A 70781-nucleotide genomic window follows, 5' to 3' on the forward strand; every position below is an offset into this window, starting at 1 on the left:
TCACCAGTGCCGAGTCCAGAGGGAGAAGAACCTCCCTGGACCTGCTGGTCACGCCGTTTCTGATCCAAGCCAAGATGCCATTGGCCTTCTTGGCCACCTGGGCACACTGCTGGCTCATATTCAGTCGCTGTCAACCAACACACCCAGGTCCCTATCCTCCAGGCAGCTTTCCAGCCAGACTTCTCCTAGTCTGGAGCTGCCCAGGGTTGTTGTGCCCCAAGTGCAGGACCCGGCATTTGGCCTTGTTAAACCTCATCCCATTAGACTCAGCCCATGGATCCAGCCTGTTCAGATCCCTTTGCAGAGCCTCCGTACACTCCAGCAGATCCACACTTCCACGCAGCTTAGTGTCATCTGCAAACTTTCTAAGAGTACACTCGGTGCCTTCATCCAGGTCATTGATAAAGACATTGAACAGGGTTGGACCCAGCACGGAGCCCTGGGGACAGCACTTGTCACTGGCCTCCAGCTGGATTTCACACCATTTACCACCACTCTCTGGGCCCGGCCATCCAACCAGTTTTCCACCCAGGAGAGTGTGCGCCTGTCCAGGCTAGAGGTGACAGTTTCTCAAGCAGAATGCTGTGAGAAACTGTGTCAAAGGCTTTACTGAAGTCCAGGAAGATACATCCACAGCCTTTCCCTCATCCAGCAGCCGAGTCACTTTGTCATAGAAGGCGATCAGGTTAGTTTGGCAAGACCTGCCTTTTGTGAACCCGTGTTGACTGGGCCTTATCCCCCGGTTCTCTTGCATGTGCTTCATGATCGCACTCAAGATCACCTGCTCCATGACTTTCTCTGGCACTGAGGTCAGACTGACAGGCCTGGAGTTCCCTGGATCCTCCCTGTGACCCTTCTTGTAGATGGGCACAACATCAGCCTCCAGTCCAGTGGGACTTCCCCAGTCTTCCAGGACTGTTGGAAGATGATGGAAAGGGGTTTGGCCAGCACATCTGCCAGCTCCTTTAATACCCTTGGGTGAATCCCATCCGGCCCCATAAACTTGTGGCTGTCTACTTGGGCAAGCAAGGCTCTGACCACCTCCTCTTGGATCATGGGAGCCTCATTTTGCTCCTCTAGCTCCTGGGTTTGTCCACAGAGGGAACAACTTTCTTTACAGTTAAAGGCTGAGGCAAAGAAGGCATTAAGTACCTCAGCCTTTTCCTCATCTCCTGTCACTGTTGTTCCTTCTGCTTCCAATAGGGATTGTATGGTCCCCCTAGTCCTCTTTTTATTATTTATATATTTATAGAAGGATTTTTTGTTTTCTTCCACCCAAGAGGCCTGTCCCCTCTTCCAGAGCCCATAAACGTTTCTCTTCTTCTTGATATCACTCAAGATCTCTCTGTTCAACCAAGCTGGTTTTCTCCCCTACCAGCTTTTTTTTTCTGGAACACGGGGATGGCTTTCTCCTGAGCTGCTAGGATTTCCTTTTTGGAGAGCTCCCTTGCCCTTAAGTACTGTCTCCCATGAGACTTCGCCAACCAGCCTTCTGAAGAGTTCAAAGTCTGCCCTCTGGAAATTTAATGCTACCGTCCTGCTAACAACCCTCTTCACTTCTCCTAGAACAGAAAACCCTATCATCTCATGGTCACTTAGTCCTAGGCGTCCACCTACTGCCACATCCCCCACAAGGCCTTCTCTGTTCACAAACAGCAGGTCCAGGAGGGCACCCTCCCTTGTTGGTTCATTCACCAACTGTGCAAGGAAGTTGTCTTCCACGCACTCCAGAAACCTCCCAGACTGCTTCCTTTCTGCCCTATTGTACTTCCAGCAGGTTTCAGGAAGATTGAAGTCTCCCACAAGAACGAGAGGCATTGATCTAGAGATTAACCCCAGCTGTTTATAGAAGAGCTCATCAGCTGCTTCTCCTTGGCTGGGTGGTCTGTAACAGACTCCCATCACAAAATCTACCTTCTGGTGGGCTCCTCTGATTTTAACCTACAGGCACTTAATCTCCTCATCGCCACAATCTATCTCAATGGTGTCCAAGTCCTCCCTTACAAAGGGAGCTACCCCGCCTCCTCTCCTACCCTTCCTATCCCGCCTGAAGAGTTTGTACCCACCATAGCTGCACTCCAGTTATATGAGTCGTCCCACCACGTTTCTGTGATGGCAACGACATCATAGGCTCCTTGCCCTACGACAGCTTCCAGCTCTTCCTTCTTATTCCCCATGCTGCATGCATTGGTGTAAATGCACTTCAGCTGAGCTGCCGAGCCTTCAGCCCTCTTAGAGGGAACAGAGTTTGTTCCCAATTGCCTGGTAACTGGAGTAGCTAGCGCCAGAGTGCCCGTATCTCCCCTAGCACCCCGAGGTGTGTTCTCGCCCACTTTTTCTATGGTGAGGTACTGGTGGTCCTCACCAGCACACCCTCTCCCAATCACCATTGCCCCACATCCAGGCTCGTTCCTGTCTAGCCTGGGCTCAACCCCCTCCCGCTTCACATCTAGTTTAAAGCTCGATTTATGAGCTTAGTTAGGTTTCTAGCAAGGGCTTTAGTCCCCCTAGGAGACACACGTGTCCCATCCTTAGCAAGAAAGCCTGGGGGTGCGTGAGCCACCCCATGATCAAAGAAGCCAAAGCCCCTCTCCTCACATGAGGCTCAGAGCCAGGCATTAATCGAATTCTTCTTCCTGGCTTTCCGCTCCTCTCTATTTAGCCATGGGATGGAGCAGAATACTAGTTGTGCCCCAGAGCCCTCCATCATTTTCCCAATGGCCCTGAAGTCATTCTTGATGCTTTTGGTTTTTTTGTTTACTAGACCATTGTTACCAGTTTGGGCTACTATCAGAGGATAGTAGTCTGTCTCGAACCGAGTAGTCTGCTATGAACCAAGTCTTCTATGAACTGAGGCATTTATGATGTCCCTACTCTAATGACTCTTATTACGATTTCAGGCTTATTCGACCCTTCTGTTACTCTTCTATGACTCGAGTCTTCTATGTCTCGAGACTTCTGTGTCACTTTTTCTGACCTGATACTTCTGTGACTAACACTTCTATGACCTAATATTGCTGTAATCTAACTCCTCTAGGAGACTTCGATAACCAAATACTTCTATAACATGTCTCAAATGACCCAAGCCTTTTATGACCAAACTCTTCTCTGACCCTTCTATGACTTTCTATGACCTGACTCCTCTATGACTTTTCTACGACCCCTCTCTTCTATGGCCCAGATCCACTATGACCTTAATAATTTATGACCCAACACTTCCATGGTCTGAGTCTTCTGAGAACTTTTTATTACCCAGTCCTTCCTTTTCCTGAATAAACTCTCATGCTTCTATGACTCAATTCTTCCATGACCCAAATATTTTATCACCCATCTATGCCCAAATCTTCTATGGCCTTAGACTTCTATGACCCGACACCTCTATCAAATTTTATGACTGAATTCTTCTGCTACTCCTCTGTGATCTGACTTATCTATAATCCAACTCTTCCTTGGCCTGCCTCTTAAATGACCAGAGCCTTCTGTGACTCGAGCATTCTACGATCTTCTATGACTTGAGTATTCTCTTACTATTCTATGACACGACCTTCTATGGCACAGTTCTTCTATGACTGTTCTGTGACACAAATCATCTGTGTCCTGATGTTTCTATGACCCAACTCTTCTGAAGTGTGACCCTTCTATCACCCAACTGTTGTATGAACCAACCCTACTATTAACTGGCCCTTCTATGATGCCATTCCTGTATGGTCTGACACACATATGAGCCGCCAGGTGCCTCTTTTATGACTTAAGACTTCTATGACCCAACAATTCTATGACCCTTCTATGACCTAGTGCTTCTATGACCTGACACTTCAGTGACACACCCTTTCTGTGACTCTACTCTTCTATGAACCTTCTATGACCCATCTCTTCTACGAACCAACCATTCTACCACACCACTCACCTATCACTCCTCTATGACCCAACTCTTCTAAACCCTGAGCTTTCTATGAATCAAGGCTCCTAAGACTCAATTCTTCTATGATCATTCTATGACTTTCTGATGCTTCTATGACCGGAATAATATATGACCCCACCATTTTATGACCTGAGACTTCTATGAAATGACTCTTGGATGACCTTCTCTGAACAAACTCTTCTATTATCCAAATATCTCTCATGTTTCTGTCACCTGACACTTCTATTACCCAAAAATTCTGTGACCTAAGACTTCTACGAAGCTTCTAGAACTGAATTCCTCTCTTATTCCTCTAAGAGCTAACTCATCTATAACTCAACTCTTCTGTGATCCAGCTCTTATATAAATAGACTCTTCAATTACTCGAGCCTTCTATGACACAACACTTCATTTTATGTCCTGTCTGTTATCTTATTGTTCTATGATGCTTTATTCAATGACCTGACACTTCCATGAACCTTCTGTGAACAGATTCTTCCATGATCTGACAGTTCTATGATTCTTCTATGACCCAGCCCTTCTCTGAACCAACCCTATTGTGACCCTTCTATGACCAAAGCTTTCTAAAATCTAAAAAATCCCACACTTCTATGACTCAACTATTCCATGGCCTGAATATTCTCTGACCCTTTTAACACCCGAGTCATCTATGACCCAGTTCTGCCATGAGAATTCTGTGACCCAACACTTTTATAAACCGTCTATGACTGCACTTCTCTGTTACTCTTCTAGGACTCAACTCTTCCATCACCTGGCACTTCTCACACACAAGTTTTCTCTCACTCTTCTATGGCCAAACACTTTTATGACCCTGCCCATCTATGACCAAACTCTTCTACAACTCCATGGAACTGTGTGAGAGCCTTGGAATCTCCCATAACTACATGGGCCTCTATTGGGCATTACATGGAATAACTGCTTCCAGTTTGATTCAGCAATGTGGGAATGTTCATGACACCAGTGTCGTCGTAGCCATAACCAGATCTGCCTGCCCAGGGTCTGGGGGTTAGGCCTTGGCCTTTCTGCTTCATCAAGAAAACCAAACATTTTTCTCAGCATCACAGCTGCCTGCACAGTGCCTTTGCCTGTCTGCAACCATGACTTCCAATTATCAGCTCTAACGAGTCCCTGGGGAGGCTTTGTTACTAACAATACTCACTGAGACCAATTAATACTTCAAGGTACTCTGAGTTCTGCTTTTGACTTCTTGAGAGCGTCACTTCATCTTCTCCAAGAAGTTGAGGTTCAACCCAATCCACCCTGGGTCTCATTAAACTACAGAAAGCCTTAACGAGCTCTTTGTCTGCCTGGAGATTTCCTCAGGTCTTCAAGCCTTGCGCAGCTCCTTGGAGTCATTTCCCAGTGTGGTTAAAGAGGAAGATTTCAAAGTGCACCTAAGAAAAATATATTTTAGTTTAAAATTTGTATTTTTATACTTTTCAAAATCATAGAATGGTTTCAGTTGGAAGGGACCTTAAAGCCCATCCAGTTCCAAGCCCCTTGCCATGGGCAGGGACACCTCCCACTGGACCAGGCTGCTCAAGGCCCCATCCAGCCTGACCTTGAACACCTCCAGGGAGGGCACATCCAGAGCTTCCCTGGGCAACCTGGGCCATTAACTCACCACCTCCTTTGTGAATATTTCTTCCTAATGTCAAATCTAAATCTTCTCCCTTCCATTTTAAAGCTGTTCGCCCTTGTCCTATCATTCGATGTCCTTGGATAGAGACCCTCCTTTACTTTCTTGTGATTAAATTCAGGTACTGGAAAGCCACTATAATGTCTCCTCGAAGCCTTCTCTTCTACAAGCTGAAGATTTTCCAGGAGACAAGCAACATTTCTTTGGAAAATCTCTTTTGAAATGGCATCCACCCAGGTCCATCTCCTCAGGGCACTCCTCAGCTGGAAAGGTTTCTGCCCATGCTGCTCCATGGAAATATTTTTTGACTTGTCTGCTGATCTGAAAATAGTATAATAGGTGGAAGAGAATAGATAAAAACTAACGGAAATGGAAACCAAAGCACTTGCCACCTCCCTCAGGTAGACTGAAACCCCACCAGTCTACCATCACGCATCACCTTGAATGATAAAACTCTCTACTTAATTCTTCTTCTGCCACAGCATTTATCACTGGGTGTGGCATCTATTTTATGGGATCTCCCTCTGCTCAGCTGTGGTCAGCTCTCCTGCTTGTGTCCCCATGAAAACTTCTTGCCCACCTCCAGCCACTTTAGGGAAGGAGCAGAGGGAGCAACTCTTGATGCTGGACAAAGGAGACAATCGGTGTCCTCACTCTTCTGGCACCAGGACGATGCCACAGGACCCAGTGAGTCTCACATTTCAAAAGGAAAGTGAAGAAACTGGAGAGGACCTTGAGGAGGTCTGGCAGGATGGAGTTAGGGGCCACAGCATGAGAGGTGAGGGCACACTTCAGCCTGCTGGGCAGCTCGCTATGTGGGTCTCTACATCTTATGCCCATAGAAAAACTTAGGGAATATGAGAGCTCAGGTGATTTCTAGTCCAATGCCCAGCTCCAAGCAGGGCCAGCTCTGAGATCAGACCAGGCTGCTCAGTCCATGTCAGTATCCACACAGAGAGTTTAGACATCAACAAGGCACTGAGGCCATGGTTAAAAGAAAGGATTTTGCCATTTGACGGCTCCATGGACACAGCTATCTATCGGTCACGGCTCCTGTGACACCTGGGAATGTCCACATTCTTGTCCAGAAGAGTAGGATCCTTCTTGGGTGGACAGGATGGAAAATGCCTTTGTGTGAGTGCAGCCCCGGCCGAGGCTCCAGGGCAGCAGGGGATTCTCCACCCCTGGGGATTCAAACCCAGCAGATTTGATGCCTCAGGATGTTCCATGCACGGGGCTGGGCTGGGGGAGCCCAGAGGCTTTTCCGCCTTAATGGTTCTGTGCTTCTGTGACTGAGGGGCCAGAGTCCTGTGTGACTCCAGCGCCTCCTGCCAGCACCCCCAGCCCTGTTTGGGGGCCAGAACCCCCTCTTTGTGGTGCAGAACCCTGTCTCAGCCCCTGGCTCTGCCCCCCTGACCCTCAGAGCCCACAGCTGCCCCTCAGCCCTGACCTCAGGCTGAGCCGCTGCCTGTTAACAGTGCGGGGGGCTGGGGGACACCTCCATTTTAGGGCCAAAAGCCTTGCTATAGGGTACAGGGCTCCTTTGTGAGCTTCAAGGCCCCTTTTTGAGCTTCAAGGACACATTTTTGCTGGATGAGGGAAAGGCTGTGGATGTGGTTTTCCTGGACTTCAGTAAAGCCTTTGACACAGTTTCTCACAGCGTTCTGCTTGAAAAACTGTCAGCCTCTGGCCTGGACAGGCGCACACTCTCCTGGGTGGAAAACTGGTTGGATGGCTGGGCCCAGAGAGTGGTGGTAAATGGTGTGAAATCCAGCTGGAGGCCAGTGACAAGTGGGGTTCCCCAGGGCTCTGTGCTGGGTCCAGCCCTGTTCAATGTCTTTATCAATGACCTGGATGAAGGCATCGAGTGCACCCTTAGCAAGTTTGCAGATGACACTAAGCTGGGTGGAAGTGTCGATCTGCTGGAAGGTAGGGAGGCTCTGCAAAGGGATCTGGACAGGCTGGACCGCTGGGCTGAGACCAATGGCATGAGGTTTAACAAAGCCAAATGCTGGGTCCTGCACTTGGGGCACAACAACCCTGTGCAGTGCTACAGACTAGGAGAAGTCTGGCTGGAAAGCTGCCTGGAGGAGAAAGACCTGGGTGTGTTGGTTGACAGCAACTGAACATGAGCCAGCAGTGGCCCAGGTGGCCAAGAAGGACAATGGCATCTTGGCTTGGATCAGAAATGGCGTGGCCAGCAGGTCCAGGGAGGTTCTTCTCCCTCTGGACTCAGCACTGGTGAGACCGCTCCTCGAATCCTGTGTTCCGTTCTGGGCCCCTCACCACAAGAAGGATGTTGAGGCTCTGGAGTGAGTCCAGAGAAGAGCAACAAAGCTGGTGAAGGGGCTTGAGAACAGGCCTTATGAGGAACAGCTGAGAGAGCTGGGGTTGTTTAGCCTGGAGAAGAGGAGGCTGAGAGGAGGCCTATTTGCTCTCTACAACTACCTGAAAGGAGGTTGTGGAGAGGAGGGTGCTGGCCTCTTCTCCCAAGTGACAGGACGAGAGGGAATGGCCTCAAGCTCTGCCAGGGGAGGTTCAGGCTGGACATCCGGAAAAAGTATTTCACAGAAAGGGTTACTGGGAATTGTATCAGGCTGCCCAGGGAGGTGATTGAGTCACCTTCCCTGGAGGCGTTTTAAAGACGGATGGATGAGGTGCTGAGGGGCATGGTTTAGTGATTGACACGAAAGTTTGGACTCGATGATCCAGTGGGTCTTTTCTAACCTAGTGATTCTGTGATTCTATTACCTTCTATGACTTGACTCCTCTATGAGTTTTCTACGGCTTGACTCTTCTGTGATCCAGCTGCTTTATGACATCAATAAAATTCTATGACTTGACTCTTCTGTGGCCTGATGTTTATATGACCCTTCTATCACTCTGTTATGACCCTAGACCTCTGAGTCTTGAGTCTTCTTTGACCAGACTTTTCTATAAACAACTCTTCTATGTCCCATCTATGAGTCAACTATTCTAAAAGCCTTCTGTCATCTGGCACTTCTATGAATGTTCTGCAACTGATTTCTTTCATGACCCGACTCCTATCACCATGCTCCTCCATGTCTCCTCTGTGGCCTGAATCTTCTGCTACCTCAGTCTTCTATGACTCAACATATCTAAATCATGAACCAAGCATTCTGTGGCCCAACTCTTCTCTGACTCTTCTGTGATTCTCTCTGTCCTGACTCTTCTATGATACCTCTATGACCCAACCCCTCTGTTTCTCAACTAAGCTCTCATGCTTCTGTGACCCAAATCTTCTATAATCAAACCTTTCTATGAACTTTCTGTGACTGGACTCTTCTATTACTCCTCTATGACCAGACCTGTCTATAACCTGACCCTTCTGGGATTGTCTCTTATAAGACCAGGCCTCTCTATGACTTAAGGTTTCTATGACCATACCCTTCTATGACCCAACTGTTGTCTGAGACTTCTATGACACGACTGTCTGGGACCCAAGTCTTCTACAACTCTTCTATGACCTGACTCTTCTATGACACGAATCATCTGTGTGCCGACACTTTTGTGACCAGACACACCTATGACCAGACTCTTTGCTGACCCCTCTGGGCTCCTGCGAGGTGTCCCTGGAGCTCCAGGAGAACTTGTTGTGAAACAGACTGTAAGCCACCTCTGATGTTCCCTTCCTCAGCTGGGCAGAGATACTTCTTTCCTGCAGTGTCATTTCTCCTATTACAAATAATGAGGCATGAGATTCACTTTTCTTGTCCCATGATTAGATAGGACAGCAGGAAGTCACAGGAAATTATCTCAGTTCTCCAAGCTTGGAGGATCTGTTCCATTGAGTGAATTCAGAGATTTCATCCTGGGTCTTTAGATCTGGGGTTGCAAACCCTTTCAGCTCTCTTTTGTCCCAGCCATGTCTCTGCTCCAAGAAGAGCCTTTTCACACACGGGTTCCTGAACACTTTGTCCCAGGTTTCCTCATGGCAGGGATGAGCTTGCCTGGTTCCACAGCCGCAGGGCTTCAGCCCCAATGGGCAGCAATGCCCTCAGCCAGGGGCACAGGCAGGAGGAGCTGGAGCCGTTCCTGTGGGAGACAGAGCTGGGACATGGTCACAGAGCTCAAGACAGATGAGCTTCAAGGACAGCATCCTCCAAGCTCAGCAAGGATCCAGACAAACACAGTATCAACTTGAAAAGCCATTCAAGGTCCCCATGATGAGTGTTTGCTGCTTCAGGAACAGTTAAAAAAGAAAGAAAGAAAGACACCGTGGCCACAGCTGGGTTTAGGAAGAGGTGTAGACAGATCTGAGATTCCCTGTGTCCTCTTTGTCTCTGTCTTCCCCAGCAAGGTCACCCAACACTCTGTGACTCAGGACAGGACTCTGGAGGAGATCAGCCAGTGGTGGGTGGGGATCAAGTCAGTTATCACCTGAGCAAATGCGATCCTTCCCAGTCTATGGGACAGGTGGCGCGGCATCCCACAGAGCTTAGTTAGCAGTACAATGTCTCAGTGAGGCCTCTCTCCATCATCTTCCAAAGGTCATGGAGGAATCTCCCTGACCACTGACACCAGTCCCACTTGGCATGTTCTTCTCAGAAATGGCCAATGGAGGAGGAGGAGAACTAAAGGCTGTGCCCCAGACCTTGTCCACTCAAATCCCATTTCTGGATGCCTGAAAGAGGAGGGAACTGGACTTTCCTTGCTGAGATTGTGTCTCAATATCCTTCTATCACCCACCACTTCCAAGACACAGCTCTTCCATGACTCAGCTCTTCCATGACCCGGTCATTGTATGACCTGGCTCATCTGTTACTCCTCTATGACCAGGCTCTTAAGTGAGCTGCCTTTTCTGTGATCTGACCTGTGACCTGATTCTTGTATGACCTGATGCTTATATGACCCTTCCAGAGCTCTTAGGACCTGAGTCTTATATGTCCTGACTTCTACACAGTCTTCTACACAACTTTTATGAGCAGAGTCTTTAAACAACTCTGCTATGACTCGATTCTTCTGTGACCCAACTCTTCTATGACCCGATACATTGATAAACCTTCTGTGACTGAACTCTTCTTTCACCCCACTCTTATGTGTCTCCTTTATGACCAGAATGCTCTACGATCTGTCTTCTATGATCCAACACTTCTCCGAGCCTTTAATCACTTTCTATGACCTGACGACTCCAGAACTCTTCTATAACCCAACTCTTCCATGACTCGACTTCTCTAAGACTCAACCCTTATATCAACTGAGACTTCTATGATTTGACTCTTCCGTGACCCCTGTATTGCCCAACTAAACCCTCACGCTTCTATGACTCAACTCTTCCACAAATCAAATATTCTATCCCCCTTCTATTACCCAACACTTCTATGACCTTCTATGACCCAGCTCTTCTCTGGGTCTTCTATGACGCGACATTCTACGACTCAAGTCTTCTCTGACTCTTCTATGACCTGACTCTTCTATTCAACAAATCACCTGTGCCCCATGACTTCTACAACCAGAGACATCTACGACCAGACCCTTCTATGACACAACTCTTCTGGGACCTGACCCTTCTATGAACCAACCTTACTATTAACTGAATCTCCTATGACCTGACTCCTCTATGACTCCTCTATGACCCGATGCTTGTATGAGACATCACTTCTATGACCCAACAGTTCTTTAATTTGAATATTCTATGACCCATGAGCCTTCTGTGACCGAAGACTTCCGTGCACCTTCCAAACCGAACAATTCTAGGACCTGACTCTTCTATTAATCCCATCTTTTAAGACTCCTCTATGACCCGACTCTTCTAAGACCCGAGCCTTATCTGAACCAAGCCACCAATGACCCAACCCAACTCTTTGATCCTTCTGTGACCTGACTTCTCTATGACTCTTCTGTGACCCAGATCCTGTATAATTTCAATATTCTATGACCAAACCACTCTATGACCCGACATGGCTATGAACTGACACTTCGATGATCTCACCCTCCTATAACTCTTCTACGACCCTTCAGTGAACAGATTCTTCGATGACTCTTCTAGGACCTTACCCTTCTCTGAACTGACCCCTCTATCACCAAACCCTTCTAAAACCTGCATAAATCTCACACTTCTGCAATTCGACTCTTTCATGACCCAAATATTCTATGACCCTTTCAAGACCTTAATCTTCTATGACCCCACATTTCTGTGAATCTTTTAGGAATGAACTCCTCTACTAATCCCCAATTACCTAACTGTTCTGTGTCGTGACTCTTCTCACGCCCAAGTTTTCTGTCATTCTATTATGAACCAACCCTTTTATGACCCAACCATTCTAGGACCCAAGTATTCTACAACTGCATCAAGCTGTGTGAGAGCCTTGGCTCTTCTCATAACTATACAACCCTCTTTTCAGATTTGCCTGGAACAACTGCTCCCAAACTGATTTTGCAATTTGAGAATGTTCATGACACCAGTGTCATTGTAGCCAAAGCCAGATCTGCCTGTCCAGGGCCTGGGGTCAGGGCTTGACCTTCCTTCACCAAGAAAACCCAGGCTTTTCTCAGCATCTCAGGTGCCTGCATGGAGCCTCTTCCCTCCTGCAATCATGGCTTCCAATTATCAGCACTAATGAGTCCCTGGGGAGGCTTTGTCACTAACAATCCTCACTGAGACCAATTAATACTTCAAGTTACTCTGAGTTGTGGTTTTGACTTCTTGAGACCTCTCCTCAAACTCCTCTCAGCAGCTGAGATTCTAGACTCAGCAGCAAATCCACACTGGGTCTCATTAAAATACAGAATGCCTTAACGAGCTCTTTCTCTTCCTGGTATTTTTTCAGATCTTCAAGCCTTGTACATCTCCCTGGAGTCATTTCCCAGTGTGATTAAAGAGCAAGATTTCAAAGTGCACCTAAAAAATAAATGTTTTACTTTGCAAAGTTTATGTTTCATTCATTTTCAGCTCAGAGAAGAGATGACAAAAGCATCCTCCAATGGGCATTGATGCCAAGTGCCACCTCAGGAAGTCTGGGCAGCATGGAAAAGCATCCCTGGAGGTCTGACCACACATGGAAAGCCTTGCTCCTCACCTCCCCAGCCCCACCATTTCTGGCAGGGACCACATGGGACTTGCATCCCTTTTCCTTATGTCTCTTTCCATTCTAACAGCTTGGGGAAATGAGATCATTCCTTGTCACATTCCTGATGGCACAACTCCTCCCCCACCCCAGTGATTCTCCCATACAATTAATGCAATGACATTATAGGAAATCAGTTTCTCTTCCCAGCTGAGGGAGGGAACATCAGGGATGGCTTCAGCCTGTTTCTCAGCAGGTTCCCCTGGAGCCCCAGGGACACCTCGAGGGAGCCCAGAGGGGCAGAGAAAGTGCTGCCTTGGGCTGCTCCTCTGCTGCTGAGCTGGGCTGGGCTCCTGGCAGGGAGGGAGCTGGTCACCAGGGGCAGTTCTTAAAAAAAGCCAGGTCTGGCCAGGAGCAGCTCCTCTGCAAAGCCCAGTAGGGCTGAGGGCACTGCCTGCAGGCAGCGAGGGGAGAGGAGGGAGGCAGAGAGAGGGGAAAGGCAGGGTGGTGTGAGAGGATGCTGAGAGCTTCCTGCCTGAGGAACCCTCACAGCCCTTCTCCAGGTGAATCTCTGGCTGTAGGACAATGCAGGTCCAGTTCCTGGAGGGATCTCCTGAAGGGAGCACATTCCACAGCTCATGGTATTTGTAAATACAAATATCTCACTTTCTCTAGAGCAGAGGAGGAGGACATGCTGCAGATGAGGGACACTGAACCATCAGAAAGACAGAACACAAGAGCTGCCTTCTGCTGATGGCTGTGGGGGTGTAAAGGTGGATGTGCACTGGTGGGTTCCCAGGGCTTCCCTTCCAAACAGGATGCCCATGTCCCAGTGTGCTGGGGTAGAGATTCTGCACCTTTCAGGGTCAGCACTCAGACCATCGGAGGAACTCATCACAGTGGTGTGGGGAGAAGCTGTGGGTGGAAGGAAAAGCTGTATGGCAGGGTCCTTCTGCTTCCAAGAGGGTTCTGCATGGGTCACGGCAGCTCACAGCTCTGGATCAGCCCTGGGATATGTCCAAAGTGATGTCTCAAGGAGAAGATCAAGGCAGGGATTGCTCTAAAGGTAAGGATCTTACCTGAGATTGTGTTTTCCATTTCCTTTTCCAGGGGAGTAAGGAGAGGTGAGAAAAGCAGAGTAGAAACAGAGCACTGAGTTTTTAACAAGTTGCTGAGATTCCTGAATTGCTGCTGTGAGTGGTCAGTAGGTTGCCCAAGACCCTGTTAAAATGCCTTGAGGAATTCTCTGCCTATAGACAACACCAACATCACCTCTGCTGGATCCATCAAGACTGTTCTGACCTGTTCTTTTCCTCTCTCAAGCAGGAACAAGCACCCAGAGAGTGACCTCCAAACAAGCAGGTTTGTGTAGGGCCAGGAGGAGTGGATGAAGATTTAGATGTGGTTTGTATGTGCTGACAGAGTAAAGACCTGGCCCAGGGAATCACCTCCAAGGAGGAACATCTCTAGACAGAAGATACAAGCATCATGGAATGAATCAGAAATTAAACCAGAGATGTTGTGGGAGGGAGAATTCAGAGCTCTCTGTGATCTCCTCTAGTGCAGCCCCTTCCTCTGAGCAAGCCCCCTTGCCTCCTCTCCCACCCAGCAAAGCCTCTGCCCTCAGGGCTCTGGGCTCCAAGGCTGAGCCCCCTCCTCTGCAGCCACAGCTCCAGTGCCCTCTCCAGAGCCCAGGGCCTGAGAGCAACTGCCTGGCAAGGTTGGTGTCTGGGAGGGGGTGAGCACAGCTGGGGAAGGGGAACGCTGTCTGCATGCCCAGCTGCCTCTGCCCTGGCCTCTCTCGGCCAGACCCTCACTCTGTTTCTAGCCTTTTCTCATTCTTGCTGTTGTTCTATAGATCTCACTACCAGTCTCCCTGAAAGACCTGAATCTCCCTTCATCAAATGCCATAATGAAGACACTTGGCTGTCCTTGAGGTGTCCTTCCAAACTGTGAGCTTCTGTCCAGGATCCAAACCCATCCAAGCACATCTTTGTGTTACCTCAAAGCCCCATGGAGAAGTGCAGGGATGCTATGAGAGAGAAGATGCTGCTGGGTTTGTGAAATGAGCTGTGTGTGTCCTGGGCTGAAAGTGGGTGCTGAGACCTTAGGAAAGGGTGAGATCTTTAGTGGTTTGAGGTGGACCCTCTGCTCTCAGCAGGTCCTGGTGGCTTTACTGGGTAACATGGGAGTGTGATCCCCCTCCATCTCTGAAAGGTGCAAGCCCTGGGCATCTGGGAACAGGAGCGAGGGAGAGAGCAGCTCCCCTCCCTCTGCACTGAGCCACAGACAATGCTCTCACCTCGCAGGACTCCCTCTTCTCTCCATGAGCGCAGCAGAGATGCTGAGAGGTTCTGATTTCTAAGGAAAAAAACCCAGCTGAGATGGGCCAGGGCTGTAAAAAACCTCCCCCCTCAAACACTTTTACAGTTTGGGTATCTTAGCACTGAATGTGCAGATGATGCCAGTCCTTATTTAATTAGGAACAGTTTTACCCACAAGATTGGAATACCAGGGCTGTCCCCACAGTCCCCATGACCCCCTGCTGCAGAGCAGGGCTGACTCCTCACAGCCAGCGGGCAGAGGCCTTGATCCTCCCTGCACATTCAGCCAGCACCGAGCAGGTCTCCAGGCACGGAGTTGAACGATGATGAAAAGAAAAAGCTGTAGGGAGTAGGGAGTGAGAAATGGCTTTTTTCGCTTTTTTCCTTTTTCAGTGCTTCACATCCAGATGCAGCAGATGTCCAACAGCAGCTCCATCACCCAGTTCCTCCTCCTGGCATTCGCAGACACACGGGAGCTGCAGCTCTGGCACTTCTGCCTCTTCCTGGGCATCTACCTGGCTGCCCTCCTGGGCAATGTCCTCATCATCATCACCATCGCCTGTGACCACCACCTCCATACCCCCATGTACTTCTTCCTCCTCAACCTCTCCATCCTCGACCTGGGCTCCATTTCTACCACGGTCCCAAAAGCCATGGCCAATTCACTCTGGGACATCAGGGCCATCTCCTACTCAGGATGTGTTGCCCAAGTTTTTCTATTTATCTTCTTGTTTGGTGCAGAGTATTCTCTTCTCACCATCATGTCCTACGACCGCTACGTTGCCATCTTCAAACCCCTGCACTACGGGACCCTCCTGGGCAGCAGAGCTTGTGTCCACATGGCAGCAGCTGCCTGGGGCGCTGGGTTTCTCGCTGCTCTGCTGCACACGGCCAATACGTTTTCCCTGCCCCTCTGCCAGGACAATGCTGTGGACCAGTTCTTCTGTGAAATCCCCCAGATCCTCAAGCTCTCCTGCTCAGATTCCTACCTCAGGGAGGTTGGGCTTCTGGTGTTTGGTGCCTGTTTAGCATCTGGATGTTTTGTTTTCATTGTGGTGTCCTATGTGCAGATCTTCAGGGCTGTGCTGAGGATCCCCTCTGAGCAGGGACGGCACAAAGCCTTCTCCACGTGCCTCCCTCACCTGGCTGTGGTCTCCCTCTTTATCAGCACTGGAATGTTTTCCAGCTTGAAGCCCCCCTCCATCTCCTCTCCATCCCTGGACCTGGTTGTGTCACTTCTCTATGCAGTGGTGCCTCTGGCATTGAACCCCCTCATCTACAGCCTGAGGAATCAGCAGCTCAAGGATGCCATGTGGAAAGTGATTACTGGATGGTTCTCTGAAGCAATGAACAGCTCATCACCTTCTTCGTAGCAGTTGTCATGGCAGGCCCAGACTGGCTTCTATAATTTTTTGGTGGTGATGCTGGTTTTTCAGTTGCAATTATCTTATCATCCTGTTTTTAATTCACAGTTGTCTTCTCTTCTCTTGCTGATTTGCTGTGTAAATGAGGAGCTGTCCTCTCTGTATGTTTTAACAAAATAAAGGGATATTCAACATCTTTTATTTCCTGATAACTTTCCTCCAAGGCCTTTTTGGAGCTGCAGGGATAGTTTCTGTGGGTATGGGTGGAGGGGAAAAGAGTCCCAGCACGGCAGCACTGCCAGGCACCAGCGCTTGATCTCCCAGGACTGTTCTCTCTCCACTTTCACACTCTCCTCCTCACCCCTTGCCTTGCTGTAAGGCCTGAGGGCTCTGAGCTTGGTCACAGCCATGCTGCGTGGCAGTGCTGTGCCCGCAGGCAGGGACAGGCAGTGGGCACTTGTGGGACACAACAGCCTTTCCATGAAGAGAGGGCATCTCCTCAGGGCACTAGCTGAAGTCTTAGGCCTTTTTCACCAAGATTCTCTTAAGACAATTTCCAAGAATTTTCCCCAGGATGGAAGCCCCACTGTCCAGATAAACAGTGTGGCTGTGCAGGGTTTGGACAGGCTACTACAACCAGGCTTCTCGTGAGAGACCTGAAGGAGCAGCCGGGCAGGGTCTGGTCTGTGGCCGTGTGCGTTCGACACCCTGGGGAATCTGCCTCAGGGCAATTGTCCTGGAGTCGCCCCTCACAACCATCACTGCCAGCACTGGTCTCTCACCCCAGCTTGTACGAGGTGAGATGAACCCAAGCGAGACCAGACATGAGACCAAGTGTTCCTTGGGTTCCATGAGGGCCTGTGGGAATCATATTTCCTCGTGGTCACTTCACATTGAATGTAAAATCCCATTGGAATCACCTGAATGTAGTACTGGGATCTGCTTCCATGAACCGAGCTCCCTGTTTCCATTCCTCATGGCTTGGGGCATCCCAGAGAAATGCAGATCGGGGTGACACACTGCAGGGCTGAGGTGCCTCCCATCCTCTGGGAGTGACAACCAGGAGCCAGGGAGACACTGTGACTCCTGAAGTGCCTCTGTGTGTGAAAGGGAAAGACCTTGTCAGTGAAGATCCCTGGGTGCATTAGGGGTGCACGAGGCCAGCTCAGACATGGACTCCTGACAGAGCCCTGGGATTTCTGTGTGTGACTCCAGGAATAAACCCCACCAGCCCAGGGAGATCCATCTCAGCTGTCTGAGCATTCCTGTCTGCTGCATCACCTTGGTCCATGATTATGGATTGTGCTCTCAAAGGTGCCAGAGCCATCATAGCAGTTGTGGGGTCCTTGGATAAGGCAGATACCAAATCCATATTCAGCAAAAGTAGGAATGAGAATTGGGAGGCTATAGGCTGGTCAGGCTACCCCTGACCCCTGGAAGGGCGTGGCACACGTCCTGCAGCCATTTCCAGGCCCTCAAATAACAAGAAAGGAGTTTTTGAAACAAAATGAGAAGGGAAAGAAGGGCATGTTGTTTACATAGAATTCTGCACAGCCTTAGACATGGTCTCCTGTGTGTCCTCATAGCCAGAGTGGGGCTGTCTGGGATGAAGAAGTGACCCGGGGTGGGAAGTTGGGGGAATGACCAAGCCCAAATGTCATCAGTGGTACAAAGTCCTCCATGCAGCCAGTTACTTGTGGCAACCCCCAATGACCAGCACTTGACTCAGCACTGTCAAATGTCTTTATTACCACCCTGTATGATGTGATGGAGCACACTTTGAGCTGCTTTGTTGTAGGACAGGATTTGGCTAGCTTCAGGAAGACCCCCAGCAGAGAACAGTTGATAAAGGAGGACGTGCTGGACGTGCTGGAATTAGTCGGCCGCAGGCCTTGGGAAGAGCGAGATAAGGCCTTTGTTTAGAAGGAACAAAAGAGTACTGGCTACGTGAGGATGAGCACGGGTGTCTGTGGTTGCAAGACAGTCACCTTGATAAGAGGAACTATTGTTGTTACTGAAGGAAGTACATGTTTGAAAAAAGCTTTTTTGTATTAACCAATCTGTGATTGCCTAGTTTGGTGTGGGGACCAATCGGTTTGAGACACGCTTCTTGTAGCTAGTATAAATATGTCTGAAGAACACAATAAAATTGACACTTTTTGCTTGTATCAAGTATTGTCCCGTCTCTCAATCGCGGCAAATTGGTGACCCCGACGTGATAGCGACGTGATTGCCAAGGGTCAGAGAACCACCTATCTGGTGGCATGCCACGAGTTCCACAGAACGTTGAATGAGCTGCTGAAAGGAAGCAGGAACCGGCCGGTAAATAATCCCTCTGGAGCATAGAGGTGAGCTGTGGGAAACGGGAAAATGGGGAACCAGGCTTCTTCCCCTGAAAGAGACGTATATGAACTTATGAAAGCCCTTCTTCAAAAGCATGGGAAAAATATCTCTGGGCATGATCTTAAAGTAACACTTAAATGGGTACAGGCGAAAATACCCACCGTAACTGCATCCACTATCTTTACACGGGAACTCTGGGATGATGTGGGGGTGAAACTGTGGGATGCAGCAACTATAGGGAATGCCGAAGCGCAGCGCATGCTCCCGTGGTGGAGAAGTATTTTTGAGACTTTGAAAGCGCAAGAAAAAAGTCAGCAAGACAAGGCAGAAAGAGAGGAGGACTCTCCTGCCATGCCCTCACTTTTGCCAGAGGATGGGAAACCTGCTGCGCCTTTGGAGGTGTGTGCTGCTAGCTATCCTCCTGAGGAGGATCCCTTTGATCCAGGACCGGTGGACCCTGAAAAGGGACCAGACCTCTACCCCCCCGATCCACATGATGTGTGGATTAATATAAGGCGTCAAGCCTTAAAGAAGGGAGAGTTTGAAATCGCAAAAACCATAGTAGCCCCCGTTATTTATCAAGGTCGGGGGGCCAAGTGGGAGGCTCTTTCTTTCCCAGTTATTAAGGAATTGCGCCGTACGGTAACTGAACATGGACTCTCCTCTCCGTATTTTGTAAGTCTATTGTCCTCTGTCTTTGATACCTATGTCATGACTCCACATGATTTAAAATCTTTAGCACAATTGTTACTGACGCCTACACAATATTCTTTATGGGAAGCTCACTGGAGGGGGGGACTACAGGCACTTCTTTTGACTTATGTGGGTCATGGTAATGCTGATATAGCCGCGCTAACCATAGAACATCTTACAGGGACAGGACGACATACCAACCCTGTGGACCAGGTTCGAATCCCACGGGAGGCCCTTGAGGCGACCCGTGAAGAGGCCAAAAAGGCTTTTTTGAAAGTCCCCGATTCTCAAAAACCGCAAAAAGCGTTTACTACTATTACCCAGGAACCCCAAGAGCCTTATATGCAGTTTATAGACAGATTAAAACAGGCCTTGGAACGACAAATAGATAATGCAGAGGCCCGGGAAATTTTATTGCTGAAATTAGCTATCGAGAACGCTAATGCGGATTGTAAGAAACTGTTAAAATCTCTCCCGAACCAGAATCCTACGTTGATTGAAATGGTGGAGGCTTGTAACAGAATTGGTACTATGGATCATAAATTTGAAACGATGGCTGCGGCTTTTGCAGCCATGCGCACCCCGATAAGTCCAACAGGACCGGGGAATTGTTATGGTTGCGGCAAGCCCGGCCATCTGAGAAAAAATTGTTTAAGTACTAATGCTGGAACTCGGCCCCAAGCACCTGGAATTTGTCCCAGATGCCGAAAAGGGCGCCATTATGCTAATCAGTGTCGCGCCAAGTATGATTTTCAGGGACAACTGATACAGGGAAACCGACCACAGAGCGCGGGGCAGCGACGCGTGCAGACACAAATACCGCAGCCAACCTTTCAACACCCCTGGAGGGAAAGAGCGCCGCCTCAAGTCTTCGCCCAGCAACAGCAGGTAGTGCCGGACTGGACCTGGCAACCACACACACAGTAACACTATTAGATTCTTCGGTTCACTTATTATTGACAAATGTTTTGGGACCTTTACCCCCTAGGACACAAGCGTTATTGTTAGGAAGGTCATCTACTACCTTGTCGGGACTTTTTGTATTACCGGGGGTCATTGACTCGGACAGTGTTAATGAAATTAAAATCATGGCATGGACCCCATTCCCCCCCTGTACAGTACCGAAAGGTAGCTGTATAGCACAATTGGTGCTGATTCCCATGGGAACGGATTCCCCTGATTCTCGCCAACCCTATCAAAGGAGGGGAGGGTTCGGGTCTACAGGGGACCCACAAATTTTGTGGGTGCAGTCTATCTCTCAAAAACGACCCCTATGTCAATGTACCCTCATTCGTGGGAAACAACAAATAGTGCTCAGTGGGATTATCGACACTGGAGCTGATGTTACTGTAATATCACAGGCCAAATGGCCACCACAATGGCCTTTAACCAATGTTTCCCAAACATTAGCTGGAATTGGTGGGACTGGTAGCAGTCACCAGAGTCTGGAATTGATCCAAATTCAAGGTCCAGAGGGACACATAGCCTCCATTAAGCCTTTTGTATTGCCAGTTCCCATGATTTTGTGGGGGCGTGATGTGTTGTCCCAGTGGGGAATGTCTATTCGGACCCATTTTTAGATGGGGCCATTGAAGTGCGCGACACCCGGAAAATAACCTGGAAAACTGATACCCCCATTTGGGTGGATCAATGGCCCCTTCCACTGGAAAAGCTTCGCGCCCTTCAAGAATTAGTTGCTGAACAATTGCTGAAAGGACATATTGTGCCTTCTACCAGTCCTTGGAATTCACCTATTTTTGTCATCAAAAAACAGTCTGGCAAATGGCGCTTGCTCCATGATCTTAGAAAAATTAATGACGCTATGGAAGACATGGGGGCCCTACAACCCGGCCTTCCGTCCCCTACTATGATCCCTCGAGATTGGCATTTGACTGTTATCGATCTCAAAGATTGTTTTTTCAATATCCCCCTGCATCCAAATGATGCTCCTAAATTCGCTTTTTCCGTTCCAAGCGTTAACATGCAAGCTCCGTTGCAAAGATACCAGTGGGTTGTGCTACCACAAGGAATGAAGAATAGCCCTACAATCTGTCAGTGGTATGTGGCTAAAGTGCTTAGCCCTGTCAGGACCGTTGCGCCCAGTGCTTTACTATATCATTACATGGATGATATTTTAGTGGCTGCACAACGCCACGAGGTCATGGAGGAAGCCGTAGCCCTTGTCATGACCGCCGTCGATTCGGCAGGCCTTTGTATTGCGCCGGAAAAAATTCAAAAAACATCACCATGGAAATATTTGGGCTGGCGTATAAGGGCTCAATCCGTAATTCCGCAACCTTTACAGATACGAACAGACGTAAAAAATTTACACGATGTACAGAGACTATTAGGCACAATCAATTGGGTCCGGCCGCTGTTGGGAATTTCTAACACGGACTTAGGCCCCTTGTTCAGGCTGCTCAAGGGAGACACTGACTTGCGTTCCCACCGCAGTCTTGGCCCTGAGGCCATTGACTCCTTACAAAAGGTTGCTACGGCAATCAGCTTTAAACAAGCACATCGGTGGGCTCCCGAATTACCTTTTTACCTGATCATTTTAAATCCCGCTCGACAGCCTCATGCCCTGATATTTCAATGGGATTTTGAAAAATCAGACCCACTGTTAATTATTGAATGGATTTTTTTGCCGAATCAATCTTCAAAAACTATTTTGACTCAGCATGAAATGTTTGCCTGTTTGATAATTAAGGCCAGGCAACGTTTGCTGGCATTATCAGGAGTAGATTTTACTCGTATTTGCTTACCTGTAACGAATATGTATTTACAGTGGCTTTATCAACAATCAGATGCCTTTACTATGGCACTAACTGACTATGCGGGTCAACTCACATCCCATCCACCTTCACATAAGTTACTTAATGCTGATTTTCGTTTAATGCCTAAGCCGAAAAGGAGTGATCAGCCATTGCAGGCCTTTACTGTATTTACAGATGGGTCTGGAAAAACACATAAGTCAGTTATTCTATGGTGGGATGACCAACATGAACGATGGAACTCGGACATAGACACCGTTCTTGGATCCCCCCAAATAGTGGAACTGACTGCAGTAGTTCGAGTTTTCCGAAGGTGGACCACACCACTTAATCTTGTTACTGATTCTGCTTATGTTGCAGGGATTGTAGAGAGAGCCGAAGCATCTTTATTGCGTGACCTTTCACATCCTAACTTATTTGCCTTGTTACAGGAGCTTATTTTTCTTTTGGACTCTCGCCCTCACCCCTATTTTGTTATGCATGTTAGGTCACACACTTCTCTACCTGGCTTTATTGCAGAAGGAAATAGACAGGCCGATTTATTGACATTACCAGTACAGGTATTGCCCGATCGCATAGCACAGGCTAAACTTAGCCATTCCTTTTTTCACCAGAATGCTGGAGGTCTCAAACGGCAGTTTGGCCTCACCTCTCAGCAAGCATCTAATATCGTTGCTGTATGTCCTGACTGCCAAAGACATTCTTTTCCGTCGATAGCGGGAGGAGTTAATCCCAGAGGACTACAAAGTTTACAGCTATGGCAAACAGATGTAACTCACTTTCCGGAGTTTGGCAAACTGAAGAATATTCACTCTTCTATAGACACCTTTTCCGGCGCCTTGTTCGCTTCTTGTCACACAGGAGAAAAAGCACGTGACGTCCGTAAACATTTGATGCGTGCCTTTGCCACTTTGGGTATACCCTCTCAAATAAAAACGGATAATGGCCCTGCATATATCTCAACCGCAACAAAAGTATTCTTTGACTCTTGGGGTATAACCCATATTACTGGTATTCCTCATTCCCCCACAGGTCAATCTTTGATTGAGCATTCTCACCAATCACTGAAACGCCTGATGCAACAACAAAAAGGGGGAATAGGAACCGTCACTCCTGAGGAGCGTTTGCAGAAAGCCTTGTATGTTTTTAATTTTTTAAATTGTTCTTTGATAGATAACAACCCTCCAATTGTTCGACATTTTAATACAGCTGTGTCACTCGAGGTGCGAGTCAAAGCCCCAGTACTGGTTCGCGACCCAGAAACAGGTAAGGTCATGGGACCATATCCTCTTGTTACATGGGGCAGAGGTTATGCTTGTGTCTCCACAGAGAAAGGTCCACGATGGATCCCGGCAAAGAATGTGCGACCCTTCCGTGAATCCTTACAACAATCATCTGGTGAAAACCTCAGTCACCCTCAGGACCAGTCTCCCGGACAACAATTTGATGAATTTCCTGAAGAAGATCGGGACAACAGGGACTGAACGCTGGAAACGCGAAAAAACTGTATGAACCAGGGCAGAGAAACACTCGTTGTTGGAATCATTTGTGCCTTATGTAAATCTTGTGACCCTTGGGTCTTGTGTATATGTTATACGTGGGAGAAGGAGTGGTTGCACCGAGCAACTCTCGCCAGGTGATGGTGTGAAGACTGTTTAGAAAAGGAGATTGTTGTAGTTAAACTTTTGCTTGTTATAGGGCATTAATCATTAGGGAATGACCGATATTTATGTGAATATATAAATTGGGCTAATTTAGTGGGAAAAAGGGCACGAGAGGTTGTAATCTGTAATTTAGAGTGTAGCAGGACAAACCTAGTACCCCGCCATATAGGCCGTCCTTAAACAGGACTGGAATCAAACAAAAGAAAGATGCAAAAGACGGTTTGCTTGGAAGCTAGAAAGGGGCAAAAAGTTGTTCCTCAGCTAGTAGTTTTTATCATGATTATGTTGGGGAGCACGCAGAGTTACCCATTCCTGCCTGCACTACCCAAGGTCAATATATGGGTGACACTAGCAAATCTCACAGGACAAGATACGTTGTGCCTTGCCACTGCCTCTCCTAATAATCCATTTTCTACGTGTCTTGTGGGATTGCCACTAGAGGAGTGGCCAATACCTAAGTTTCTCCTGGAAACCCTCTTTCAAAAGGGCATATCCAGGAATGTCACCAACTGCTGGGATGCATGGACCCCATATCTTCCACTTGCCACCCTAGAGCCACAGGAGATTGAACTCCTTGGATCAGTAAAAATGGATTTTTGTGTCAGGTTTAACTATACAGGGAAAAATCAGTCCAAAGAATGGGATGTTTCCCCCGTCCATCCCATCTTTAAAAACGCTGCTATTTGGTGTAATTATACAGCAATGAAATTGTCCAAGTCTAGCAATGTTCCCCTTTTATTACCACCAGGAATATTTTTTATTTGCGGAGACAGAGCATGGCCCATGATCCCCTCTCATATAAAAGGAGGACCATGTAGTCTTGGACGTCTATCTGTTCTAACTCCCAATACATCCACGATTTTGCAACATCGCCTTTCCCACAGGGCAAGACGAAGTGTCCATACATATACCTCTGAGTGTGATGACAATGTGGAGTTTTGGTCTTTTGGCCCACGCTTTGCCACTTCTCTTTTGTTACCCGGGGGTGCAGCTGCAAAAGCACTGGCAACCCTAGATAAACTCGGCTGTTGGCTGGCAAAACAAACAAACGCTACTAGCAGTGCTCTTTCTGGACTTTTATTAGATGTAGACAGTGTGCGACATGCTACCCTGCAAAATAGAGCTGCAATAGATTTTTTGCTTTTGGCACAGGGACATGGTTGTGAAGATTTTGAAGGTATGTGTTGTATGAATCTCTCCGATCACTCGGAATCTATTCATATGAGCATCCAACAGCTCAAGGTGGGAGTCTCCAGACTTCAACAAAGTGACAGTTGGGATTGGTTAGATAAGCTCTTTGAAGGATGGGGACTGTCGGGGTGGTTAAGGAGTCTTGTAAAAATGATTGTGTATGTTTTGGTGGTCTTTATTCTTTTACTACTCTTTTTGCCATGCCTATTACAATGCCTGCAAGGACTAATGGCGCGTTCTATGAAGAAGATTCTTGTTGTGCAACAGGAAGGGGGAGATGTAGGACAGGATTTGGCTAGCTTCAGGAAGACCCCCAGCAGAGAACAGTTGATAAAGGAGGACGTGCTGGACGTGCTGGAATTAGTCGGCCGCAGGCCTTGGGAAGAGCGAGATAAGGCCTTTGTTTAGAAGGAACAAAAGAGTACTGGCTACGTGAGGATGAGCACGGGTGTCTGTGGTTGCAAGACAGTCACCTTGATAAGAGGAACTATTGTTGTTACTGAAGGAAGTACATGTTTGAAAAAAGCTTTTTTGTATTAACCAATCTGTGATCGCCTAGTTTGGTGTGGGGACCAATCGGTTTGAGACACGCTTCTTGTAGCTAGTATAAATATGTCTGAAGAACACAATAAAATTGACACTTTTTGCTTGTATCAAGTATTGTCCCGTCTCTCAATCGCGGCACTTTGTGGATGATGCAAAGCTGGGTGGAGGCCTTGACCACCTTCATCTGGTTCAGCGTGCCTTGAGCAGGGGAGTGAGACAAGAGGATGCTCAGAGCTCTCTTCAAACCTGAATTCTTCTGTGATTGAATGCAGCGTCATTGCTCCTCTTAGAAAAATAGCTGGGTGTGAGAATGATTTTTTCTTTTGCCCCATCATTAAAAAGGACCCTAGGCAGGTGACAGGGAATAATCTCATATCTCCAAGCTGGAGGATGTGTTCCATTGAGTGAATTCAGGCATTTCATCCTGGATCTTCAGACTTGGGGCTGGGAAAACACTCAGCTCTCTTCTGTCCTTGACACGTCTCTGCTCCAAGCAAAGTCTTTGCACACACTGGGCTTGGACGCTTGGTCCCAGGTTTCCTCATGGCAGGGATAAGCCTGCCTGGTGCCACAGCTGCAGAGCTTCAGCCTCAATGGGCAGCAATGCCCTCAGCCAGGGGCACAGGCAGGAGGAGCTGGAGCCGTTCCTGTGGGAGACAGAGCTGGGACATGGTCACAGAGCACAGAACAGATGGTCTATGACTCAAGTCTGCTATGAACAAAGTCTACTGTTAACTGACCCTTCTCTGACATGACTCTTCTGTCAGCCTTCTACAAACTGGCCTTTCTATAACCTGACTCCTCTATGACCCAGCTCTTGTATAATTTGCTTCCTCTATGTCTCAAGCCATCTATGACCCAACTCTTCTATGAACCAACGTTTATGTGACTCTTCCATGAGTCTTCAGTTATCTGACCCATCTATGTCCTGACTCTTCTGAGTCCCTTTTATGACCTGAATCTTCTATGAATTTTTTATCATCACTCTTCTATAATGGACTCTTCCGTGTCCCTTCTGTGACCTGACCCTTCTATGACCCAAATCTTCTATGAGCCTTCTGTGACCCAGTACTTGTCTAAACCTTCCACGATGGAACTCTCTGCAACTCCACTCTTTTATGACTCCTCTATGACCTGGTTCCTATATGATCTGAGCATTCCATTAACAGATGACCCTAAACCACGAGTCTTCTATGAACCAGGCCTTCTAAGACCCACCTCTTCTCTGACCCTTCTGTTACCTTCTATGACTTGACTCTTCTATGACTCTTCTACGACTCGACTCTTCTGGGATCCAGCTGCTCTATGACCTCAATAATCTATGACTCAACCCTTCTATGGTCCAGCCCTTTGATGACCTGAAAGTTCTATGACTTCAGTCTTCTGTGGCCCAATGTTGATATGACCCTTACATGACTCTGTTATGACCCAAGACTTCAGAGTCCCGACTTCTCATCCCCGGTCAGCCACACAGTCACCAGAGATGCCACAAGCACCATCCCAGTCCAAGTTCCTTCTCCAGCCTTGTCACTCACTCAGCCTTGAAGGCCATCTCAAGAAGCTTTAAGAGCCTGGTCCCGCTCTCTAGTCTTATCAGTAATTTGGCCATTCGTGAGCTCACAGACACCTGCTCAAGCCAGGTCACTTGTCCCACCCAGGCAGCTGCTCGGGTCAAAGCGACATGAGGAGCAGATGCACCAGCTCCATGTCTGTTCATACCCAAACAGCTTCTCAGCCACGAGTTATGAAAAAGTGCCTGTACAGGCAAAGTGCCTCCTCCTGCCCCTCCACACCCTCAGCCACCTCAAACTGCACAAGTTCCATCAAAACCTGAGCACTGCCACTGCTCCCTGATGTAATCAGACACTGGTGACATCACAAGCCCCTGTGGAAACTGGTGCCATGCTCCAAGCCTACTGTGTATGATGGCATCAGAGACATCCTATGTCCCTGTGAAGCCAGGGTCCTGCTCCTCAGCCACTGGTGACATCCCAAAGCAGGGATCCCTTCCTGCCTTATCACCTACTCACAACCTGAGACATCCCAAAAAGCTGAAGAAACCACACGCATGCTCCTACCCTGCTTGCTTCAGAGCTACCAGTGACAGCAGAAGCAGCTGCACAAGCCAGTGCCCTGCTCCTACCCTGTTACCTATTAAGCCACCACTGTCATCACAAGAACCTGCTGAAGTCAGCAGCATTTTCCTACCATAAAGAGCTACAGGGCTGCTATCAATGTGGCAATTTCTTGATAAGGTAGGTATCGCTCATGACAGAATTATACAATGGTTTGACTTGGAAGGGACTTAAAGCATATCCAGTTCCATTCCCCTGCCATGGGCAATGACACCTTCAGGTGCTGATGGTTCCCTTAATGCTACTGTCCATGTTTGTGGCAAAGATGTTAAAAAATATCAGTACCAATAGCAACCCCTGAAAAACACCACTTGTCACCAGTCTCAGCTTGGACATTGAGTCATTGCCCACCACTCTTTGAGTGTGACATTCCAGCCAATTCATAGACTCATAGAATCACCAGGCTGGAAGAGACCCACCAGATCGTCAAGTCCAACCAACCCTATCAAACACTAAACCATGCCCTTCAGCACCTCGTTCACCCGTGCCTTAAACACCTCCAGGGAAGGTGAATCAACCACCTCCCCGGGCAGCCTCTGCCAGTGCCCAGTGACGCTTTCAGTGTAATGTTCAGCCTAAACTTCCCCTGGCAGAGCTTGAGGCCATTCCCTCTTGTCCTGTCCCCTGTCACCTGGGAGAAGAGGCCAGCTCCCTCCACTCCACAACCTCCTTTCAGGGAGCTGTAGAGAGCAATGAGGTCTCTCCTCAGCCTCCTCCTCTCCAGGCTAAACAACCCCAGCTCTCTCAGCTGTTCCTCATAAGGCCTGTTCTCCAGCCCCTTCACCAGCTTTGTTGCTCTTCTCTGGACTCACTCCAGAGCCTCAACATCCTTCTTGTGGTGAGGGGCCCAGAATTGAACCCAGGATTCAAGGAGCGGTCTCACCAGTGCCGAGTCCAGAGGGAGAAGAACCTCCCTGGACCTGCTGGTCACACCGTTTCTGATCCAAGCCAAGATGCCATTGGCCTTCTTGGCCACCTGGGCACACTGCTGGCTCATATTCAGTCGGTTGTCAACCAACACCCCCAGGTCCCTCTCCTCCAGGCAGCTTTCTAGACAGACTTCTCCTAGTCTGTAGCTGCACAGGGTTGTTGTGACCCCGGCATTTGGCCTTGTTAAACCTCATGCCATTGGTCTCAGCCCAGTGGTCCAGCCTGTTCAGATCCCTTTGCAGAGCCTCCCTACCCTCCAGCAGATCAACACTTCCACCCAGCTTAGTGTCATCTGCAAACTTGCTAAGGGTGCACTCAATGCCTTCATCCAGGTCATTGATAAAGACATTGAACAGGGCTGGACCCAGCACTGAGCCTTGGGGAACTCCATTTGTAACTGGCCTCCAGCTGGATTTCACACCATTTCCCACCACTCTCTGGACCTTCCAGCCAACCAGTTTTCCACCCAGGAGAGCGTTTGCTTGTCCAGCCCAGAGGCTGACAGTTTCTGGAGCAGAATGCTGTGAGAAACTGTGTCAAAGGCTTTACTGAAGTCCAGGAAGATCCATCCACAGCCTTTCCCTCATCCAGTAGTTGAGTCATTTTGTCATAGAAGGCGATCAGGTTAGTTTGGCAAGACCTGCCTTTTGTGAAGCCATGTTGACTGGGCCTTATCCCCCGGTTCTCTTGCATGTGCTTCATGATAGCACTCAAGATCACCTGTTCCATGACTTTCCCTGGCACTGAGGTCAGACTGACAGGCCTGTAGTTTTCTGGGTCCTCCCTGTGACCCTTCTTGTAGATGGACACCCTCTCCTCCATCTTGCTAAGAGCTTGTTGATTTTTTCAGTATTTAATTCCTCATTCACCAAGGATTCTGGCAAGGATAAAATCCCCCAAGAGAGCCAAAGTCTTCCTCTTCTTGACTCTGGCTGTTGTCTCTGACACTGATGCCAGGAAGGAAGCACCTTATCCTTACAATACTGGGGTCTCATGGCCTCCTCATCCCCACCCAGGAGCCGGGGAGGTATTTTTCCACAGTCCTGCCCTTGGCATTGCTCATCCTCACATCCTACTGCCCAGGAAAAGCCCTGAGGAATGAATGAGGGGCAGGATCTTCCTTCCCAGGGCCTGGGGTCAAGGCTTGGCCACTTGGTTAGTAGGGTCAAGGCTTGGCCTTTTGCATTCATGAATCACATCCAGGTTGACTAAGCATCACATCGACCTTTACCTTGTTTTCCTAACCTTTCATCACTGCCTCCAGTTTTCTGCTCTAACTGGGCCCTGGAGATGCTTTCTCAGCAGTGCCCGCAGTGGGACCCATTAACACTACAAGAAACTTTGGAGTCTGAATCTGACTTTGACACCTTAAGAGGTTTGTTTCACTTCCTCTCAGGGTCTGAGGCTCATGGACTTGTCATCAAACCCTCCAGAGGGGTCATTAAAATGCCCTGGGCTGCTCCCCTGCTGCTGAGCTGGGCTGGGCTCCTGGGACTGAGGAGATCAAGCAATGCCCATGAACTCTGCAAAGCCCAGCAGGAAGAAGAGCATTTCCATGGTTTCTCAGTGAGACGGGCAAGAGAGAGCTTAAAGGTGGTCAGGATGGGAGGATGACTGAGAGACGACTGGAGGAACAATCTTGTCAGTCCTGGACACGGTAAGTGTGGGTGCAGGGCAATGCAGGGGCAGTTCCTGGTGGCCTCACCTACCACTTGCACAAGCCCCAGGTCATGGGATCTGTGAGGAGGGGACCCTTGTGAGGCAGTTTGGAAGGGCTGTGAAGCCAGGGGTGCCCCGGGCTGCCATTCAGAGCAGGGTCCCTGCACCACTGGGGTCTGTGTGCTGGAAGAGAGACTCTGCCACCGTCCGGAGTCAGCGCTCAGCCTGCCTGGGGAGATCTCCGCTGTGCTGCAGGGAGAAGCACCTCCTGGCCAGAGACGGTCTTCTTGCTGTCCCGAGTTTGCTGCATGGATCAGGACTGCTCACTGCTGCAAATCACCCCAGGACAATTCTGAGGGGACTTTTCAAGGGGAAGGACAAGGAAGGGATTACACTGAAGATAAGGAGCTTTCCTTAATCTGCCTTTTCATTTTACTGCTCTTGGGGATTTGGGTAGAGAAATTGAAGGAGTCCCTCATGCTTGAACTGAGACTCCTCAGCTGTAACTGTGAGTGACCGATGGGCCTGAGAGGAGCCTCCTACAGCACCTTGAGCCACTCCTCTGCCTATGGACAGCACCAGAATCAGCTCTGCTGGACCCACCGGGTTGTTCTGCCCTTTAGAACCTCCAAACAGGACCACAAGCCCAGGCAGAGCCTGGCAAACAGTTAGGTCTTTGGAGGTGAGTACACAGAGGGTGAGATATGGTCGGTGAGAAGGGATAGGATCGGGAAATGAGAGGAAAGTAAAACCGGAAAATTTCTAGGGGGGTGAATCTACCTCCTGGGTTATCTGAAAGCTCCAGGGAGAAGCTTAGAGATACTCAGATAGCTGAGGATTTACTGAGAAATGCTGAGGGTTTCTGAAATTCAGCACCACTTCCAAGAGTGGGAGAAGGAGCTGTAAAACCTAAACCTATCAGCCTGCCTTTTGCCTTCTCAGCCCCTCAACCCTGGCAGTGCAGATGCTGATAGGCCCTTCTACACCAGGGGCTGATCCAGAGGACAAAGCTGAACCCTGGCAGTGTCCCCTGTCCCCACCATCCCCATGACAACCTGCTGCACAGCAGGGCTGACTCCTCACAGCCAGCAGGCGGAGGCCCTGCTCCTCCCGGCACATTCAGCTGGCACAGAGCAGGGCTCCCGGCATGGAGCTGAGTGATAATCTTCTGGGAAAGGAAAAGCAGTGGATGGTACGCAGTGAGGAAATGGCTTTGAATTTTCTCAGAAAAGGCTCCCCTAACTTGTCCCTGTCCTTTCCGTTCTGACAGTGTTCCATGTCCAGAGGCAGCAGATGTCCAACAGCAGCTCCATCACCCAGTTCCTCCTCCTGGCATTCGCAGACACACGGGAGCTGCAGCTCTTGCACTTCTGCCTCTTCCTGGGCATCTACCTGGCTGCCCTCCTGGGCAACGGCCTCATCATCACCACCATCGCCTGTGACCAGCAACTCCACACCCCCACGTACTTCTTCCTCCTCAACCTCTCCCTCCTCGACCTGGGCTCCATCTCCACCACTGTCCCCAAATCCATGGCCAATTCTCTTTGGGACACCAAGGCCATTTCCTATGCAGGATGTGTTGCCCAAATCTTTCTCTATGTTTTTCTTTTTTCAGCAGAGTTTTCTCTCCTTACCATCATGTCCTACGACCGCCACGTTGCCATCTGCAAACCCCTGCACTACGGGACCCTCCTGGGCAGCAGAGCTTGTGTCCACATGGCAGCAGCTGCCTGGGGTGCTGGGTTTCTCGCTGCTCTGCTGCACACGGCCAATACATTTTCCCTGCCCCTCTGCCAGGGCAATGCTCTGCACCAGTTCTTCTGTGAAATCCCCCAGATCCTCAAGCTCTCCTGCTCAGACTCCTACCTCAGGGAGGTTGGGCTTCTTGTGGTCAGTGTCTGGTTATTTTTTGGCTGTTTTCTTTTCATTGTGGTGTCCTACGTGCAGATCTTCAGGGCTGTGCTGAGGATCCCCTCTGAGCAGGGACGGCACAAAGCCTTTTCCACGTGCCTCCCTCACCTGGCCGTGGTCTCCCTGTTTCTCAGTACTGGCTTTTTTGCCTACCTGAAGCCTTCCTCTGTGTCTTCTCCATTAGTGGACCTTGTGGTGTCAGTTCTGTACTCAGTGGTGCCTCCAGCACTGAACCCCCTCATCTACAGCTTGAGGAACCGGCAGCTCAAGGATGCAGTGTGGAAACTGATAACTGGATGGCTCTCTGAAGCAAGGAACTGCTCATCACCTTCTGCATAGCAGTTACCATGTAATTCATGGCAGGCCCAGACTGCCTTCTCTTTTTTTTTGTTGGTTTTGTTGGTTTTTCAGTTGCAATAATATTGTCATCTTGTTTTTAATTCACAGTTGTCTTCTCTTCTCTTGCTGATTTGCTGTGTAAATGAGGAGCTGTCCTCTCTGTATGTTTAAATAAAATAAAGTGATTTTCAATGACTATTGTTTCCCCATATCTTTCCTCCAAGGCATTTTTGGAGCTGCAGGGATAGTTTCTGTGGGTATGGGTGGAGGGGAAAAGAGTCCCAGCATGGCAGCACTGCCAGGCACCAGCGCTTGATCTCCCAGGACTGTTCTCTCTCCACTTTCACACTCTCCTCCTCACCCCTTGCCTTGCTGTAAGGCCTGAGGACTCTGAGCTTGGTCACAGCCGTACTGCATGGCAGTGCTGTGCCCGCAGGCAGGGACAGGCAGTGGGCACTTGTGGGACTCAGCAGGCTTTCCATGAAGAGAGTGGATCTGCTCAGGGCAGCTCCTCAAGGCTTATGTCTTGTTCTAAAGCTTCTCTTAAGAAAATGACCAAGGAAGTGACACAGAGAGGCAGACAGCACTCTGCAGATAGAGTGTGGGTGTGCAGGGTTGTGGCAAGCAGCTGAGAACTTCCACAGCCCAACCTCCTGTGAGCAACTTCAAGAAACAGCAGAGCAGGGGCTGATCTGTGCCCATGTGCACTTGTTGACACAAGCAATGTCCCCCGCAGCGATCATCCTGGAGCAGCCCCTCACAACCACCATTCCCAGCACTTTCTTCTCATCCCAGCCAGGAGACTTTCTTTGTCCCTCCATGCAAAGACACTCAATGCATAAGTCAGAGCCGATGTTCACATTGCACAGGTGAAATGTGAACGTGCACATCATGGGCTTGAGATGAGATGAACTCAAAAGAACTCAAGCATCCCTTCCTTGTATTCCATGAAGGCTCGAGACAGACAATGCTTTGAGATCACTTCACATTGGCAGCAACACCCCATGGCAAATCAGCCGAATATAACACTTGAACGTGCATCCATGGACCGAGGTCCCTGTGTCCATTCCTCACCGTCTGGGGCATCTCAGACAAGGGCAGAGCAGGGTAACACGCTGCAGGGCTGAGGTGCCTCCCATATTTTGGGAGCAGCAGAAGAAGGGTAGAGGGACACTGTGACTCCTGCAGGGCACTGTCTCTGTGCACAAAAAGGAAGGACTCTATCTCTGAACATCCCTGGGTTTGTAAGGAGTCCACGAGGCCACCTCAGATGTGGACTCCTGATAGAACCCTGACATTTCCATATGTGACTCCAAGAAGAAACCCCACTGGCCAAGGCAGGTTCATCTCTGCTGCCTTGGTCAGGCTCAATGCAGGTGTTCCTGTCTACTGCCCTTGCCCCTGAGTCTTGGTTGTGCTCTCTAACGTGAGAGATATTTGTGGTTTCTTGGAAAAGGCAAACATCAAACCCATGTTCAGGAAAAGCAGGAACAAATGTTGGGAGAATCAGAGGCAGGTCAGGCTACCCCTGACCCTGTGGAGTTGGTGGCAGATGTCCTGCAGCCATTTCCAGGTGCTGGAAGGACAAATGGGCAGGGAAAGAAGGGCATGGGGTGTACGTGGAATTCTGCAAGGGCTTAGACATGGTTTCCTGTGATGTTCTTACAGCCAGAGTGGGGCTGTCTGGGATGAAGAAGTGGGCCCCGGGTGGGAAGTTTGCTGAACGAGCAAGCCAAAATGTCATCAGGGTACAAAGCATATCAGTTCACTCCCAGAGCATCCCAATGAGTCTCAGGGAGGGGAATGGGTAAAGAGTCCCTTGTGCTGGAACGAATCAGAGACTGGCACTGAGAGGCAGACTGGGGTTACTGAGAGGGACTGGTAGGCACTGGGATGTGATGGGAGAGGGGGTGGAGGAACTGGGGGGGGACTGGGTTGGGGATGGAGGAACTGGGAGGGACTGAGGGGCACAGGGAAGGGGATTGGGAGGCACTGGGAGGGACTGGGATGCGGGAGTGGGGCACTGGGAAGGAGTAGGGAGGACACTGAGGGTCACTGTGACACTGGTAGTTAGTGGGAGGGCACTGGGAGTCACTTGGATTCACTGGGATGTGCTGGGAGTCAATGGGATGCACTGAGATTCAGTAGGATGCACTGGGAGAATACTGGGAGGCACTTGAAGGGCACTGAGATGGAACTAGGAGTCACTGGGGAGCACCGGGAGGGCACTGGGATGCACTGGGAGTCATGGGCAGGGCACTGGGACAAACTGGGAGTCACTGGGATGCACTGGGATGGCACTGGGAATGGACTGGAGGTCACTAGGATGGACTGGAAGTCACTAAGGAGCACTGGGAGAGCACTGGGACACTGGGAGTTACTGGGGAGCACTGGGAGGGCAATGGGATATACTGGGAGTCACTGGGATGGACTGGGAGTCACTGGGATGTGCTGTGAGGGCACTGAGAAGTGCTGGGAGTCACTGGGAGAGCAGTGGGAGTCACTGGGAGAGCAGTGGGAGTCACCGGATGCACTGGTGTCCCTTGTGTCCATACTGGTGTCCCTCCTGTTTTGTGGAATCAAGCTCTATAACTCCGTTAAGGGTTATAAAGTAGGTCTGTGTTTATTCACCAGCGGGTGCGAGGGTTAATCCTCCTAACTCACACCCCTCTGGTCTAACAAGCAGGTAGTTATAGTGTAAAGACCTGCCTATCCATAAACGCCTGTTACATATCCACGACCTTTCCCTGTTTCCTATTATAATTAGATTTGAGAAGCTTCTCCCACACTGGCGCAGGCGCAGTGTCTCCTGGTGGTCGTGTCTGGGGGCTCAGGGCTGAGTAGCCTTCATCTTCCTCATGAATCGTCCCTGAACCCAATCTGTGCGTAGGCGCAGTCTCACCCTGGTCGAGCTCCAGAACCGCAGAGCAGGATGCAGTCAGCTTTCTGCTGTTCTTCACATTCCATCTTTCCCTTATCAGTGAATGTCTGCGAACGAGCTCCTTCCTTATCAGCATCCAGGTCTTCAAGGCCTTTACTAGCGGACAGTGCGCATTTCAGTGAGCGAAACCATCTAAGTTTTTCTAACTTCTCCCCTATATCATATGCCTGCTCATCATTCTGACCCCTCCAGAAAGTGTTCTGGCCCCAGAAATCAGTGTTCTAGCCCCCAAAATGTGTGTTTCACTCTCAAAATCAGTGTTCATGCCCCTAAAAGAAATGGTTTTGCCCTAAAAAACAGTGTTCTTGGCAGAAAAAGGGGAGTTCTAGCACCAAAATCAGTGTTCCTCCCCCCAAATAGCTCTTCTGGTCCTTAAAATCAGTGTTCTGGCCCTAAAAATAGGAGTTCTAGCCCCAAAATGGGTCTTGTGGACTCCAGAATGGGAGTTCTGGCCCCAAATACCAGTGTGCAGGCTCTAAAAATGGGAGTGATGTGCCCTAAACTAGAAGTTCTGGCCCCTAAAGTTGCTGCTCTCAGCCCAAACTGGGTGCTCTGGCCCCCAAAATCAGAATTCTGGCACCAAAATTCAGTGTTCTGGCTCAAGATTTGATGTTCTGCCCCCTCCAGAAAGTGTTCCGGCCCCAGAAATCAGTATTCTAGCCCGCAAAATGTGTGTTTTGGCCTCAAAGTCAGTGCTCGTGCACCCCCCAACATTGTTTTTGCCCTAAACCCCAGTGTTCAGGCTGTACAAAACGGGGAGTTCTGGCACCAAAATCAGTGCTCCTCCCCCGAAAATAGCTTTTCTGATCCCTAAAATCAGTGTTCTGGCCCTACAAATGGGAGTTGTGGCCCTGAAAGTGGGTGTGCTGGCTCTGCTCTGGGGACGGACACCAGGTGTACCCAGCGCCGACCCGCTTAGCAGAGTAGACCTGGTAGTCAGGGTGGGATAGACCTGGAAGCCAGAGCTAGATACACCAGAACGAAGGCGGGTAGAGCTGGTGGCTGGAGAAGGGTTGACCTGTCAGCCGCCCCTGTACTCTGGGAGACCTGGTGAATTGTCCTAAAATTGGTGTTTTCCCTCAAAAATTGGTGTTCTGACCCCCAAAAAATCAGATAAGATCAGTGTTCTGGCCCTACAAATAGGAGTTGTGGCCCCAAAAGTGGGTGTGATGGCTCCGCTCTGGGGCAGACGGTGATAGCCATTAGGTGTCACCGGCTCCAGGGAGGGACACCGGGTCTCTGCGGCACCAGCCGCCAGGTCAACCCAGTCTCCGCTCGCTGAGGTGGGTAGACTTGGTGGCCGGAGCTGGGTAGACCTGTCAGCCGCCTCTGCTCCCGGTCCCCGCCGAAGGGGTCGCTGTTTCGCGCCGCCTCCAGTAACGTCCTCGTAAGAGGCGGGGTCTCTGCCGCCCCGCCCCCGGCCACCCCCCTTCCGGGTCAGCCACTGCTCCAGCCTCCAGCCAGCTTGATGTGGGCGTCCCTGCTGCTGTGGTGCAAGCTCCGTGACCTCCACCTGCCTTGTAGCGGCCCTGCTGCCTCAGGAGACCTCAACTGCCACCACTCCAAACCCCACCGGCTCCCTGTGAGGGTCCCTGCTGCGATGCCAGCTCAGAGACCTCCAAATGGCTGATGGATTCCCTGATGCCACCGGAGACCCCAGCTGCCACCTCTCCTGTTTGGAATAGTACCAGCCGTGCCCTTGGGGGCAGGGACAGCCTGGGAAGTCGCCCCAGGGCACTGGTCATGAATAACAGATTCCCTGGCCTCCCCTTCCTTAGTGCTTTTCACCCTGTGAGGTGAGGGAGAGAAAAAGAGAGAGGAGTGAGCTGCCTATCCGTTCTGTCCCATGGAATTGTTCTGGATAAGAGACACACACACAGAGCAGAGAAGTCAAAGCAAACAGAAGGGTTTTTACCTCAGATGTGCAATCAGCTTGTGATAAAGGGTCAATGTTTCCTTATTCAAGCAAGAACTGGTCCATAAGGCATTTTACCTACAAGACATATAAGCTATCAGTAGCTATAAAAGTAATCTGTTACCTGTCAGAAGCTTCACCAGAGCTAAGTTACTTTTCTTCCTTTTATCATATTAGCACTTGTGTTATGTTACTTTTCTTATTTTCATGTTAGCAACCCCAGAAAGTTGTGCACACGAGGTATCACCAGCCAACTCCCCCCCTGCCAAAAATCAGATGGTGGCAAGTGCTCGCTCTCTAGGGTGTCCTCAGCTAAACCGTGACAGGAGGTCCTCACAAATCCAGTTTTTAGGAATCAAGTAGATCGTAGCCATCCTGGAAACAGAGGGAACTCTGCTCGAGGAGCCAAGCACGGAGCCCAGCAGGTGCCTTAGCGAACGTCAGCGAGAGTCGCTGCCTCCATAACCGGGAAACCACCACCCCTCCTTAACCGCTACTTCATAGCCTAAGGAGGAAAATGCGTGTCCCTACTACCTATCCAAATAAAATATTCGGAGAATAACTAAAAGCCTTATCACTCACCCTGAGGTGATCACAGTGCTGCTCTCATCGTGCATCTCTCACAGCAGCTGCTGATGGATTCTCTCCCACACCATCCTCTTCCTGAAGTAAGGCATGTGACTCTGGAAAGAAAAGGAAAAATCCTTTAAACATGAAGTCAAGTCAGAAAATATGTGCGAACATCTAAGAGCAGGAAACCCTCTTCTCCAGAAGACATAAGAGCCAGGTATCCCGTACCCACCGGCTGCGGCAGCTCGTGTAGTGAAGTAGGAAGCAGACACCAGAGGTAAGGATGGAGAACAAAGCTCTGCCCTTCCGAGGCCACTGTGAAGCTCCAACCCCACCAGCTCGCTCTTTCCCTGGCTCTTGTATCTGAGCAAAGATGTCTGGAGCCGGTTTTAACTCCCACTCACCTGTGTAAAGGTTAACGGTTTGTCTGTGGCGATGTAGTCTGCGTACTTGCAGACAAAACCCCCGCAGTCATCTCCATTCTGCTGCTGAGGGATTTCCTAAGGAATGCAAAGAAGCAGAATTTTCCAATACCGTAAAAGAGAGGCAGTTTGGAAGCAGCCCACGTTACCCATCCTAACAGACACACAGGACAATCCATTCACCATCACACAACTTAGGGAACAGACCCGACTGACCACACATGATCTCTTCACTCCCTCCACCTGGGTGTCACAATCCAAGTCCTTGGCAGGCTGAGAAGGGGGAGCAGCCTCCTAAGGGAGACGCCCTCCCTGAGAAGTTTACTTGGGGTTGTGGTTTTTAAATTGAGTCTTTAGGCAGTGCTCTTTGCATCTAACTCGTAATCATCAAATGGTTTGGGTTGCTCCTGACTGCAGCCGCTCTCTGTGTGATTCCATGGTTTCCTGGGTCAGCTGCAGCCTAAGGTGGCACCGTAAGAACATGAGACGCTTACAGCTCTTTTCTAAAAGCCTGGACTTAGAGAGTGTCAAGACCTCTAAGGAGAAGGAGTTGAGGGTTCACGTTTCACATCCCAGTAGTGCTCACATACATTTGCCCTCATGCTGTGAAGTGTCCACTCTGAACAATCCAGCTCCAGTGGCCTTTTTTCCCGGCTTTCTTCTTGCAGGTATTTGCTGTTGAAAACGCATCACAATCGCTCTTTGCCTCTTGCAGTTGTGTCCCAGAGACAAGTTCAGAGAAGGTCCAAAAGCCTTCTCATAATTCACAACGTGAGAGCAGCGCCCAAGCGGTTACTTACAGCAGTTTCACAGATCTTGTTTCCGCTGTTAACTTCCACAGAATCAAAGTATTTGATGGTCTCTTTCTCCTGTCGGTGACCTGTGGTTACAAGGGGACTGTCAGACAAAGCACAAACTTCTGCTGCACACACACCAAAATCGACACGGCTTTTCTCAGCAGATTTCTCTCCACATCCAATTCCAAACGAAAAGCCAATTCAACTCAGCGCAAGAGTAAGATGGTGATTCCGGTAGACAGGGACTAAGACAATATCATGCTTGGAGAGATCCACACCTCTGGTCCATCTCCTCACTGCTGCGCTGCACTAAGAACTTAGTTCGCAATGGAATAAAATATCCAAGGCATGAACTGCTGGATATCCTTCCTTCTTGCTTCTTTCCATGAGAAGATTCATGTAGAAATGAATGATCAAAGGCATGAACTGCTGGATATCCTTCCTTCTTGCTTCTTTCCATGAGAAGATTCATGTAGAAATGAATGATCTGAACCATAACGAGTAAGCTTGAGATGTAAAACAAGACACCAGCTTACCAAAAGAATGAAGCAGCAACAAGGGCCACAAGGCTTCTCGCCAAACGAGGATATCATCATGCTGCGGCCAGTTTTACCTCAGAATTGAGCCAGCGATCTTTCTGCAGGTGTCACCTCGAGTGATGTTCATTGGAAGGCACTGCTAATGATGTCATTTGGCTCCCAGTGGCTAAATGCAGCCTTGATCTCTCTCTCCATGGCCTAAACCAAACAATTAAATGGGGAAGGACTCATGAAATGGAGTAATGAGCACGCTAACGAGCTTTCAGCTGCAAGAATGCCTGCAATTAGGCTCAGATACCAGCTTTTTGCTAAGTTAGTAACAGTCCTTCATTGTTGGTTCAGCACCCCAACTTTCAACTTCACAGCCCAGCTTTGCCCCCATTTGTTTTCACAAAGGAAGCCGATATCCAACATGTGGGCACCAAAGACACTAAAGCAGCTGAAAAATTAACAGAAGTGGAGCAAACCCCTTTCCCGTGTGATGCTGCAGCCCTTGCCACGCTGAGGGTTACGGAAGGGAAACTGAGGCAGCTTCACCAGAGTGAGGCAACCACGAGTCCAGGCTCTGCATCCGACTGGCTCCAAGACAGATGTTGCTATCTAAGTCTGTGTAAGGAATGCAAATAAACCACTAGGTCCCCTCCTTGGTTGAACCTGGGCTGGAAAATTAAGCACAGCACCTGGTTTTCCTTGCACTGAGCAGACTCTGTAAACCCTTGGAAAGGACAAGTTAGCCTCTGCCTTTCTCCTCAACAGGCAAAACCAGACGTGGTCAATTAGATCAGCACGACCGCGACTCCAGACAATAAAAGCAGCCAAAATTCAGGTGAGCGGGGGAACCTGGACTCCCACTCCCCATTGAACAGTGTAAGAAGTTAACTCCTCCAGCCACTGCGACACTCAGCACGCACACAGGGCTCTGCCAGGGTCCTGAGGGCCCACGCGCAGCTCTGTGGGACCCTGAGGATGCACACAAGGTGCTCAGCTGCCCCCCAAGCAGTGCAGCGCTAGGGATCAGCCCAAGCTTATTTTTCAGGTTACACCACCACAGTAGGACAGGACAAAATCCTTTGAAGAGGCTCAGCCTCTTAACCAGGTGAATCGGGTTAACACTGCTGTGTTGTTAAGCCTGGTTAAGCCCCACAAACTCTTAGATGAGCCCAACTGAAGGAGCACGTGGAGCATAATAAATCCTTAAAAATCAGCTTTACTGCTGACACTTGCACTGTGAAGTCCCAGCTGCAGACACGCAGTAAAAGGTTAAATGCAAAGTCTTAACATTCCAAAAGCCTTTAAGAGCCGCCTAGACTAAACGGAGTTGGTTGGGGCTGTTTTACAGCTCTGTAATAGCCCTGTGTCCTGTCTAACAAACCTTCACCTGTGGTGCTTCTGTGATAGGAGGAAAGTCATCTGCTTTTTTGCCTGAGGCTGGGGATTTGTTTGCTTCCCTATCGATGCTGGATGATTTTCTGGACGGAGCAGATGCTGGATGTAATTGGTATAACACCTCTCCTGAGATGTCGGCTCCATTCTGGTTCTGTTGGGCAAGAGGACATTAAGTCAGCAAGGAAACACACATTTTTTCTAGATGGTAGTGCAGAAAATCTTGCTGATGTATAAAACTGGAAGGGTTTTTGTGCACACATCCAGCCAGCAAACTGCAAAGTTACATTTATTGGGGAGCACGTTCCAGCCGTGCAGCACTGCCCTCAAGGCTCAGCAGAGGCAGGAGAGGCACAAGCTCCGCTTGGCATTAAGGACACCAGCAGAGCCTCCGCATGCGCGTATCGAATTGAGATTGAAATTACCAGCTCTGATTTCCACGATTAAAACTGTGTGATCTCGATCCGAAGCAGAGATGAAAGTCAGAAGTGTACAGCCAACCTCACACCACAAGCCAGGATTAAAGATATTGCAGCCCAGCTTTGCAGGTTAGGGGTTCTGCGTGTTGTAGGGTCCTGGGGGGCTCTAGTGAGTTTGAAGGGTCCCGAGAAGGGTCCTGGGAAGCTCTCGATTGGTCATGGGGGGTCTCTAGAGGGGTCCTGGGGGGTGACCAGGGGGGTTGGGGGGCTCTAGAGAGTTCAGGGGGGTGTCTTAGATGGGTTGTAGGGGCACCTAAGTGGGTCCAGGGGGTCCTAGACGGGTCCTGTGGGGTCCTGAGGGTCCCTAAAACAGTTCCTGTGGTCCCCAGAGGAGTCCTGTTGGTTCCTAAAAGGGCCTGGGGGATCCCTGGAGGGGTCCTGCTGTTGTGTCAATGGGTCCTGAACATCCTAGAGGGGTCCTGGGGGTCCCTAAAAAGGGTCCTGGGATACTGGTTGGGTCCTGGGGGCTCTACAGGGGTTCTAGAGGATTCCAGTATCTTGAGGGGGGGGTCCTGGGGGTCAATAAATTTGTCCTTGGGGTCTCAGGAAGGATTCTGGGGGTCCCTAGAGGGGTCCTGGAAGGCTTAGAGGAGTCCTAGGGGAGCCCCAGAGGGATCTTGGCGTCCAAGAGGGGTCCCTCGAGGGGTCCTTGTAGGGGTCCTGGGGGCTCTAGAAGGGTCCTGGGATCTCCCATGTGTCCTAGAGGAGTCCTGGGGGAATTTAGAAGGGTCCTGGGGTTCCAAGGTTCCCCCCTAGAAGGGTGCCGGAGAGGGACTAGATGGGTTCTGGGAGTCCTTGGAGAGGTGCTGGGGGGTCCTAGAGTCTCTATTGTGGTCCAGGGGGTCCTAGAAGGGTCCTGGGGGTCTCTGAAGGGGTTCTGTGTGTCCTGAGGTACTCTAGTGGGTTTGGAGGGTCCCGAGAGGGGTCCTGGGAAGCTCTTGATTGGTCTAGGGGAGTCTGTATTGGGGTCCCGGGGGCCCTAGAGGGGTCCTGGGAGTCTTACAGGGGTCCTGGGGCTGCCCAGAGGGGTTGGGGGGCTCTAGAGAGTTCAGGAGGGGTCTTAGACGGGTTGTAGGGGCACCTAAGTGGGTCCTGGGGGTCCTAGATGGGTCCTGCGTGGTCCTGAGGGTCCCTAAAAGGGGTTCTTGGGGGCTCTAGAGGGGTCCTGGAGATCCAAGAGGAGTCCTGGGGTCCCTGAAGTGGTTCTCGGGGCCCTAGAGGGGTTGTGGGAGTCTTAGAGTGGTTCTGGGGGGGGCCACTAGGTGGGTTCTGAGGGGCACTAGATGGGTCCTCAGAACTCCTGGAGAAGTCCTGGGGTCTCTGAATAGGTCCTGGGGTCTCTCTTGGGGTCCTAGAGTGGTCCTGGTGGTCCAAGAGAAGTCCTGGGGTCCCTAAAGGTGCCCTTGGGGGCTGTGTAAGGCTGCGGGGGTGGGGGGGCTCTAGAGGGGTTCTGGGGGTCCTAGAGGGTCCTGGGGGGCTTTGGTGGGGGAGGTCCTGGGAGGCCTAGGGAGGTCCTGGGGTTCCTAGATGAGTCCTGAGTGGCTCGGGAGTGGGGTCTGGGGGTCCTATAAGGGTCCTTTGAGGCTCTAGATGGGTCTTGGGGGGCTCTGGGGGTCCTAGAGGGGTTCTGGGGTGCTGAAAGAGAACTGAGCTTCACCTCCCAATAATTCTCATCCCACAACTCTCACACCTTCTGCAGATTCATATTTTGGCACCACAGAAATTCCACGGACGTTTTATTGCAAGCGTCGAATCATTTCAGGGGATGAAAAAGTGGAATTTGGGCTTGTTTTTTCCAATATTGAGAGAAGTTCTGAGGTTTTTAGCTGAAGCTCCACACTCTGACCATCAGCACCAAGGACAAACCTCTAGAAACCGTGAAGGGTTTGAGATGTTTGGTGGGACTGCGGTTATCGGAGAAGACCAAGAAGACCGTGTCGCTTCCCTCATTTCCATCCAGCCCTCAAGGATGGATTTTGGCATAGAAAGGCTGGATTTTGGGGCAGAAAAAGTGGATTTTGGGGCAGAAAATGTGAATTTTGGGTCACATTGATTTGGTTTGTGGCATAAAACCTGGATTTTGGGGCGGAAAAGGAGGATTTTGTGCCTCTGAGTGGATTTGGGGGCAGGTAGGGTGGATTTGGGGGCAGAAAAGTGGATTTTGGGGCACAAAAGGTGCATCTTGAGGCACAAATGCTGGATTTTCGGGCACAGGGTGTGGGTTTCGGGTCACAAAGTGTGGATTTGGGGGCACAAGAATTGAATTTTTAGGCACAAAATGTGGATTTGGAGAGCAGGGTGTGGGTTTATTCTGTAAAAAAGTATGAATTTTAAAACATCACACTTCCACTTTTGTTTTGTCTAGTTTAAAAATCCTTCTGCCCTGCTTATTAATAAGTTTAATGCACCTTTGTGCTTCAAAGTCCTGCATGCATTAATCATGGTCATTGCAAAGCACAAAGAGAGGAGCTATGACAAGTTACCAGAAACTTATATTTCATTTTAGAAATACAGATTACTACAGTTCTCAATCTTTTCCAGGTTTTACATTCCGTGCTCCTATGTTTTATCTTGAAGCTCTTGTTCTCATATTTAATATGATGGAAAATAATGTATTCTGTTTAATATCCTCAAAAAAAATGTAAAGAAGCAAATATAGGAAAACTTTCAACAGATATCACATTGAATAAAAGATAACAAGGTGTGCAGACAATTGCTGTGGCAGAAATGTATTGTGAATGTTTCAATCCATGAAAGAGGCAGAGCATGGGAACGGGCCGGGTGTTGGATAGGGTGGAGCTCCAAAGGGATCTGAACAGGCTGGACCGCTGGGCTGAGGCCAATGGGAGGAGGTTTAACAAGGCCAAATGCCGGGTCCTGCACTTGGGGCACAACAACCCTGTGCAGTGCTACAGACTAGGAGAAGTCTGGCTGGAAAGCTGCCTGGAGGAGAAAGACCTGGGGGTGTTGGTTGGCAGGGACTGAACATGAGCCAGCAGTGGCCCAGGTGGCCAAGAAGGCCAATGGCATCTTGGCTTGGATCAGAAACGGCATGACCAGCAGGTCCAGGGAGGTTATTCTCCCTCTGGACTCGGCACTGGTGAGACCGCTCCTTGAATCCTGGGTTCAGTTCTGGGCCCCTCACCACAAGAAGGATGTTGAGGCTCTGGAGCGAGTCCAGAGAAGAGCAACAAAGCTGGTGAAGGGGCTGGAGACCAAAAGGAGCGGCTGAGAGAGCTGGCGAAGAAGAGGCTGAGGGGAGACCTCATTGCTCTCTACAACTACCTGAAAGGAGGTTGTGGAGAGGAGGGAGCTGGCCTCTTCTCCCACGTGACAGGGGACAGGACAAGAGGGAATGGCCTCAAGCTCCACCAGGGGAGGTTCAGGCTGGACATTAGGAAAAAATTCTTCACAGAAAGGGTCATTGGGCACTGGAACAGGCTGCCCAGGGAGGGCGTTGAGTCACCTTCCCTGGAGGGGTTTAAGGCACGGGTGGACGAGGTGCTAAGGAACATGGTTTAGTGATTGATGGGAATGGTTGGACTCAGTGATCTAGTGTGTGTCTTCCAACCTGCTGATTCTATGATTCTATGATTCTGACAGGCAGGGCGCAGGAATATGTGCAGCGTGGGAACGGGCTGGGCATTGGAATTAGTCTGGGCTTTAGAAGTGAAAACCTAACCCTAACCCTAACGTCACTAACCCTAACCGTAACCCTTACACTAATTCCGCTAACCCTAAAACCGTAACCCTAGCCCTAATGTCGCTATCCCTAATCCTAACCATAACCCTAATGACCAGGACCCTATCCCTAAACGGAAATCATGAGGGTGCAGTAAAACTCTTCTATACATCATAGAAACCAAATCTATTCTTTTACAAAAGGGTTAAATTTTACCATATAATCCATCTACAATTTTTTTCAATATTTTGAATATTCATTAACCAATAGTGGAAATACATAGTAGATTTTGGGAATGGAAATAGGTTTTCGGTAATGGTCTAGAATTTGAGATATTTTAAATCTTTGGTAGCTACTTTTCATTCTTTGATGCAATGAATGCGTAAGACTAAATAGTGATGAATAGAACATTAGAAATTTCAAATTAGAATTTTCCTCCAGCAGATCGATACTTCCTCCCAATTTAGTGTTATCCATGATACTGCTAAAGGCACAGTCAATCCCCTCATCCCAGTCATGGATAAAGATATTTTACAGGGCTAGAGCCAGCATTGAGCCCTGGGGACCCCACTTGCTACCGGATCATCTTAATTCCTGAAGCATGAGACTAGATTACCTGATTTTATCATACCTATCACACCACTTCTCTCCTTACCTATCACACTCTCACGTGTCTGCGCACTCCTCTTTTTCCCCTTATCTTGTGTGTGAAAAGACTGGCTTCAGCACATTTAATCTAAAAAGGTATCGAAACCCTCCCCTGTGGGCATAAAGATTCCAGTGTTGTGTGTGTGCTGGGGCAAGCGGCCGATGCCTTGGTGAACCTGCGATATTAGCAGCCAGCAGGGAGCAAACGGCCAATGTTCTCATGCTCGCGAGCTTGTTGCAAACTTGGAATCTTTATTAGGGCCCGTGGGTGAATAGGAAAGGAAGGCACTAGGCGGAAAACATGAAGACAAGGGGCACACCTGCGGGAAACAGGGGGTTGCACTCTGTCGCTGCACTGTGGAATTCTCACGGGTGGAAATTCACTGGAATAGCTGTTACTGGATACAGAGGTGCTATATAAGGTTTTCATTTTCTAAATAAAGTTGATCTCGATTGTCGCCCCCATCAACGAGGTCCGTGCCTTAATCGCTACATACTCCCAGTTGTTTATAGAAGAGCTCATCAGCTGCTGCTTCTTGGCTGGGTGGTCTATATTGTATATAACAATATCTACCTTCTTGTGGTCACTCAATCCCATCATCACCATAATCGAGCTCGAGGGTATCAAAGCTCTCTCTAACATAGAGGGCTACCCCGCCTCCTCTTGTACCCTTTCTGTCCCGCCTGAATAGTTTGTACCCACCATAGCTGCACTCCAGTTACACGAGTCGTCCCACCACATTTCCATGATGGCAACGACATCGTAGCCTCCTTGCCCTATGACAGCTTCCAACTCCTCCTTCTTATTCCCCACGCCACGTGCGTTGGTGTAAATGCACGTCAGCTGGGCTGGTGATCCCTCAGCCCTTGTAAAGGGAATAGTGTTCATTCCCAATTGACTGGTCCTTGCAATGTCTAACCCCTCAGTGCCGGTTTCATCCTTCCATCACCAGATGTACTCGCCCCTACTCGCTCTGTAGTGACATACTGGAGGTCCTTGCTAGCACAGCATCTCACAGGCACCAGAGTTCCACTTCCAGGCTCAGTCCTGACTAGCCTGGCTTTGTCCCCCTCGCCCTTCACATCTAGTCTAAAGCTCTATTTATGAGCCCTGCTAGATTTTTTACAAGGACTGTAGTACCCCTTGGAGACAAGCATGCTTCATCCTTAGTAAGGATGCTTGGGGGTGCGTGGTCCAGTCCATGATCAAAGAACCCAGTTTATTTCTCCTCACACCAGGTTCAGAGGCAGGTATTAATCAAGTGATCCTTTCTGACCTCTTGCTCCTCATTCCTTAGTGTTGGAATGGATCTAAACCCTACTTGCACCCCAGAGCCCTGATGTTCCTCTCAATGGCCCTTAGCTTCCTGCACCTCCTGTTGCCAATTTAGTGTATGCTTGTTTTATCAAATCTATAAAATATGTTTCCTATTAATGACTGGAGTGGAGAAACATCCTTCACAGGAACTGCTGTGTTTGTGTTGACACATTTTATATCTCCTGGTTTGACTCTTAAATTTTAATTCTCCCTTCACCAAGTCTGTCTTCAAAAATCAAGGCAGAATCTCTCCAAGGGAAATATTCACTGAATCCTAGAATAACTCGGGTCTGAAGAAAGCCCTGAGCATCCTCTTATCTCTTTCTCATGGTTAGAGGAGGGTGAACCAGATGAGGTTGTTGGAGGCCTCCACCCAGTTTGCATCATCCAGCAAGCAGCTGCAGGTGTTCTCCATCACATCACACAGGGAGACAGTGAAGACATTTCACAAGTGAAAAACCAGCACACCAACAACCAACAGAGAAGCCAGTCTGGACCTGCCATGAGTAGCATGATAACTGCTATGGAGAAGATGATGAGCAGTTTATTGCTTGATAGAACCATCCAGTTATTAGTTTCCACACTGCATCCTTGAGCTGCTGATTCCTCAAGCTGTAGATGAGGGGGTTCAGTGCTGGAGGCACCACGGAGTACAGCAATGACACCACCAGGTCCAAGAGTGGAGAGGAGAAGGAAGGAGGTTTCAGATAGGCAAACCCTGCAGTGCTTATAAAAAGGGAGACCATGGCCAGGTGAGGGAGGCACGTGGAAAAGGCTTTCTGCCATCCCTGCTCAGAGGGGATCCTCAGCACAGCCCTGAAGATCTGCACATAGGACACCACAATGAACATAAAACAGCCAAATACTAAACAGGAACTGCCACTAAGAAGCCCAGCCTCCCTGAGGTAGGAATCTGAGCAGGAGAGCTTGAGGATCTGTGGAATTTCACAGAAGAACTCGTCCACAGCATTGTCCTGGCAGAGGGGCAGGGAAAATGTATTGGCCGTGTGCAGCAGAGCATAGAGAAACCCAGCACCCCAGGCAGCTGTTGCCATGTGGACACAAGCTCTGCTGCCCAGGAGGGTCCCGTAGTGCAGGGGTTTGAAGATGGCAACGTAGCGGTCGTAGGACATGATGGTGAGAAGAGAATACTCTGCACCAAACAAGAAGATAAATAGAAAAACTTGGGCAACACATCCCATGTAGGAGATGGCCCTGATGTCCCAGAGGGAATTGGCCATGGATTTGGGGACAGTGGTTGAGATGGCGCCCACATCAAGAAGTGAAAGGTTGAGGAGGAAGAAGTACATGGGGGTGTGGAGGTGGTGGTCACAGGCGACGGTGGTGATGATGAGGCCGTTGCCCAGGAGGGCAGCCAGGTAGATGCCCAGGAAGAGGCAGAAGTGCAAGAGCTGCAGCTTCCGAGTGTCTGCGAATGCCAGGAGGAGGAACTGAGTGATGGAGCTGCTGTTGGACATCTGCTGCCTCTGGGCATAGGACACTGTCTAAGAAGGAGAAGAACCTAACAAGTTAGGAGAGACTTCTTTCAGCAAAATCAAAGACACATCCCACAAAACCGCCCCCAGCAGTGTGCCTGTGCACTAAGGAAAACCTTTGGCAGGTCCCTTTCACAAGGTCTGGATGTTCCGCGCTGAGGGTGTCCCGGGGAGGAGGAGGCTGTGATGTGGGCTCTGCAGGAGTCCGTCCTGCCCTACAGCAACCGAGAATGGAACACAGGATGATATCGGGATGAATCCACTCCTGTTATCAAAGAGCTTTCCAACACTGCCCCTCCCCATTCACACGACTTAAGAGCAGAGCTGAGGGGATTATGGTTTCTGACTTCTGTCCTGGTTACCTCAACACAGCTCAGGATGTTTTTGATGCAGAAACTCCTGGCTTTTCCTCTTCACTCCAAGTGAAGGACCCACTCCTGAGTCCTGACAGGCAAACCGACTGTCCCTTCATGCAGAGTGAGCACAGCCAGTCTGTCCATCAGCCCTGGTCTCAGCTGACCTATTCTGGAGAATTTTTGCACTCGAGTGTTCCCAGCCAAAGAAACTGGCACTTCTGGGAGCAGAGGAATCCATTTTCCCAGTGCAGATCTCCAAATAGCCTCACCCCCTCCTACTGGAGGAGGATCTCAGCTCTCCCCTCCCAGCCAGGGACACAGAGGGCTCATTGCTGCTTCCTCCACACAGACGATGAGCAGCACTTCCATGGCTTTAGTGTGAGGTGTCTTCCCCGTGGGACTGCCAGATGACACCGAGACACCATGGGAGAGCTCTGCCCTTCTGGAGGGCAGCCTGAAGCACAGCAGCACCCTGCAAGCAAAGAATCAAATGTCACAAATGCGGGATGTCCTGTAAGGAGAATCTGCTCATTTGCATTGCTTGAACCTGTCAGTTAGGAGAGGGATTTGAGTCTTTACTCCCATGGCTACGCCTGCATGGCAGGACCCACAGGACTGGTCTTTGAGCTACAGCTTAACCCAAACCCCATCCCAGAAGGTTCGGGTGAGCAAAGACAGGAGGGGGAAGAGGGAGACATGCACAGCACTGCTGCAGAGGGAGCCAGCAGAGACACAGACAGTCAGGGGGTTGGTAATTTCTACTTTGAAGTGATGAGGGTGCTGAGGTTACTGACCAGCCATGGCCTGAGGAGAAGAGGTGGGACAGCAGAGGGCAGGTTTGCTCCATCCTAGATGTCTGCACTGCAGGGGGTGGCAGGGAGATGACCCAATACCCCTTCCCATGGTGTTAATGGAAACAGATCCTTTTCCATCCCTGCCCAAGTCTCTGCTTTCTGGATCTTGTCGCTGCTGGGAGCTATTTCTCTGTCCCTGGATCTCCTCCCTGTCTGTGCTTGCAGAGTCCACCCCACACACAGTGTGCTCAGCTCTGCCCTGCAGACCCCTCCTGGCAGTGGGGCCCTGCCCAGAGGCATCTCTGGGTGTGCAGGGGCTGAGGAGCAGCTCACACAAATCCTAACAGGAACTGGAGTACCAGTGCCTTTCAAGAACAGAGAAATAAATTCTCATCCCCAGTGCCCACCCCGGCACCAGCACCAGGAGTGGAAACCTGAAAGCATAGACTCCATCGCTTCCAGGTAGATGCTGCCTCAATGTCATTCTACAAAAAGACCCTCTGCAAGTGCTGTGGGGGTGACCTGGAGCTGTGGGAGTGACCTGGAGCTGTGAGCAGCCCTGACACACACAGCACCCTCTGGAGAGCAGGTGGACCCTGCCCTGCCCTGCCGGGGGTCGCTCCTTCCCCCCACAGGAGCGCAGGGAGCTTCCTGGCCGGGAGCTGAAGGACAGCCCAGGGCACCCTTGGCTGTACTCAAAGCCGTCACACCCAGTCCTTTGGGGGTGCAGTGGAGAATCCTGGCTGCAGAACGGTGTCTCTCTCTTCTGCACTAGACAAACTCTGAGAGTCCTCCTCATGGATTCCAAAAGCTGTGGCACAGGCCAGTTTTATGAGATCTTCCCAGGAACTGTGACTGCCCTGCCCTGCACCCAGAGACTTACTGTATTTGTGACTGTGATGATTTCTCCCGGAGAGAACACTCAGCACTGCTCCCACTCCAGATTACTGTCTCCCTCAGTTATCTCTTCTTGCTGCCTGCAGGCAGTGCCCTCAGTCCTGCTGGGCTTGGCAGAGGAGCTTCTCCTGGCCAGAGCTGTCTCTTTTCAGAACTGCCCTCTCGTTCTCAGCTCACGCTGTCCCAGGAGCCCAGCCCAGCTCAGCGACAGAGGAACAGCCCAAGGCAGCGCTTTCTCTGCCCGCTCTGGGCTCCCTCGAGGTGTCCCTGGGGCTCCAGGGGAACCTGCTGAGAAACAGGCTGAAGCCAGCCCTCATGTTCCCTCCCTCAGCTGGGAAGAGACACTTCTGTCCTGCAGTGTCACAGCTCCTGTTGGAAAAATACCTGGGCAAGAGAATCGATATTTTTGTCCCATCATTAGATAGGACAGCAGGAAGGTAACAGGGAATGATCTCATTTCTCCAAGCTGGGGGGATCTGTTACATTGATTCAATTCAGGCATTTCATCCTGGGTCTTAAGACCTGGGGCTGGAAAGACACTCAGCTCCCTTCTCTCCCAGCTGTGTCTCTGCTCTAAGCAAAGCCTTTGCACAAAAATGGGGTCGTAGAAACTTGGTCCCAGGTTTCCTGACGGCAGGGAAGAGGTTGCCTGTTGCTACAGCTGCAGGGCTTCAGCCCCAGTGGGCAGCAATGCCCTCAGCCTGGGGCACAGGCAGGAGGAGCTGGAGCTGTTTCTGTGGGAGACAGAGCTGGGATATGGTCACAGAGCTCAGGAGAGATGGTCTTCAAGGACAGCATCCTCCAAGTAAGGGTCCAGATTGTGATTCAGTCTCAACTTGAAAGGCCATTTATGAGGTTCCATGATGAGTGTTTCCTTTTTCAGGAACAGTAAAGGGCACTGTGTGGGCAGTGTTGAATTTAGAAAGAGCAGGTGCAGACAGATCTGATATTCCCTGTGTCCTCTTTGCCTCTGTCTTCCCCAGCAAGGTCTCCCAGGCCTCTGTGACTCAGGGCAGGACTCTGGAGGAGATCAGCCAGTGGTGACTGGGGATCAAGTCAGGGATCACTTGAGCAAACCCAATCCCTCCCAGTCTGTGGGACAGGAGGGGCAGCATCCGAGGTTGCTGAGTGAGGAGGATGGTCTCACATGAGGCCACTCTCCATCATGTTCACGAGGCCATGGAGATGGGGGGAACTCCCTGACTACTGGCACCACTTCCACATAAAAAGTCCTTTTCAGAAATAGCCATTGGATGAGCAGGGGATCTAAAGGCTTTGCCCAGATGTCTCCTCAGATTCTATTTCTGGGTATGTGAACGTGAAGTTGACTCAATTTCCCTTGGGCAGACTGTGTCTCACCATCCTTCTATGACCCACCTCTTCTATGATCTGAATTACTTTTGACCCAACTCTTTTATGATCAAACACTTCTATGACCTGACTCTTCTAAGACATTTCTATGACCTGTTCCTTCCTTTTCCTGACTAAATTCTCATGTTTCTACTACTCAACTCTTCCATGACCCAAACTCTTATGACCCTTCTTATAACCCAAATCTTTTATCGCCTGAGACTTCTGTGACCCAGCAACTCTATGAGCCTTTTATGACTGAACTGTTCTATTCCTTCTCCATGTTATGACTCACCCATAACCCGACTCTTTTTTGACCTAATTTATATGTTCAGATCCTTCTGTGACATGAGGCTTCTATGACCTTCTATGGCTTGACTGTCCTCTGACTCTTGTATGATTTGACTTTCTATGGCCCAAGTCTTCTATGATTCTTCTGTGACACAAATCATCTCTGCCTGACGCTTCTATGACCCAACTCTTCTAAAACCCGATCTTCCCATGACCCAACTGTTCTATGAAGAAAACCTACTATAAAGTGACCCTTCTATGACCTGACTTTTATATGAGCCATCACCATTTTTGTTGATTTCTATGACCAAACAATTCTATGACCCTTCTATGACCTAATGCTCTTATAACTTGATATTTCACTGACACAGCCCTTCTACACTCCTAATCTTCTATGACCTTCCTATGAACCAACTCTTCTACCACCTCACTCTTCCTTCACTTCTCTTTGATCCGACTCATCTAGGGTCGGAGCCTTCTAGGAATCAAGCCTTCTATGACCCAATTCGAGTATGATCCTTCTATGGGCTGACTCCTCTGTGACCCAAATCCTCTATGTTCTGAATAATTGTTCACCCAACTCTTCTATGACCCAACACTTCTATGACCTGACTCTTCTAAGACCTTTCTGTGATCTCTTCCTTCCTTTTCCTTACTAAATTCTCATGTTTCTATTACTCAACTCTTCCATGACCCAAATCTTTTATGACCCTTCTTATAACCCAAATCTTTTATCGCTTGAGACTTCTGTGACCCAGCAACTCTATGAGCCTTTTATGACTGAACTGTTCTATTCCTTCTCCATGTTATGACTCACCCATAACCCGACTCTTTTTTGACCTAATTTATATGTTCAGATCCTTCTGTGACATGAGGCTTCTATGACCTTCTATGGCTTGACTGTCCTCTGACTCTTGTATGATTTGACTTTCTATGGCCCAAGTCTTCTAAGATTCTTCTGTGACACAAATCATCTCTGCCTGACGCTTCTATGACCCAACTCTTCTAAAACCCAATCTTCCAATGACCCAACTGTTCTATGAACAAAACCTACTATAAAGTGACCCTTCTATGACCTGACTTTTATATGAGCCATCACCATTTTTGTTGATTTCTATGACCAAACAATTCTATGACCCTTCTATGACCTAATGCTCTTATAACTTGACATTTCACTGACACAGCCCTTCTACACTCCTAGTCTTCTATGACCTTTCTATGAACCAACTTTTCTACCACCCCACTCTTCCTTCACTTCTCTTTCATCTGACTCATCTAGGGTCGGAGCCTTCTAGGAATCAAGCCTTCTATGACCCAATTTGACTATGATCCTTCTATGGCCTGAATCCTCTGTGACCAAAATAATCTATGACTCAACCATTTTATGACCTGACATTTCCATGACCTGACTCTTCTCTCACCCTTCTCTGACCACACTTTTCTATTTTCCAAATAAACTCTCATGATTCTGTGACTTGACACTTCTATTACCCAAAAATTTTGTGACCAGACTTCTATGAACCTTCTACAACTGAACTCTTTTATTATTCCTCTATGACCTGACTCATCTGTAACTCAACTCCTCTGTGACCCATCTCTTATATAACCAGGGCCTTCCATGACTCAAGCCTTCTATGACCCGACACTCCATTCTATGACCTGGCTGTTGTCTGACTGTTCTATGATGTGACTTTCCATGACCTGACTCTTCCATGAACCTTCTGTGAACAGATTCTTCCATGACCCAAGCAGTTTTACGATTCTTCAATGACCCAACCCTTCTCTGAACCAACCCTATTGTGACCCTTCTATGACCAAACCTTTCTAAAATCTAAATAAATTCACACTACTATGACTCGGCTATTCTATGGCCTGAATATTCTCTGACCCTTTTAACACCCGAGTCATCTATGACCCAGTTCTGCCATGAGAATTCTGTGACCCAACACTTTTATAAACCGTCTATGACTGCACTTCTCTGTTACTCCTCTAGGACTCAACTCTTCCATCACCTGGCACTTCTCACACACAAGTTTTCTCTCACTCTTCTATGGCCAAACACTTTTATGACCCTGCGCATATATGACCAAACTCTTCTACAACTCCATGGAACTGTGTGAGAGCCTTGGAATCTCCCATAACTACATGGGCCTCTATTGGGCATTACATGGAATAACTGCTTCCAGTTTGATTCAGCAATGTGGGAATGTTCATGACACCAGTGTCGTCGTAGCCATAACCAGATCTGCCTGCCCAGGGTCTGGGGGTCAGGCCTTGGCCTTTCTGCTTCATCAAGAAAACCAAACATTTTTCTCAGCATCACAGCTGCCTGCACAGTGCCTTTGCCTGTCTGCAACCATGACTTCCAATTATCAGCTCTAACAAGTCCCTGGGGAGGCTTTGTTACTAACAATACTCATTGAGACCAATTAATACTTCAAGGTACTCTGAGTTCTGCTTTGGACTTCTTGAGAGCTTCACTTCATCTTCTCCAAGAAGTTGAGATTCAAGGACTCATAAGCAAATCCACCCTGGGTCTCATTAAACTACAGAAAGCCTTGACGAGCTCTTTGTCTGCCTGGAGATTTCTTCAGGTCTTCAAGCCTTGTACAGCTCCTTGAAGTCATTTCCCAGCGTGGTTAAAGAGGAAGATTTCAAAGTGCACCTAAGGAAAATATATTTTAGTTTAAACTTTTATTTCTATACTTTTCAAAATGATAGAATGGTTTGGGTTGGAAGGGACCTTAAAGCCCATCCAGTTCTAAGCCCCTTGCCATGGGCAGGGACACCTCCCACTGGACCAGGCTGCTCAAGGCCCCATCCAGCCTGACCTTGAACCCCTCCAGGGAGGGCACATCCAGAGCTTCCCTGGGCAACCTGGGCCATTAACTCACCACCTTCTTTGTGAATGATTTCTTCCTAACGTTTAACCTAAATCTTCCACCTTCCATTTTAAAACTATTCCTCCCACTGGGAGGGAGAAGAAGGAACAACTCTTGGTGCTGGGCAAAGGAGACAATCGGTGCCCTCACTCTTCTGGCACCAGGACGATGCCACAGGACCCAGTGAGTCTCACATTTCAAAAGGAAAGTGGAGAAACTGGAGAGGAGAGGCCCTGGAGGAGGTCTGGCAGGATGGAGTTAGGGGCCACTGCATGAGGAGTGAGGACACACTTTGGCCTGCTGGGGAGGCTGGGGACAACCTGCTAAGTGGGTCTCTACATCTTGTGGTCCTAGAAGAACTTAGAGAAAAAGAGAGCTCAGATGATCTCCAGTCCAGTACCAGCTCCAAGCAGGGCCAGCTCTGAGGTCAGACAGACCAGGCTGCTCAGTCCACGTCAGCATCCACACAGAGAGTTTAGACATCAACAAGGCACTGAGGCCACAGTTAAAAGAAAGGATTTTGGCATTTGACGGCTCCATGGACACAGCTATCTATCGGCCATGGCTCCTGTGACACCTGGGAACGTCCACATTCTTGTCCAGAAGAACAGGATCCTTCTTGGATGGACAGGAGGGAAAATGCCTTTGTGTGAGCGTGGTGCAGCCCCGGCCGAGGCTCCAGGGCAGCAGGGGATTCTCCACCCCTGGGGATTCAAACCCAGCAGATTTGACGCCTCAGGACGTTCCATGCACGGGGCTGGGCTGGGGCTGGGAGAGCCCAGAGGCTTTTCCGCCTTAATGGTTCTGTGCTTGTGTGACTGAGGGGCCAGAGTCCTGTGTGGATGCAGCACCTCCTGCCAGTGCCCCCAGGCCCATTTTGGGGCCAGAACCCCCTCTTTGTGGTGCAGAAGCCCCATCCCATCCCCTGGCTCTGCCCTCCCTGCCCCTCAGCTTCTGCAGATCCCCCTGACCTGAGACCTGAGGCTGAACCGTTGCCTGTTAACAGTGGGGGGGGCTGGGGGACACCTCCCTTTTGGGGCCAAAAGCCTTGCTATAGGGCACAGTCCCATTCTAGGGTGCAAAGCCTTCCCGTTTGCTACCACATCATCCTTTCAGGGCAGAAAACCTGAAGTCCAGGCTCAAGGACTCAGTTTCAGTTTCAAAGCACCATTTGTAGGACCCAAACCCTCCTTTTAAAGCTCCAGGCTCCAGTCTCTAATGGAAAGGATCCTAACCTCTCTTTTACAGCTTGAAACCTCCACTGGAGCATCCAAAGCCCTGCAGTCAGGACCAGAACTTCTTTTCTTGGGGCCACAGAGGAACCAAGAGGTTCTCCTCCCTTGCAGGGTCAAAAGACTCATTTGTAGCACCGCACCCATCCGTATAGTGCCCAGAGTCTCACGTTTTGGGATGAAATCCTCAGTTCCAGGGTTCCAACCTGTTTTTTCGGACTCATAGAATTTTTAGAATCCACAGTTAGATTTTGAGGGTCCAAACTGTCATTTATTTGTGTCTAAACAGACATTTTAAGAGCCTGATTTTTAAGGCCCAAAGTCTGATTTTGACTGATTTGACTGGCCCAGCCAGTCAGTTACAGCACATGCAGTGATCCCAGATCCGTGCTCTCCTGAATCCTGTTCCTAAGTCCAGCTCTCTCCTGCTGCTGTGTCCAGCCCAGGACCTTCCCTCCATGCCTGCTCTGAAGCATCAGTGATGATGGAGTCACCAAGGTGAGGCAATCACATATTTGTATATATTTACAATTTCCTTATACAAATAGATATTCCTTGTTATTATTGTTGTTTCATTAAGATGTTTCAGTTTTAGTTTCTACCTCACAAGTCCCCTTCTCTCATTCCCCTTTCCCCAGGCAGGAAGGGAATTGGGATCCAAAACTTCTTGCGTTCAGCTGCAAATAAAGCTGGACCGTGATGAGCTGGAAGAGGTTCTCTTTGACCTTCAAACTGCTCTGTGAACTCCTCTTCTCTGCAGGGCTGTTATCCCATGGGATTCATCCAATCAGGTTCCAGGTCTCCTAACCAGTCCCCTGTTGACTGATGTCCAGCATCTTTTATCCCCTTTCCTCTCTGTTTTCCCATGTCTGTTCCTCCACAAACCACCCTGATCCCACCCTTTCCTTGCCTTTGGTCCTTTCCTGGACATCCCCTGGCAGCTCTTGCACAGTCCCCACATGCTCTTCCTGGTTTCCCATCATGAGTCCCAGACCCAGAGGCAGAAACCCCATCCTCAGTTGGCAACGTCATCCTGGGAGGCTCCCGCTGACCCACTTGGTGAATGTCTCCCACAGAGACACTGGAACTTGCTTTGAATAAATATTTCACCTTCTGGGTTTTGAATTCTTTCTCTGAAAACTTGGCAATTCATGCCCTAGAAATAGCAATGGTTTCTTTTTATTGGAACTAGGTCATATTAAAACACCTATGTGATTTCTACAGGTCTTTGTAGCCCTGTGGAGAAGGGGTTAGGGAGATTAGAATGAAGGAATCATAGGATGGTTTAGGTGGGAAGGGACCTAAAAGATCATCCAGTTCCAACTCTTCTGCTATGGGTGGGGACATCATTCAGGTTGCACAAAGTTCCCAATCTTGGACACTTCCAGAGTTGGTGCATCCACAACTTCTCTAGGCAACCTGTGCCGGGGTCTTGCCATTCCCATCTTACCTTGTTTTTCCTTAGATCCAATCTAAATCTTCTCTCTTCCAGCTTAAAGCTGTTGTCCCTTGTTCTGCCAGTTCTGCCATGGTAAAAATTCCCACTCTGTCTTTCTTGGCCTGTGACTGCTATGAGTTAACTGCAAACCCTCTGGAGGGTGCCCAGAGATCTCCTGAGATGGGGTTTGGAGGCCTCGAAAACATGACCAGTGGTCCTGGGCTTAGTGATGTGGAGACTGCAGACACTGTAGGGGCTGCCTGAGAGTGATCGAAGGGCAGTTCCAAGGGTGGTGGAACTTTTCTTCATGGTGGAAAAGGACATGTGAAAGAAATAGTGCCACAAAGTGTAGCTCAGGAGGTCCAAGCTGGACACGAGGGGAAAGAAATATCACTCCAAGGGCTGCTGTGCTACCACATGTCACCCAGAAGGCGTCTGGATCATTCCAGGGCTTTGAGTCTCAAGGAAGAGCCAGGGAGGCCAGAGAGATAACAGCAAAGGAAGGTGACAGCAAGGTGAGGCACCTGGGGAGATGGCTGCAGCCTGCAGGGCAAGAGGCACGAGTGATGCAACACTGTGGGACAGTCAGTGGTGGAGAGGACAGACGCATGTGGAAAAGATAAAAGCTCCCTAACAGGGTAGCCTTGTCATGGCTTTGGGGATGGTTTCTGTCTCTGACACTGATTCCTATGAGGAGATGACAAATCCTTCCGACCCTGGGGCCTCATTGCCCCCTTGTCCATACTTAGGAGCCTGGGAGGTGTCGTACCATAGTCCTGCCCTTGGTATTGCCCATCTCCACATCCCACTCACTGTCCCAGGATGAGCCTTGAGGAATGGGTGAGAGACAAGATCTTCCTTCCCAGGGACTGGGAGTCAGGACTGGCCATTTGTTTAATGGGGTCAGGGCTTGGGCCTTTGGATTAATGAAACACATCCAGGCTGACTCAGCATCAGAGACACCTTTATCTTGCCTTTCCCAGCCTGTCATCGCTGCCCCCAGTTTTCTGCTCTAACTGGGCCCTGGAGATGCTTTCTCAGCAGTGCCCTCAGTGGGACCCATTAACAAGAAACGTTGGAGTCTGAATCTGACATTAATTCATCAAGAAGTTTGTTCAACTTCTTCTAAGGGCTGAGGTTCATGGACTCAGCATCAAACTCACCAGAGGGGTCATTAAATTCGCTGGGCTGCTCCTCTGCTGCTGAGCTGCACTGGGCTCCTGGGATGGAGGGAGCTCCTGGAAACCTGGCAGCACTACAAAGAGTGAGCTCTGACCAGGAGCAGCTCCTCTGCACAACCCAGCAGGAAGAAGAAAAATCCCAGCATTTCTCAGAGAGAAGAGCAAGGCAGAGCAAGTTTAAAGGTGGTCAGGAGGATGACTGGGAGCTGACTGGAGGAGAAAACTTTGCAGGTCTGGACACGGTAAGTCTGAGTGTGGGGCAATGCCGGTGTAGATCCTGGCAGCATCTCTTAAAGCTGGCACACTCCCAGCTCTTGGGATCTGTGAGGAGGGGGCTCTTGTGAGGCAGTTTGGAATGGCTGTAAAGTCAGGGATTGCAGCATGCGTGCCTCAGGCTGTCCTTGAGAGCAGGGTCCCTGCACCCCAGGCTCTGGGTGCCAGAGCAGAGACTCTGCCACCTGCCCAGGGAACTCCACGTGGTGCTGTGGGGAGAAGCTGGGGATGGGGAAGAAGGATTTCCTGGCAGGAGAGGACCTCCAGCTGCTGACAGGGTCCTGTGTGGGTCAGGGCTGCTCATGGCTCCAGGTCACCCCAGGATATTTCTGAAGGGAAAATTCTGGGGGAAAATCAAGGCAGGGATTTTTTTAACAATGAGGAGCTTTCCTGAGTTTGTGTTTTCATTTTCCTACTCCTGGAGAATTTGGGGGGAGAATGGGAACAAGAGGCTCTCATGGTTGAACAAATCCCTGAGACTCCTGAGCTGCACTGCGAGGTTGGTGTCTAGGAGGGGGTGAGCAGAGACGGGGAATGGAAATGCTGTCTGCGTGCCCGGCTGTCTCTGCCCTGGCCTCTTGCCGCCAGACGCTCACTCCCTTTGCCCCTTTTCTCCCTCTGACTCTGTTCTTGCTCATGTTCTCTTCTTCTCACTGCCAGGCTCTCTGGGAATGGGAGTTTCAGCTGCAGAGTCACCCACTGCCCTGGTGGCTCCTTTCCTGCAGTTGTGTCCATGGGAACCCATGTCCCGACTGTGCTCTGAGCTGTGAGGCTGTGGGCAATGCAGTCAGTGGGTCTGGGGAAGGAGCTGAATCTCCAGCAATCAAATGCCATCACTTGGCTCTCCGTGAGGTGTCCTTCCAAGCTCTGAGCTTCCTCCTGGATGCAAACCTGTCCTATCACATCTTTGTGATACCTGAAAGAACCATGGAGAAGCTCAGAGATGTTAGGAGAGAGAAAATGCTGTTGGTTTTGTGAAATGAGCCGTGTGTGTCCTGAGCTGAAAGTGGGTGCTGAGACCTTAGGGGAGGGTGAGGCATTCAGTGGTGTGAGGCGGGTCCCTGTGATCTCAGCAGGGTCTGGTGGCTTTTTAGGGTAACACGGGAGTGTGAATCCCTTCATCTCAGAAAGGTGCAAGTCCAGGACAAGAAAAGGAGCAGATCCACAGGACAAAGCTGAACCCCAGCAGTGTCCCCTGTCCCCACCGTCCCCATGACCCCCTGCTGCAGAGCAGGGCTGACTCCTCACAGCCAGCGGGCAGAGGCCCTGGTCCCCCTGGCACATTCAGCCGGAACCAAGCGGGGCTGCAGGCACGGAGCTGAAGGAGGGGTTGGGTGAGAAGGGGCAGGGGGTGTGCAGCAGGGGAGGGGAATGAGAAAGGGCTTTGGTTTGGCTCAGGAAATTCTCCCCCTAACTTGTCACTGTCTTTCTTCCTGTGACAGTGCCCCATGCTCAGCGGCAGCAGATGTCCAACAGCAGCTCCATCACCCAGTTCCTCCTCCTGGCATTCACAGACACATGGGAGCTGCAGCTCTTGCACTTCTGGCTCTTCCTGGGCATCTACCTGGCTGCCCTCCTTGGCAACGGCCTCATCATCATCACCATCACCTGGGACCACCACCTCCACACCTCCATGTATTTCTTCCTCCTCAACCTCTCCCTCCTCGACCTGGGCTCCATCTCCACCACTGTCCCTAAATCCATGGCCAATTCTCTTTGGGACACCAAGGCCATTTCCTACATGGGATGTGTTGCCCAAGTCTTTCTCTATGCCTTTCTCATTTCAGCAGAGTATTCTCTTCTCACCATCATGTCCTACGACCGCTACTTTGCCATCTGCAAACCCCTGCACTACGGGACCCTCCTGGGCAGCAGAGCTTGTGTCCACATGGCAGCAGCTGCCTGGGGCGCTGGGTTTCTCAATGCTCTGCTGCACACGGCCAGTACATTTTCCCTGCCCCTGTGCAAGGACAATGCTGTGGACCAGTTCTTCTGTGAAATCCCCCAGATCCTCAAGCTCTCCTGCTCACACTCCTACTTCAGGGAGATTTGCCTTCTCGTGGTCAGTGTCTTAGTAGCATTTGGTTGTTTTGTTTTCATTGTGGTGTCCTATGTGCAGATCTTCAGGGCTGTGCTGAGGATCCCCTCTCAGCAGGGACGGCAGAAAGCCTTTTCCACGTGCCTCCCTCACCTGGCCGTGGTCTCCCTCTTTATCAGCACTGGAATGTTTTCCAGCTTGAAGCCCCTCTCCATCTCCTCTCCATCCCTGGACATTTTGGTGTCATTGCTGTACTCAGTGTTGCCTCCAGCACTGAACCCCCTCATCTACAGCTTGAGAAACCAGCAGCTCAAGGGTGCAATGAGGAAACTGATAACTGGATGGTTCTCTGAAGCAATGAACAACTCACAACTTTCTGCATAACAGTTATCATGCAACTCGGGGCAGGCCCAGAGTGGCTTTTTTTTTTTTTTTTTGTGGTGTTGCTGGTTTTTCAATCAGGACAATGTTGTCGTCATGTTTTTAATTTACTATCTTCTCTTATTGATTGGCTGTGTACATGAGGAGCTGTGCTCTCTGTCTTTTAATAAAATAAAGGGGTATTCCTTACCTTTTGTTTCCTGATACCTTTTCTCCAAGACCTTTCTGGAGTTGCAAGGACAGTTCCTGTGGGCATGGGTGGAGGGGAAAAGAGTCCCGGCACAGCAGCACTGCCAGGCACCAACACTTGATCCCCCGGAGCTGTTCTCTCTCCTCTTCCACACTCTTCTCCTCAGACATTGCGTTGCTGTAAAGCCTGAGGGCTCTGAGCTTGATCAGGCTGTCTGTGGTTTACGTCATGTTTGGGTGTTTAAAATGTGATTATTGCACTAATTTAAAGCATAGAATGTGATCTATCTGGACTTCTGTAACGCTGGGTCCCAGCAGCCTATGGTTGCACGCTTTAGGGTTTCCAGCAAAGCCAGGATCAAGACAGTGAGGCCTTTTCCTACCAGGATCCCTAAATCTGAAATGCTACAAAGAGGCAACAGCGTGAGTTGGAGCAACCATGGGCAGATCACGGAATGGTGGGGCGATTCCTCTGTGAGACACGTAGGGCCATCAGAGTTGGGAGACATCGAAGAGCTGCTGCACAAAGTATTGGCCACCTGTCACCTGGGTATCTGTCACAATCTATAGTTTCAATAAGAACTGAAAAGTGGTTCATGTGACCCAGAAGTGTGACTTGGGTGGCACCGAGTGGTGCCTCCAGAACATGAGGAATCAGTGGGCAGCTTCTTATGCACCCAGCTCTTGAACTAGTTTAACAAGGTGATAGAAGGATGCTCATCAGTTCCAGTTGTCCTGCCTCAAGAACCACATTTGGCTTTTTCAGCGCACTGCAAGGGATGACCAGCACCCAGTCTTTCTAGGGCTGCTCTCTTCACACCTGAGATCTACTTCCCAGCCCTTGTGCTGGTGGAAGGTCTGAGCATTAAGCTGAAATTCATTGTTAGAATTCTGTTTCCAGCGTAAAGCACCCCATGGGCTGGAGATGGGCCAGGAGACAGAATGATCCCACTCCTGGGGGCAAGAAGATGGATGTTCCCAAGCGTCACAGGAACCGTGGCCGACCGGTAGCTGTGTTCGTGGACAAGGTCAAATGCCAAAATTTTTTCTCTTAATGGTGGCTTTAGTGCGTTGTTGATGTCTAAACTCCCTCTGTGGATGCTGACATGGACTCGGCAGCCTGACGTGACCTCAGAGCTGACCCTGCTTGGAGCTGAGCATTGGACTAGAGGTCATCAGAGCTCTCTTGTTCCCTAGGTTTTTCTATGAGCTTAAGATGTAGAGACCCACATAGCAGGTTGTCCTGAGCTTCCCCACCAGGCCAAAGTGTGTCCTCACCCCTCATGCTGTGGCCCCTAACTCCATCCTGGCAGACCTCCTCAAGGTCCTCTCCAGTTTCTTCACTTTCTTTTAGAAATGTGAGACTCAATGGGTCCTGTGGCATCGTCCTGGTGCCAGAAGTGTGAGGGCAGCGATTGTCTCGTTCACCCAGCGTCAAGAGTTGCTCCCTCTGCTCCTCCCAGGGAGTGTCCAGGGGTGGGCAAGACGTTGTCAGGGGGACACAGGCAGGAGAGCTGACCCCGTCTGACCAGAGGGAGATTCCATAACATAGATGCCACACTCAGGGATAAAAAGTATGCCAGGAGAAGAAAGAAGTGGAGATTTTTATTGATCAAAGTGATGGGTGGTGATAGTATTTAGATTGGTTTTAGGTTTGGGTTTATGTTCGCTTTTTATCTTTTTTCTTTCATCTATTAAACTATTTTTAGGTCTATAAACTATTTTTTGTTATTAAACTATTTTTATGCAGGGACGTTGTGCCCTGAGGAGGTTGACCTGGGCCCCAGGATGCCTGCTTGTCGTCATTCACAGAAATCCCCCACCAATCCCATGTCTTTTCAGAAGAAAATATTTCTTAAGAAATTTTGATCTTCTCCTGGAACTTCCTCAGTGTGCAGGAGACAATGCTTCAGGGAAACCTTAGAGCAGCCTTCCAGTACCTGAAGGGGGTCACCAAGAAAGCTGGGGAGGGACTTTTACAACCGCAGGGAGTGACAGGACAATGAGAAATGTTTTAAATTGTTGAGCAGAAGATTTAGATTAGACATTAGGAAGACGCTCTTCACAAAAAAAGATGGTGAGGCAGTGGCCTTGGTTGCTCAGGGAAGCCGTGGCTGCCCCATCCCTCAAGGTGTTCAAGGCCAGCTGGGATGGGGCCTTGAGCAGCCTGGTCCTGTGGGAGGTGTCCCTGCCCATGGCAAGGGGGTTGGAACTGGATGGGCTTTAAATAACTTCCAAACCAAACCATTCTATGATTCTGAAAAGTATGGAAATATAAACCATAAACTAAAACATATTTTTCTTAGGTGCATTTTGAAATCTTCCTCTTTAACCACACTAGGAAATGACTGCAAGGAGCTGTGCAAGCCTTGAAGACCTTAAGAAAACAACAGGAAGAGAAAGAGCTTGTTAAGCCTTTCTGTAGTCTAATGAGACCTAGGGTGGGTTTGCTGCTATGTCCTTGAATGACCACTGCTGAGAGGAGATTGAGGAAACATCTCAAGGAGTCAAAAGCAAAAGCTCTAAATTCCTCGAGTCTTAACTCGTCTCAGTGGGGATTGTTAGTGACAAAGCCTCCCCAGGGACTTGTTAGAGCCCAGAATTAGAGGCCATGACTGCAGGAATGCAAAGGCGCTGTGCAGGCAGCTGTGATGCTGAGAAAAGCCTGGGTTTGATTGATGAAGAACAAAGGCCAAGCCCTGACCCCCAGGCCCTGGGCAGGCAGATCTGGCTTTGGCTACAATGGCACTTGTGCTATGAACATTTTGACATTGCTGAATCCGAATCACAGCAGTTATTCGATGTAATTCCAAATACAGGCCTGTAGGGTTATGGGAGATGCGAAGGCTCTCACTCAGCTTCCTGCAGTTATAGAAGAATTGAATCATAGAATCACCAGGTTGGAAGAGACCCACCGGATCATTGAGTCCAACCATTCCTATCAAACACTAAACCATGCCCTTCAGCACCTCATTCGCCTGTGCCTTAAACACCTCCAGGGAAGGTGACTCACCACCTCCCTGGGAAGCCTCTGCCAGTGCCCAATAACACTTACTGTGAAAATTTTTTTCCTAATGTCCAGCCTAAACGTCCCCTGGCAGAACATGAGGCATTCCCTCTTGTCCTGTCCCCTGTCACTTGGGAGAAGAGGCCAGCACCCTCCTCTCTACAACCTCCTTTCAGGTAGTTATAGAGAGCAATGAGGTCTCCCCTCAGCCTCCTCTTCTCCAGGCTAAACACCCCCAGCTCTCTCAGCTGTTCCTCACAAGGCCTGTTCTCCAGTCCCTTCACCAGCTTCATTGCTCTTCTCTGGACTCGTTCCAGAGCCTCAGCATCCTTCTTGTCGTGAGGTTCCCAGAACTGAACACAGGATTCAAGGAGCGGTCTCACCAGCGCCAAGTCCAGAGGGAGAAGAACCTCCCTGGAGCTGCTGGTCACGCCATTTCTGATCCAAGCCAAGATGCCATTGTCCTTCTTGGCCACCTGGGCCACTGCTGCCTCACGTTCAGTCGGCTGTCAACCAACACCCCCAGGTCCTTCTCCTCCAGGCAGCTTTCCAGCCAGACTTCTCCTAGTCTGGAGCTGCCCAGGGTTGTTGTGCCCCAAGCGCAGGACCCGGCATTTGGCCTTGTTAAACCTCATACCGTTGGACTCAGCCCAACGGTCCAGCCTGTTCAGATCCCTTTGCAGAGCCTCCCTACCCTCCAGCAGATTGACACTTCCACGCAGCTTAGTGTCATCTGCAAACTTGCTAAGGGTGCGCTTGATGCCTTCATCCAGGTCATTCATAAAGACATTGAACAGGACCCAGCACTGAGCCCTGGGGAACCCCACTTGTCACTGGCCTCCAGCTGGAGTTAACTCCATTTCCCACCACTCTCTGGGCCCTCCATCCAACCAGTTTTCCACCCAGGAGAGTGTGTGTCTGTCCAGGCCAGAGGTGACAGTTTTTCAAGCAGAATGCTGTGAGAAACCGTGTCAAAGGCTTTACTGAAGTCCAGGAAGATACATCCACAGCCTTTCCCTCATCCAGTAGCTGAGTCACTTTATCATAGAAGGCAATGAGGTTTGTTTGCCTCCAGGGACTAGCTGGGATGAGAAACCTCTTTCTTGCGGTGTCATTGCTCCTGTTAGAAAAGTAACGGGGAATAAGAATCACTTTTCTTTTCCCATCTTTAGACAGGACCCCAGGAAGGTGAAAGGTAATGATCTCATTTCTCCAAGCTGTGAGGTTGTATTCCATTGAGTGATTTCAGGCATTTCATCCTGGGTCGTAAGACCTGGGGCTGGAAAGACACTCAGCTCTCTTCTGTCCCAGCCACGTATCTGCTCTAAAAAAAGCCTTTGCACACATGGGGTCTTGGTCACTTGGTCCCAGGTTTCCTCATGGCAGGGGTGAGCTTGCCTGGTGCCACAGCTGCAGGGCTTCAGCCCCAAGGGTCAGCAATGCCCTCAGCCAGGGGCACAGGCAGGAGGAGCTGGAGCTGTTAGTGCTGGTGACAGAGCTGTTGCTGCTTCAGGAACTGTTAAAGAAACATATACTGAGTGACCACTGCTACATCTAATAAGGAACAAATCTGAGATTCCTTGTCTCCTCCTGTCCTCCAGCTTTCCCAGCAAGGTCTCCCAGGCATCTGTGACTCAGGGCAGGACTCTGGAGGAGATCTGTGAGTGGTGGATGGGGATAAAGTCAGGAATCACTTAAGCCACCACAATCCTTCCCTGTCTATAGGACAGTGAGGCCACTCTCCAACATCTTCCAAAGGTCATGGAGACTGGGGGAACTCCCTGACCCCTGGCATTACTCCTGCATTGAATGTCCTTTTCCTAAATGGCCAAAAGCGTGCAGGAGAGAGAAAGGCTGTGCCCCAGACCTTGTCCACTCAGATCCTATTTCCGGATATCTGAAAGAGAAGGGAACTGGATTTCCCTTGGGCAGATTTTGTCTCACCTTCTTCCTATTACCCAACATCTTTATGACCTGGCCCTGTTATGACCTGACACTTCTATGACCTGACTCCTGTAGGACCTGACTCCTCCATGACCAGACACTTATATGAGATGTCTCTTCTATGACCCAGTTCTTCTGTGGCCTCGACCTTCTATGACCTCACTCCTCTAATGACTCTTTTATGACCCGATGTTTATATGGCCCTTCTATTACTCGAATCTTTTATTTTCTGACTCTTCTACGATCCTTATATGACCCACATTTTCTATGAAACTTTTATGACCAGACCCTACCATAAATGATACTTCTCTATCTCTTCTATGATCTGACCTTTCTGTGACCCAGCTCTTCTATGATCTCCCTTTTCATAAAACAACACTTCTGAAAATTGAGCCTTCTATAACCCAAACCTTCTACGACCCCACCCTTCTCTTACTCTTCTACGACTTTCTATGGCCCAACTCCCCTATGACCCGAATAATCTGTGACCCAACTGTTCTGTGACCCATCTCTTACATGATCAGGCCATTCCATGACTCCGGTCTTCTTTGACCCAACCCTTCAATCACCTTCTATGACCTGATTATTCTCTGACTCTTCTATGACATGAATTTCTAGGACCAAATGCTTCTGTGGCATGAATTATCTATGCTGCAACACCTCTATGATCAGACACATCTATGACCAGAATCTTCTATGACCCAACTCTTCTGAGACCCTATGATTACTTGACACGTCTTTGACTTGACCTGCTATGATGTGAATCCTCCAAACTCCTATATGACTGGAATCTTATATGAGCTTCATTTTCTATGACCTGGCACTTCTATGATGTAAACTTTCTATTACCTAACACTGTCATGTACTTTCTAAAACAAAGTCTTCTATGTGCTGACTCTCCACCACCTCAATCTTCATGACCTGATTCTTCTATGACTCTTGTATGATTACATGGTTATATGACTTGTCTATGACCCGACCCTTCTCTGAACCAACTCTTCTCTGGACCAAACTGTCTATGACCCTTCTAAGACCAAACCCCTGGTAACCCCTAGGAAACTTTCAGACTTCAATGACTCAACTCTTCCTTGACCTAAACATTCTATGACCCTTTTATGACCTCAATCTTCCATGACCCAGTTCTGCAATGAGACTTCTATGACCTGACCTAGCTATTAGGCTTCTGTGACCTAACACTTTTACGAACCATCTCAAACCAAACTCTTTGGTTACTCCATGATCTGACTCTTCTATGACCCGACAATTATCACACTGAATTGTTCTAATGCTTGACCGTGATCAAGCCCTTTTATGACCTTCTATGACCCAACTCTTATGCCACTGCATGGAGCTGTGAGATCCTTGGCATCTCACGTAACCAAGCAGGCCTGTATTTGGAATTACATGGAATAACTGCTCCCACTTTGATTCAGCAATGTGAGAATGTTCATGACACCAGCATCACTGGAGTCAAAGCCAGATCTGCCTTCCCAGGGCCTGGGGTCAGGCCTTGGCCTTTCTGCCAAGTGACAGGGGACAGGACAAGAGGGAATGGCCTCAAGCACCACCAGGGGAGGTTTAGGCTAGACAGTAGGGAAATATTTTTCACAGAAAGGGTCATTGGGCACTGGGAACATGCTGCCCAGGGAGGTGGTTGAGTCACCTTCCCTGGAGGTGTTTAAGGCACGGGTGGACGAGGTGCTAAGGGGCATGGTTTAGTGTTTGATAGGAATGATTGGACTCGATGATCCGGTGGGTCTCTTCCAACCTGGTTATTCTATGATTCTATGATTCTGCTTCACCAAGCAAACCCAGACTTTTCTCAGCATCACAGCTGCCTGCACAGCACCTTTGCCTTGCTGCAATCATGGCCTCCAATTCTGGGCTCTAATGAGTCCCTGGGGAGGCTTTGTCACTAACAATCCTCACTGAGACCAATTAAGACTTCAGGGTACTCTGAGTTCTGCTTTGGACTTCTTGAGAGATTCACTCCATCTTCTCTAAGAAGCTGAGGTTGACTCATCAGCAAATCCACCCTGGGTATCATTAACTACAGAAAGCTTTAATGAGCTCTTTCTCTGCCTGGAGATTTCTTTAGGTCTTCAAGCCTCACACAGCTCCTTGGAGTCTGTGTGGCTGAAGAGGAGTATTTCAAAGTGCACTTAAAAATATATATATTTTAGTTTAACTCCTGTGTGGCTGAAGAGGAGTATTTCAAAGTGCACTTAAAAAATATATATTTTAGTTTAAACTTTGTATTTCCGTACTTTTAAGAATCATAGAATGGTTTGGGTTGGACGGGACCCTAAAGCCCATCCAGTTCCAACCCCCTTGCCATGGGCAGGGACACCTCCCACTGGAGCAGGCTGGTCAAGGCCCATCCAGCATGACGTTGAACACGTCTAGAGGTGGAACATCCACAACTTCCCTGGGCAACCTGATCCACTTCCTCACCACCTTCTTTGTGAATGTTTTCTTCCTAATATCTAATCAAAATCTTCCCCCTTCCATTTTAAGACTATTCCCCCTTGTTCTATCATTCCATGCCCTTGGACGGAGGGTGCAGGAAGGGAGGCCAGTTGGTGTCCTTGGTGACAGGGACAGACTGGGAAGGTGCCCCAGGGCACTGGCCTCAAGCTCTCCTGCTCCGACTCCTACTTCAGGGAGATTTGCCTTGTTGTGGTGAGTGTCTTAGTAGCATTTGGTTGTTTTGTTTTCATTGTGGTGTCCTATGTGCAGATCTTCAGGGCCCTGCACCTGCAGGGTGGGCTCTTCCCCTCACACTCACTGCACCGTGTCACAGCCCCACTGCCAGGGGCAGCAACACCCTGAGAGGCACTGAAAAATTGTTGATAATTCTAAATATGAGTCACTGAGAGGCACTGAATGAGGATTTGAGGCTCTTAAAATGAGCCATTCGTGTGCTCCATTCGAGGGTTCATCTGTAAAAGAGGGGGTTGGATCCTTTCCATGAGAGTTGGGAGCCTCAAAAGAAGGAATTAGGTCCTACAAATGATGCTTTGAAACTGAAACTGAGGCTTAGAGCCCTGAGAACAGGCTTTATGCCCTAAAATGATGCTGTGGTAACAAACACTAGGGTTTTGTGCCCTAAAAATGGAAGTGGAGAGGCTCAAAATGAGGATTTGAGCCCTCAAAACGTGGACTTGATAATAAAATGAGTCTTTGTTCCCTGAAAATGAATCTTTGAGGGCTGAAAAAGAGATTTGAACCCTTTTAGAGGGTTTTGTCTCTGAAACTGAGGCCGTGGACATAAAATAATTCAGACTTTGGGCCTTAGAAATGGTGCTTTTGGCTTGATAATTAGTTTTTGAAGCTCAAAAAGGGAGGGTCAGAAAAAAAATGAGGGTTCATACCCCAAACCTAGGCTTTGGGACCCAAAAGGGTGATTTCTCCCCATTCCCAAGTTCTGGGCTCTCCCCAGCCCTCCCCTCCCACTGCGGGCAAGGAGGTCACACCTCATCCTTTGCCCAACGTCAAGAGTTGCTCCCTCTGTTCCTCCCAGGGAGTGTCTGGGGGTGGGCAAGAAGTTGTCAGGGGGACACAGGCAGGAGAGCTGACCCCGGCTGAGCAGAGGGAGATCTCATAACATAGATGCCATGCTCAGTGATAAAAACTGTGCCTGAAAAAGTGGAGATTTTTATCGTTCAAGGTAACAGGTCATGGTAGACTGGTGGGGTGTCAGTCTGCTTGAGGGAGGTGGCAAGTGATGGCTTTTGCATTGGTTTTGGGGTTTGATTATGTTAGTTTTTATCTTTTTTCTTTCACCTATTGAACTATATTTTGCTCAGCCATAAGTCAAAAACACTTCCATGGAGCAATATGGGCAGAGACATGGCTGGCTGAGGAGTGCCCTGA

The 70781-nt window shown here is 49.4% G+C and overlaps 4 protein-coding genes across 4 annotated transcripts; 3 read left to right on the plus strand and 1 right to left on the minus strand.

The window, feature by feature from the left end:
- The first annotated feature begins 14614 nt into the window (after window positions 1-14614).
- On the plus strand, window positions 14615-32462 carry LOC138734304 (olfactory receptor 14A16-like). The gene is made up of 2 exons (XM_069881913.1): window positions 14615-14706; window positions 31483-32462. The coding sequence occupies exons 1-2, from the start codon at window positions 14655-14657 to the stop codon at window positions 32460-32462; spliced, it is 1032 nt and encodes a 343-aa protein (XP_069738014.1). The 5' UTR covers window positions 14615-14654.
- Window positions 15309-16286, plus strand: LOC138734293 (olfactory receptor 14A16-like). Its single transcript, XM_069881905.1, has one exon. It carries the CDS (start codon window positions 15321-15323, stop codon window positions 16284-16286), a length of 966 nt encoding a protein of 321 aa, XP_069738006.1. The 5' UTR covers window positions 15309-15320.
- Window positions 32463-47677: 15215 nt separating the features above from the next.
- LOC138734305 (olfactory receptor 14A16-like) lies at window positions 47678-48634 on the minus strand. Its single transcript, XM_069881914.1, has one exon. The coding sequence runs from the start codon at window positions 48632-48634 to the stop codon at window positions 47678-47680; it is 957 nt and encodes a 318-aa protein (XP_069738015.1).
- A 12162-nt stretch (window positions 48635-60796) lies between these two features.
- LOC138734306 (olfactory receptor 14A16-like) lies at window positions 60797-61768 on the plus strand. The gene has a single exon (XM_069881916.1). It carries the CDS (start codon window positions 60812-60814, stop codon window positions 61766-61768), a length of 957 nt encoding a protein of 318 aa, XP_069738017.1. The 5' UTR covers window positions 60797-60811.
- Window positions 61769-70781: the final 9013 nt, after the last annotated feature.

Source organism: Phaenicophaeus curvirostris, unplaced genomic scaffold (assembly GCF_032191515.1).
Source record: "Phaenicophaeus curvirostris isolate KB17595 unplaced genomic scaffold, BPBGC_Pcur_1.0 scaffold_71, whole genome shotgun sequence".
In the NCBI taxonomy this organism is placed as follows: domain Eukaryota; kingdom Metazoa; phylum Chordata; class Aves; order Cuculiformes; family Cuculidae; genus Phaenicophaeus; species Phaenicophaeus curvirostris.

Coding starts and splice junctions, on each gene's coding strand:
- LOC138734293 (XM_069881905.1), top strand. CDS start 15,321: ATGCAGCAGATGTCCAACAGCAGCTCCATCACCCAGTTCCTCCTCCTG.
- LOC138734304 (XM_069881913.1), top strand. CDS start 14,655: ATGAGCTGTGTGTGTCCTGGGCTGAAAGTGGGTGCTGAGACCTTAGGA. Junction 14,707..31,482: donor TGCTGAGACCTTAGGAAAGG/GTGAGATCTTTA, acceptor CCGTTCTGACAG/TGTTCCATGTCCAGAGGCAG.
- LOC138734306 (XM_069881916.1), top strand. CDS start 60,812: ATGTCCAACAGCAGCTCCATCACCCAGTTCCTCCTCCTGGCATTCACA.
- LOC138734305 (XM_069881914.1), bottom strand. CDS start 48,634: ATGTCCAACAGCAGCTCCATCACTCAGTTCCTCCTCCTGGCATTCGCA.